Source organism: Ammodytes marinus (assembly GCF_949987685.1).
Source record: "Ammodytes marinus genome assembly, chromosome: 9".
In the NCBI taxonomy this organism is placed as follows: Eukaryota; Metazoa; Chordata; class Actinopteri; order Uranoscopiformes; family Ammodytidae; genus Ammodytes; species Ammodytes marinus.
The window spans coordinates 2,009,515-2,081,603 of NC_137213.1; the positions used below are offsets into that span (position 1 = coordinate 2,009,515).

Consider the following 72,089-nt stretch of genomic DNA (forward strand, 5'->3'; position numbering starts at 1 on the left):
TTGTTTAACCATCATCTGTGTTTTGGACCTCTTGTTTTATAATCTAAGTATCTTTAAGAACACTAATCACGTTTCGTGGTGGGTCAGTAAGGAAACTGAAAGTAGATATAATATCGCCAATAGCCTATATCAATAAAAACAGACGGCCAAAACAGCGTCCAAATAAGCTAAAATCCTAAATACAATAAACATTAACATGGCACACTTATTTTAAGGTAAGCTTTAATTGATTATTAATAATTTTTTTCACACGTTCACATGTTTTGAGCCGGAGGATCCGACAAACTCTGCCCGGCTGCTGTCAGCTGAGCCAGACGAGCCGTGTGGAACACAGTTCGGAGGTTCTCAATAGTATCCAGCCCCGGAGACAACATACTACCATAGCCTATACTGATTTAAAAAAATATATAGAAAATATAGAAACAGCGGAGGAGATTAAGATTAAGATTGTTTCCAGCAATTATTTTCTTCATGAATGTGTGGCAGTTCCATGCGCAACAGGGATGTCACTTGTGTCCGTTTTACGCATGGTGCATGGTGCTTTAACGGAAGGATATGTGGGGGTCTGTATCTCTGGCGATGCCACAGCGATCGCAGGGACTTTCACTTGTGTCATTAAACTTATACATCTGACTGTATTTCATATCAAAGGGACACAGCAATGACTGTATTAAATATCAAACTGATAAAAACGATCCGACTGCAGGCTATAGTGTATCACGTATAAAGTATTTTCATATTGACGGACATCGCATCCATTCAGTTAATGCAAGTCAGTTAGATGACTAAAAAGTACTTGTTCATATAGTTTGAACACTTTGTAAATGGTATTCTGCTAAAATATCAAATAGCCTACTTTAAATATACGTGATATACAATACAGTTGGATAGTTTTTAACAGTTTGTTATTAAATACAGTCATCGCTGTGTCCGTTTGATATGAAATACAGTCAGATTTATTAGTTAAATTACACAAGCGAGAGCTGAAACACCCCTACGGTAGATCTAAGAAGGCTCCGAGGGCGCTCCTGACCAACCTTACCAACGTATGACGTACAAAAGAGATTCGTAGCAAAGAACGTTTCGGGAAACAGGCGAAATGTTAAGTAGGAACTCTACGTAGGGGTTACGAATGACGTAGCGTTAAGAAGGCTCTAAGAAGGCTTCGGGAAACCGGCCCTAGAGCAACAAGTGCGTCAGTACACTTCAGCAGCCAGCCAGTCTCTCAGTGTTTACAACAGGTGAGTAGTAGTGAAGACAAGCCCTAGATTTCACAATGTCTTTACTATATGTCAGTAATGCAAATGTCTGTAAACGTTTGAAAACCTTACTTATGGTAAATGTACTTGTACTTTGTCTGCGGCTAGAATGCTCTAGCTAGTTAACGTTAGTGACTGTATTAGTATGATGGTACCAGAGGCATTAAGCCTGCTACTACTATATCTATTAAAATGCGTATTTTCGTGAACGGCCTGGGCTAAGCCCCGGATCTCTCAAAAACCTAGGAACGCGCCTGACTCTCATCAGTGGTGTCGTTAAGTGGAATTGAGATGTCACTCTCTTCTGAGCTACTGTAGACAATCACTTTCTTTTGGTGACCAGCGTATACAGCCATGCCACTGGCACAACTCTCAGAAATTTACTTTGCACTAGTTGCTCCGTGCTTGTGGAACCAACTGCCACCTGACAAATGTGATTCCCCTACATTTCTGCCTTTAAATCAAGGCTCAAAACCCATATGTACACCCTGGTGTTTCCTCCCCATTAACTATCTTACCTCTGCACTACTATCTGTGTTTATGTGGATGTATGGGCTTCACGTCTTTTATTTTGGTTATTGTTATTTTACCTTCATTGTTTACCTACTGAATGCACTATGTACAGCACTTTGGACAGTGCAAACTGTCATAAATGTGCTTTTATAAATACATTTTACTTACTTATAACTCACCCAGGCCCTTTGGCACAAATCACCCCAATCCCAGAAATTTGGATAATAAGCATGATGCAGCAATTTAGGGCTGACATCGTGCTAACTGTATAGACTCAAAATGTAGCATACCAAAGCACTAAAACATGTGTCAAATGTTTTCAAACTTGTCTATAATTGTTCAGACACAATAATCAAAAAATCTTGATCATGGAAATTTTACTTTGAAAGGCAAAACACAGTTTTTTTAGCTTAAATGTGCTTATATCTTATTCCTTGTGTCTCCCTTCTTTACAGGATGAGTCAAATGGATGGCTCTTCTTAAATATGTGGTCACATTTCCAATTTCTTCCACGGTTTTCTAGAAACAAGGGGTGGCACAACTTCCAAAATGCACAACTTAGGCCACTCTCCCCTATATCTGCATAGACAGTTGACAATGAAATGATGACCACATGTTATTATTCGACCTCTGTATCCTGCTTTATTCTGTACAAGCAGTGAATTACACACGCCGAAAAATGCTCCAAGAAATGCAATCATTGTAGACCTCACCCAGGGTTTGGTCATTGTTGGCCAGCCGGGTGGGGTTGACAGTGGATAAGAAGATGAAGTGACAGAAGAAGATGGTGACACACCACACCAGGGGCCTCATTTATCAACAGTGCATAGAAAAGGTTCTAAATTCACTCTTACGAATGAAATTTAGTATGTGCTTAAGTACAAAAAAATGGTATTTATCAAACGTGCGCTGGCCTATCGTACGCACACCAGTAAGTCATCAATCTTGATAAATCCCACATGTTCTTCAGTACCATGCTCGTTCACGCTCAGACCATTTGCATTCAGAAACGCCTCCAATTAACCATATATGGTCACAACACATCCCTTTATCAACCATGTGAATGTGTTTTATCCCTCTCCGCTACAATGGCAAAGAGGGCAACGAAAAGAAACTTCTCCAACACATAAATGGAAACCCTTGTAAACGAGGTTCAATCCAAGCAAAACATATTTTGTTGGCTCACTTAGTGCAGGCATTAAAACAAAAGAAAGCTTGCTGTATGGGAAAATGTGATATTTTCGAGCAAGTTGTGAGGCAACGGCATTGTTTGGGTTCCGCGATCTGACAACTTTACGTGCAGTCATTCATAAACTCTTTCAATAAATAAGAGATGAAGATAAGTTCCTAACAACATTAGAGTTACTAAGTGAAATGAGTGATTGGCGAGTCTGGCGAGTCACCGCGGCTCGTCCAGCTCACAGCTGAGTGCTGTCAGATGAGACGCACAGAGAGCATCGGAGGGATCCTCCGCTTCAAAACATGTAAACGTGTGACACATTTAATGAATAATCAATTAGAGCTTACCTAAAAATAAGTGCCATATAACTATTTATTGCATTTAGGATTTTAGCTCATTTGGACGCTGTTTTTTTGACCGTCTGTTTCCATTGATATATTGGCGATATCTACTTTCAGTTTCATTACTGAGTCGCCACGAAACGTGATCAGCAGACGTGGGAGTAAGTCACTCATGTGCAAGTCACAAGCAAGTCTCAAGTCATAACCTTCAAGTCTCAAGCAAGTCCAAGTCACTGTGGTTAGAATCAAGCAAGTCACAAGTCAAGTCATTGCTCAGGTCAAGCAAGTCACATGTCAAGTCATACAAAAATCATATTATCTAACCCAGTTTCTACATTTAAAAATCAGTCAAAAGAGTGTTTCACAATCACAAGTTGTTGTATTTCAACATTAACAATCATAATGTCTACACATTAACAATAACTCAAACTATTGAGCAGCCTGCTTACAATTGCCCAACTATACTGAACTGCTTGCGTCCACCTTCAGGAGGGTCACGCAATTTCTCAATGGCCTGTTAAGGCATCTGTCTAAGGTGCTTCTCATTAACATTTCTGTGAACAAAAAAGTATTGTATCATCAACTAAATGGAACATAAAATTAAAATAAGTATATCAAAATAAATAAATAAATATTGCCTGAAATGTAAACATTACTGAAATGAAAAAACATTACATCAAACCATGAAAACTTATTCACCATTCCTCCCAGGTGTCAGGCTCCAAATAACAGGGACAGCAGTGGTTGTGTAAGTGGCGTTGCATAAATAAGTTTCTTTCATTTTGCACACTTAATAATCAATATTTTAATAATAAATGTTAGGTTAAAATGTTAATATAATATAATAATATTGATGCAAAAACATGACTTAGCATGTATGACTGTCAGTCGTTAAAGCCACTATGAGTAACTTTGTCAGTTGGCGGCCCCTTTGGAATAAAGCTGTTTTCTAGCTTGTGCCGGCCGTGCGAGTGTCAAATGATTAGGACGCAATATAGTGCATGTCCGTGTGTTGAAAGTGCGAGAGCACAAACTCTTTTCGGCTCCGTGAGAGTTATTAGTGAACCTGCATCAACTGGCAGTTGACGACAAATAACTGTCTCAAACAAGGCTCCCGCTCCCCTTCACTCACCTGGAGGGGTAGGCTTCTCAAATCGCATTGCTGCGCTAAACTGAAATCTGCGACCAATACGAATATGTGACCATAGAGCCTGCATGCATTTGCTGTTAAAGGTCATTTATGATTATCAGAGGAAACATGAGGCTGTTTTAAAGATATTTAAAAGTTACTTGTAGTGGCTTTAAGTGGAGCGATAGTATTATATATATTATATACACTTTAACTGTGTGGCAAAGATGCTAGATAGATAGTGTAAATATGAACAGGACGAAATAACAAGAATAGCATGTGGCATACCAAAGCCATTATGTGAATAGTTTGAAAATGTTTTTATGATCATTACCTCCAACCTATGAACAGATTCAATTAGAACCTCTAGGTGGCTCGCTGTATACGACAACAGATCAAGTCATCAGTCAATCTCCCTACAAGTTGTAGAATATTATTTGCAAAACATCGACTTACAATGCATTGCATTTGCAATTTTTTTTATTTGAGAGTACTTCGTCACTCAGTTGTGAACGATGGGGTCGCATTATCACCCCACCATGGCTGAACACACGTTCAACAGGTGCACTTGATGCAGGGACTGCCATGACCCTTACCGCCACCTTGAACAAAGAGGGGAGGGTGCACCTGTTCATGGCCCAAAACTGAAGGCAGCTCTGTCCATCACAAATGTCGAGGTAGTGGTTCAACTGAATTTGGGGAGTGGAATTTGAACTCATCTTCATATTTTTGCGGTATGCTGAGAACAGCCCAGTCTGACGCTCTGGCTCTGATGGTGTAATTGGCTCATCGGTGATTGGACTGGTCATGGTCATGCCAGCATCTCTGAGAATCAAGCCTGATAAACAAGCAAAAACAATAGTCACAAAATATTTCTATAACAATTTAAATTTTGTCCACTTCATTAACATAAATGTGTGAGGGAAAATGTTAGGAACACTTTTAAATATATTATTCTCTCCAGTACACCACTATCACCCACTGCAACCTCAATAATAACTATAAAGTAGAATTATCACCTTTCTGACAATGTAAACAAAAACGGAAGTGCTCAGTGTGTATATATCAACGTACTGAACATTCCTTTTACAGACTATTTCTTCTTAGGTCTGACATTTAAATTGGATTAATACGGAAAAAAATAACTTACTTTTTATCATCACAGACATGGACGTCGATTTGGCTAAACAAGTGGGGGGGACAAACAGGCATTCTGGAGTGCATTTTCAAAAGTGGGGGGGACAATGAGGAAACATCTTTTTTTCTCTTTAGTGCAGGTAATGAACGGTTCTGAAAGACGGCATACCCGCTCACTAATGAATAAAATGTATACAAAACACTGATGTCTGACACATTTGATGAAAAAAGCATTTTCAAAAAGCAGCGGACATATGAGCCACTAGCTGCTCCCCGTAGCCCAACCAAACATGACGTAAACAAAAGGAGCTTGGGAAGGTAGTTCCGACTGAGCAATCGAAGGCATTTTGACCGTGCTCAAATCGAGCCGAAGCATGGCTGGACTGTCGCACAACAATATTACTCCGCCTCGGTCTCCATGGCAACCTAGCTAGTAGCATAGCCATGATCAGCTTCAATTACATAAGGGATAAAGTATAGCGAACGGGTCACTTGCTAGAAATAAAGACCGACAAGCTGAAGCAGGAGCAGGAGCCCGACGCGCAGCGGAGGGCTCTTGTTCAGCTTGAAGGTCTTTATTTCTAGCAAGTGACCCGTTCGCTATACTTTATCCCGCTTATTACATGGCTACTACAAAAAATAAAGCAATTCATTGAAGCAACATGTTGTTTTAACAGCCAAAAACAGTCCGCTACACGGTCGGAACTCACTCAGTAGCAACGGTAACTATGTCAAGCTGCAGCCAACCTAGAAGAGTTTAACAAAAAACAACTTGTTTCCCCAGCAACCCTGAGACCTTGTCTAATAACTGGAATAGTCATTGCAAACCCACTAGGTTCTTATGTAACTAAAACGTAGTTCAGTACGCCAGTAAATAGGAACGACCAAGGATACGACCTAGTAATGGGGAATAGTCTGCTCGCCCCGCTAGACTGTCTGCTTCAGCTGACTGAAGGCTACGGCTCAGCTGTTAGCTACAGAGCTACTGTTTTGCTAACACAACTCAAGACTCGCACACTCTACAAATAATAATTCTAATCGGCCAATATGTTTAACAAGAGCTCCATCTAGCTAACAAAGCATTATCCCCCAACATAAATAACACAATTCACGGAGAAAATGACTGCGGAACACATTTACATTGCGGGCTGCAGCCTGAAGTTACTGTAGCTATAGGCTAACTGTCAACGTACTCACGTCATCTTGAATGGAGTCCTGTCGGACATTAACCATGACTCCTGTGTTCCCTGCTCTCCTGATACATGCAAAGTCATGTTGAAAAAGTATTCCATTGTTTTCTGAACGAGTAGTAGCCCTGTTTGTGGACGTCTATCCATCAAAACTATGGCGTAGGTCCTTAGCAACGGCCCTTGACAGCGGTCTGACTTGCTGGAAATAACAGACCTGTAGAATGTTGTGATTTACATAGGATTCTCAAAGTCCCATGTAATAATTCTTGATAAACAACATCGTCAGTATCCATGTGCCGCGACACAAGCTGCTGTTAGTGTCCGCTACATTTACAGTCATTAGTGGGCATAGAGCAGCCTTTCTCAAACTTGGGGTCCCGACCCCAATTGGGGTCGCGAGATTATTTCTGGGGGTCGCCAAATCATTTTGGAAATATATATATATGCGCAAAATTAATGTAGCGTCCGACCGGACGTTAAGGACGACGAGCGGTTGGTCTTAAACAGGCATTTTATCACTCAAAACCAGTGACTGTCGGCCATAACTACACCAAAACAATAACAAAGAACCTGTCCACTAGTCTCATGTCTGCCCTTCTTGTTCACACATAAAAAGACACAGCTCTCTCTCCAGTCCTCCCCGCTCCTCACCTCATCACAACAAACGGCCACACGTGTTCAGACAGTCTGAAATTGCAGAACTTAAACTTGAACATTAGGCTACTTAAACATTATAACAGTCGCCTAAGAGTTGTTACATTAATACTAAATTACATAATTTCAAACAGTTGTTTTAGTTGTGTTCTGCTTCATTGAAATTCATTTCTAAAATTAATTGTATCAACGCGGCATTTGTATGATTTTGATGTGTCCGCGTGAGATTCTGGTCAGTGAAGCACAGTCGGGGGAAAGGTGAAAAAAGGCGCGTTGTTGTTTTAGCCACAGATGCAGAAAGTTTGCTAGCTAGCTGAAAAAATGGAGCGATGGCTTAAAAGAAAAAGTATTCCCGCACAAGACTGTCAGCAGCAGCAGCAGCAGCAGGGATCCCAAGATCAGCCACCAGAACCACCACCTGAGAAACATATGGCACTGGAGCCGACACCGGGGGCTGATAATCGTTTCAGGGTCCGTAAATATCAGCGCGACTTTTTGAAATATGGCTTTTCCTGCACAACAAAAAACAGCATTGACTACCCACAGTGTGTCATTTGCTCTGAGGTGCTTGCACAAGAGAGCTTGAAGCCAGTAAAACTTAAAAGACATTTAGAGACAAAACACCGCAGCTTAATTGATAAGCCAATTGATTTTTTCCAGCGCAAGGAGCAAGAACTAAAAATGCAAAAAACAGCGGTGAGTGAATATTCTACAGTCCCTGCTAAGGCCCTGGCAGCTTCATATGAAGTCGCGTATCTGGTGGCTCAATCGAAAAAGGCTCACACGATCGCGGAAAGTCTCATCCGTCCCGCAGCTGTAGCAATGACAAGAGCAATGCATGGGGAGAAAATATCTAACGCTCTTTTAACTATTCCCCTGTCAAACGACACCCTTCGGCGCCGCATTCAGGACATAGCAAATGACATTAAAGATCAACTCATTGACAGATTGAGTAAGAGTGGAAGATTTTCCCTGCAAATTGATGAGTGCACAGATGTGTCAGGAGATGCGCAGCTGCTGGCCTTTGTGAGGTACAGCTTCGAAGGGAAAATGCACGAGGATATGTTGTTTTGCTCATCAATGGAGGGAACATGCACTGGACGGGACATTTTCAACAAGCTCAACAGTAACATACAAAAAGAAGGACTGAGATGGGAGAGCTGTGTATCTGTGTGCACAGATGGAGCTGGAGCTATGCAGGGGGCAAGAAAAGGTTTGAGGGCCTGCGTGTTGGAGGTAGCCCCCCATGTGAAATTTCTGCACTGTATGATCCACAGGGAAGCGCTTGCTGGCCGGTGCCTCGAGCCAGAGCTTCGTGATGTTCTCCAAACATCAGTTAAGATGGTTAATTTCATTAAATCACGGCCACTGCAAAGCAGACTATTTGCCACACTCTGTCAGGAAATGGGATCAGACCACGAAGCACTTCTCTTTCACACAGATGTCAGGTGGCTTTCTCATGGCAAAGTTTTAACGAGGCTATTTGAACTGCGTGAGGAGGTCCGCATATTTTTATCAGGCTGTAGTTCTCCCCTTGCTGACTATCTGACTGACCCAAAGTGGGTCGCGAGCCTCGCATATATAGCCAGCATTTTTGACAAACTAAACAGCTTAAACTTGTCCCTACAAGGCCCAAACACAAATGTCCTTATTCTCTCTGATAAAGTCACGGCATTTAAGAGAAAGCTGGAGCGATGGGCTGCGCGAGTGGACGGGGGGAGTGTTGAAATGTTCCCAGAGCTGGAGGACTTTATGGATAGTTACGATATATCCATTCAAACTATGAAAGGAATGATTGCCTCTCACCTCAGAAGCCTGATTGAAAGTTTCAGTAAGTACTTCCCAAATGATGACACGCCGGAAAAGTACGACTGGATACGCCAGCCTTTCACCACCTCCACCGCGCATCACCTGCCATCAGAGCTGCAGGACGCCCTGCTCGATCTCTCCTCTGACCGCACATTACAGACTGCTTTCTCGGCATGCGCACTGGAAGAGTTCTGGTTGTCAGTTTCAACAGAGTACGCAGCACTGTCAAAAGCAGCAACCGATGTACTGTTTCCATTTGCATCCACATATCTGTGTGAAAAGACCTTTTCTGCGCTGACATACATGAAAAACAAATACAGATCGCGACTCCTTATTGTTGATTCTGATCTCCGAGTGGCTGTTTCTAACATAAAGCCAAGAATGCAGCTGATCTGTTCAAACAAGCAGGCCCATCCATCACATTAAATAGTGGTAGTGATTGAGAGTCTTTAGTTGTTATTACAAAATGTTATGACGTTCTTTTTCATGTTTAAGCTCTCAGCAACATATATGTTTAAAATGAAACACGGGCTGTTTTTCTAGTGTGTTTTGTTGAGGCTTCCTAAATAGCACACTCTGGTTATCGTTTTATTTCGTTAAAAAGAAAAAAGAAAGTTTGCGTTAGGCCTATTTGTTTACATTTTAACCGGCTCAACTACCAGCAATATGATGGGATGTAGCGAGCATTGTCGGTATGTTACTGACGTAAAAAGTTAGCCTCTTGATGCTGCTTTATGTTTTTGAAAAAATCCAAAAGTGTTTAAAAATAAAAATGATAAAGAAAGTCATAGCTGAAGTGTGATCATAAGTGTTTATCTGATTTGTAAATTGCGACGTAGCGGTGTATTGATCGGCGTTGTTCCAGCACCACGGACAGTGCTTTATCCATTATCCATTATGCGGGCGGGAAGGGGGGGGGGGGGAGGGCGGCGGACGGAGTGGGGTCGCGGACAGCAGTGCATGTTAAATTGGGGGTCGCGGCTCAAAAAGGTTGAGAACCACTGGCATAGAGGATGGTAATCCCTACAGTTTACACTTCACAACGGGACACTTAAAGCCACTCGCCGTTGTCTCTCTGCTGCTGATTGAAATGCATCAGTCTTCTCTGGTGTGCAAACTAGCGGAGACTTCGGAGCAGAGAGAGAGAGAGACCTTGACGCTGTGTTTTAATACGGCTGGACGCACTCCATGTCCGGCTTAAAAAGTGGGGGGGACAAAATTAGTCTTGACGAAAAGTGGGGGGTACATGTACCCCCCCATACCCCCGTAATCGACGTCTATGATCACAGACACATCTTCCTTGACGTTTTCAGGGGCCAAAACATCATGGGCGATCCAGCAAAGCAGCTTTTAGGTATAGAGCAGGGGTGTCAAACTCATTTTGGTTCGAGGGCCACATACAGCCTCTCTGATCTCAAGAGGGCCGGACCAGTAAAATAATGGCAAAATAACGTACATATGTCAAATCCAAATCTTTAGCTTTGTTTTTCAGTTATATGCTTTATAACTCAGCCTACATATGTAACCTACATTATCACGGATCGCAAGGGATCTCTGTAGCCCCCACGAAATGTCTTAGTAAAGGTTGCTGCTGGCCATGGGAATAGGAGTTGCGGCGCAGCAAAATTTTTTGGGGTAATTTGCTCAAAGATGCCAATACGCACTAATGAAATAAACAACTGTTTATTTGAATACACAAATACAACAGGCACTGACCTTACAGTTGTCCAATTTTTTTTACTATATGTACAGGGACACATTTTGTGCAAACATGCAGACAGTACAAAATACAATTAAATAAAAGTGCAACTTCTACTGTTTTGATTTATTTTTAAATACAGAGGTTATTTGTTGTTTTGGAATACGTTTTTCCCAATTTAATTTAATTTTAATTTAACTTACTTTTTTTTTTTAAATGCTCAGAAATGTGTGCTCTACAAGTCGCGGGCCGGATGTTTGACACCACTGCCTTAGACACTTGACACAATCAATCATCAATATTAGCATGCTATTTGGCCACATATATTGGCCTATTTACAGCCCTCAGAAAACTGACAGTTCTTCTTAGATGCAAGTTCATCAATTCATGGCTTAAAATCCTGAGCTGTAGAACTTTCAGTAGACATTCCTAGCTGTAAGCCACGTAAGTTTCCTAACAGTTGGGAGCGTATGCGACTTGCGGATATGGCACAGGCTCCATGAAGAAGAAAAAAAAAAAATATATATATATATATATATTTTTTTCAGAATTGATTCAAATCGGCCGAATTGATTCGCGATCAAAAACAAAACCAGATCAAAACGTGTCGCGGGCCAGGCCTTGAGTTTGACACGTGCCCTAGACCAACGAGCCACAAAACAGGCTTTTCCTTTGGACAAAAACCGAAAAATTCTAGAATTAAGCCAAGAAAAAATTGTCAATTGCATCTCAAAAGCTGACGAAAATGTAGATGGTTATGTTGCTCGTAGTTGATTCTATGACTGGGCACAAACTTTCATAGGTTTGCCTCACAACCACAGCACTGTTTGACAGCAGACTTGGACGTCACAGTATGAACAGAAATAGCGGTGCCGGGGGGGAGAGCGACTGGAGATGGCGGACCAATCACGTCTCGCCATCTCCTAGATGCGTTGACCAATCACGTCTCGCCATCTCCTAGATGCCTTTTTATTTTTTTCACTGGAGATGGCGGACAAATCACGTCTCGCCATCTCCTAGATGTGTTTTTATTTTTTTCACGATTTTCAACCAATCGCCGTGCCCCATGTCCTCGATTCAGTTCCCCTCGTGACTTCTCCGACCAATAGCGGGGCCGCATCTGCCTGCCGGGACAAAGCTGTTGACAGGACTCCGCAAAGGTAAAGTCGCCGTTATCATTGTGTTTATTTTAAACTGGCTTGTTGTTAAAACTATGTTACATGACGGATAAATGAAGAAATCGTGGTTTACGTTAGGCCTTGTTTAAAAATGTACTTTTGGAGTTTGACTTTTTTCCGCCTGATAAGGTGAATATCAGTTAAAAACCATAGCTAGTATATACGGTTAAAACAGGTTATTTACGCTAGGTTATTTTTAGTTGAATACTAATACATTGCCGTTGTGTTACAGTGTTATACATGTCGCTGGGTCAAACGCTATACTATCTATGGGGCATACCGATACAGTGCTGCGGCGCATCTAATCCTCTTTTCAAACGCCCGTTCACGGTGTTAAAATAAAGTGACCATTACTTCTTAGCCGATTTAATTTATAATGTAGGTAGCGGTAGCCTGATAAAGGCTTTAAGGTGAATGTCTGTTCATACAGGTAGCCTACTACATGTTATTTACGCTAAGGCTACTTCTGGTGGATACAGATTGACTTAAAGGCCTACTTCACCGGTTTGAATATGAAGGTGTATTGAATTCTGAGATCCTATGTAGTATAAATGTGCAAAAAAAAAAAATCGGTTCATCCTAGGCTGAGAAAAGGCAGAAAGAGTGTTTTTTTTAACCCTATATTTCTCTTTCTCGTGACATCACAGAAAGAGAAATATAGGGTTAAAAAAAACTTACTTTGTAAATATTACTGTGATGTCACAGTAAAAGTTTGGCCCTCAGATGCAGGAAACAGGCCGGCTCCTGGACGTGTCCGCTGTGATGACAACAAGCTCAGCCAGCAATCCAGCTCTCTCCTCCCCAGCTTCTCTCCAGACTGCAGCTGCATCTGACAGTACAGAGGCCCCTGAGCAACAACTGGTAATTATTCTTTTCATATGTGTTATTATACTGTGACAGTGTGCACACCTGCTCATGATGTAATCAAGTATGTAAAATGTTTATAAGGTAATATGTAAAAATCCTAAGAATGAACAAAAGCTTAATAAAATAAAATCTTATTGCATTTAACAGATCATGCCATCGGTCTGTGCCACCCCTCCTCCTGTGCTGCCAATGTACACTCCTCCTCCTGTGCCTCCCACTCATCTCACCGGCCCCTCTCCCCATCGCTCACACTGCTGGTCCCTCTGGGGCCGCGGCCAGGACCCTAGCAGCACCTGAGCAACAACTGGTGCTGCTTAATTTTTAATTTTTTTTTCAGAATTGATTCAAATCGGCCGAATTGATTCGCGGGCCACATCAAAACGTGTCGCCCGCGGGCCTTGAGTTTGACACATGTGGGCTAAGGGCTCGTCCGGGATTTGAACCCGGGACCTCTCGCGCGGCGCTCGCGGATAGTTTAGCTAGATTTCCCTAGATCGTTTCCCATTCATTCCGTATGGTAGTGAATTATCACTACGGATGTAATATATTTTCGGCCACTACTAGGATAAGGGGGGGCGCTGTTTTCCCCTTAGATCTCCCTTAACTTTTTACAATGCATTCTCTATGGTAGTGTCTAGTCGCACTACGGATGTAATATATGTTTGGCCGCGCGTGGCGCTTTGCTTTGGAGTCGTTTGGGCGGGCGGGGCTATCATCCTCCAGCTTCTGATGTCAGTCAGTAGGTCAGTATTCGCCTAGAGTTTGAATTGTCTGCAGCTCGCGCAGTCTTGAAGAGACTATCACAGTTCAGAAGTAAGTGATTTACATTATAAAGTTATGATATGTTGAATTAAACAATGCACGATGAACGGACCTGTAGTGATATTTTATCTCAGCGCCGCCTGAAGTTTTCCCGTTTACGTGAACAGTATTAAAGTTGCCCGTTGCAATGTATGATGAATTACGGCGACTATACTGCCACATTGAGCCGTCAAATGTTCGTGGAATTACATTTTTACAGTTCTAATGATTGTCGTGAGTTAACATATGGGAGTATGGCGTTTACTACCGTTAATAAGTCTCACCGTTTTGCGGTTAAAGTTAAATATACGCTGGGTGCTTTTTTACACAAACAGTCAAAATGACGGTGGATAACAGACTAGACAGTGAATGAAACCAGCTACGAATGGACGTGCTTCATTTGTATCGTGTACTTTCGTTCTGTTTACACTTACTACAACGTTATGTCGACGGCTTCCAGTCGCCTTTATAAAGTTACCGGCGAAAGTAACTTCATAACGGCTCGCTTGGAACGTTCACTTTCCCCGCTATCATGCATTCTGTCTGTGAGATTAAAAATAAAAAAAACACACACAATAGACAACTGAGCTGTCATATGTTAAACGCTGATATCGTTATTTTACATTGCAAACCACTCTGAGGGATTTTCATACTGTGTCATCATAATAATAATATACCAGTCATGCATGCTTTATTTTACACCAATCACGTTTAATGTAGGAAATGCTGAGAGGTAATTAAATGTTTTTTGTTGTTGTTGAAAATACGCTGAAATTGAGACGATGAAAATGATGAAAATCTCAACAAAAGACAAAGTGGCTTTGATGAAGTTAAGTCAATTCACACCTAGGTGTTACTTTTTGGGTCTCACGATGCTAAGGGAGGGAGGGAGGGGGGGGGGATTCGGGTGCAAACACAGTTCAAAGGAACAAAGTGAGCCAAGTTTTGTCATCTCTACTTTAAAGGCATAGACAGTAGGTTCAAAGGATATCACTACTCACTACACCAAGTTCTGTCATCTTATCTCTACTAGGAGACTGTTTACATATGTTCAAAGGGTTTCACCTTAAAATGGCCATGTTGGTGTTTAAACAGTCAATCTAAACACAGCTCATTGTCACTCACAGGACACACCTGTGTTTAAAAAAAAACAATTCCTCTCTTTAACATATTAAATAACCAAATAATTTTTTTCATTACAGAAAAATGCGAAAGCAACATTTCTTCCCCGGGAGGATCAGTGTTTCATTCCGCACTGGTCCTCGTGGGTATCTCCGCCAGGACCCAACCGAAGCAGCAAAACTCCTAAAGGACAACCCAGCACTGCAGGACAAGTCTGCCCCGTTGAAGGAGGAGGTGGTCAGACAAAATGCCCTGACTGTGGTCCGTCAGAGAGGAGGTGATGCCTCGGACAGAGCAGAGGTGTTTGGAGAGTACATCCTACAGTTTGGAAAGTACAAAGGGAAATCTTTCCGTTGGCTCCTGGAGAATGACATTGGGTACACAATTTACCTAATCAGGAGTAAAGAAAAGGAAGAGGCTGCAGGAGTATTCATGGGTGAAGGACACAGCAAGGACAGCTTAGGGCCCGTGTCCACCTAACGCCTTTTTCCCACCGCAAGCGCCTTTTTTCAATTGATTCCCAATGAGAAGCGGCCGCCTCGGGAAAAGGCGGCCGCTCTGAGAAAAGGCGCAGCGCCCAGCGGTTTTTTTCGAGCGTTTTTTGTCTTTTTGTGCGGCCGCTTCGAGATCTGCAAGTTGAAAAAAGTTTAACTTTTCAGAAAGGCGGCGGGACGTCACCACCGCTTTTTTCAAAGGGCCAATCAGATAGTAGATCGTCGGGACTTGTCGCCTTGGCAACAACGCAACGCAAAAAGATGGAGGAAAAACTTGTTCTTGCGGTGTCGGTCTACCCGGAGCTTTATGACATGTCTGATAAACTGTATCACAATCGTGATAGAAAGGCCCGTTTGTGGGAGCAGATCGGGATCTCTTTGGATGTTTCTGGTGAGTGTTTTTTTGTGTTCATTTCATCCTACAAGTTGTTAACAGACAGTTGTTTACATTGTAGCGTTGACGTTAGACTGCCGTTAACACATCAACGGTGATTAACGTTTGTTTTACACAATCTGATTATAGGGGATCGTTGCCAACTCAAATGGAAATACTTGCGGGATAAGTACAAGAAGGAGAGAAAGTCTGAGAAAGAGAAGAGGAGTGGGGCAGAAGGAGAGATCAAGAAAAGATGGAAATTTATGCATATATTGGCTTTCCTGGAGCCGCATATCCAGGACCGGGAGACCTGCTCCAATTACAGGGAGGAGAGTGAGGAGACCGCATCCTCCCTACTTTATGCAATGTCCAACCCAATGTCAGAGGTAGGCTAAACAGGGAGCAAACTGTTTTTATTACCGATAAATGCTGAATGTAGATTGGACGTGTATTTGTGTGGGTAGGTAGCTTAGCCCAGCGGTTCCCAATTTTTTTTTTCTTCTATCCTATGTCTCAACCGGGTTGACACACCCCTAATCCCCACACCTTCATAAAAACAAAATGCAACAAGCTTTTTTTATAGCCATATTAAAGGTGGCATGTTTAATCATGCTAAAATGACCAGAACACACATAATAAAATAATCACGATCGCAACAATGCGCTCTGGCATTTGAATTAATCTGAAACACTGTAACACTGTTTCAATATAATGCAACAAAGTTAATGCGCCAGCTTCCACAACCCCGTCATCATAACACAGGCTTTGAATTGGCTTTGGCGATTTCCAGTGCCTCTTTTTTCTCTCCACACAAAGCGTTCAATTTTCCCAGCGCACATACGCATGCCCCGGCCGCTCCCGAGAGGTTCCACCCGGTAAAACAAAAACAAAAAAAGACATAACATTTGTTATTCACCATCTGCCATATAAGGCTTTATACTTTTTTATATGTTACTGTCATTTTATTCCTTGATTTTATTTATGAACTACATTAACTGAAATATCTTTCAACCAGAGCACCACAGCCTGGAGCGGTGATGAGGAGTCGCAAGAGGACATCAGTCCTCGTGGTCCAACGCCACCCCTGTCTACCTCACCAACACCACTCGAGATACCTACTGCTTCATCCAGTGGCCGACCGTGTTCCTCCAGGGAGGTGCTGGCCCCTGCGAAAAGGAGAAGGGCTCCACCACCACCTCCAAAGAATAAAATAAATAACTTTCAGCAGGGAATGTTGGAGGTCCTATGCAAGCAGGACACGAGCGAGGAGGATCATTTTTTATTAAGCCTGGCACCAGCCTTAAAACGATTGGACAACAAAAAAAAAGCTCTGGCTAGAATCAAACTACAGCAAGTTTTGTTTGACATTGAATTTTCTGATTAGTCTTTTTTTTAACTAAATTAAAAAAACATCCTCCTCGCTCATGTCCTGTTTGAATCTAATCTAATCAGCAGTTAAATTTGTCTTTTTTTTTTTTAAATATGTACATATCATTCATACTGTTTTAATGTTAGTAATATAATAAGTCTTTTCAACTGTTAAATTTGTCTTTTTAATTATTTATTTCTATATTTTTATTGTTGTAAATATGTCATTCAGTTCATACACAGTTCCATACACATATGCTTTTTCATTAAATAATGTAATTCACTCTATGCCTTTTGAAGTTATTTGTTTGTATTAACATTTCTGTTAATGATGAATTTTTGAGCTGTTTTTGAACTTAAAATTAAAACAGGTACTTAAAATTAAAACAGGTAATGAAGATATAAAAAATATCAGAGTCTCCCTTACCTATAAAAGCAAGCTTTTATTGTGAGGTCTATCAGATTACTCTGCTTAATATTTTCTCCATCAATATAATAATAAAGTACAAGAGTCTCAAGTCTGTATGATTAAAAAATATTTATTTATTGTTTAAGAATTGATTGGATTCTGCACTACTACTATTACTACATCTATACTATTATTAAAACTATCTATACATCTATACTATCATTAAAACTATTTATTCAACTAAAGCTATTTACTAAAACTATACTATCATTTAAACTAAAGCTATTCATTTAAAACTATGTACTCAGAGTATTTCATTTTGCCATAACACCTGTCCTGTCGTGGAAAAATATGTAGTGAATTTTTCACGGACAGCAATGGCTTCCTTTGTGGCATTATTGCTACCAACTCGACCAATGTCTTGCACACCCAGGTTTGGCTCTGCAGGTGGGACAACTGCTGCTGTAGGCACAGAGCTTCCATTTTCCCAGCGCAGGAAATTGTGGAGCATGCAAGTTGCCTTCACCACAGTTTCGGCAACATCTGGAGACACACATAGAACCCTCCTATAGAGCCTCCACTGAGCCGCCATGATCCCAAAGGAGCACTCGACCATCCTCCTGGTGTGGGACAGCCTGTAATTAAAAATACGTTTCTCTCCCTTGGTATGCCCAGCATAGGGCCGCATGATGTCACGCCTTAGGGGGAACGCCTCATCAGCCAAAAACACGTAAGGTACAGGACCCTGATGCTCTGCACCAGGAAGAGGGGCGTCATCTGGCAGATCAAGTGTCCCTTGACGTAGGGCCCGACCAAAAGCAGAGGCATGCAGCGTTCCTCCATCGCTGTTCCTCCCATATGCTCCCACATCCACAACTCGAAAACGATAGTGTGCATCAACGATGGCGAGGAGCACAATCGAAAATGTCCCTTTGTAATTGAAGTATAAAGATCCGCTGCATGGTGGGGCTTGGATCACAACATGTTTCCCGTCAATAGCTCCCAAGCAGTTTGGGAAAGCCCACAGGGAACTATATTCCTCCGCGATCTTCTTCCAGTCGTCTTTTTTGGGGACAGGCATGAATTTGTCCAGAAGGCAGCTCCATATCGCCTCACACACGTCCTTGACTATCCGTCCCACAGTGCAGTGCCCAACTCTATAACTAAATGCAATCGTTCTGTATGAGTCTCCAGTTGCTAGGAACCTAATGTGAGAAAAATGTTGTTGTAATTATATTTGTCAGATAATACCTGCTCTAATCAACAGTTAAATTTTTCTTTGTTTTTTGAATGAGCACATATAATCCTAACTGTTCTAATCAACAGTTACATTTTTCTTTGTTTTTTGAATGAGTACATATAGCCTAATAACTGTTCTAATCAACAGTTACATTTTTCTTTGTTTTTTGAATGAGTACATATAGCCTAATAACTGTTCTAATCAACAGTTACATTTTTCTTTGTTTTTTTGAATGAGCACATATCCTAACTGTTCTAATCAACAGTTACATTTTTCTTTGTTTTTTGAATGAGTACATATAGCCTAATAACTGTTCCAATCAACTGTTACATTTTTATTTTTTTGTCAAATACACAATTGTATTGTAGGCTAGGCTACATAATAACAAGTTTAACAAGTTAATACACAGCAGACATAGGCCTACAGACAGACAGACAGACAGACAGACTGACACACACACACACACACACACACACACACACACACACACACACACACACACACACACACACACAAACTCACCGTAGGCATATGCATAGACGCTCTGCGGGGCGGATAGTCTCCCTGAAAGCTGTGTTTTCTTTAGATATTTGCCCACCGATCATGAGGAGTAATTCCTCGAACTGCCCCTTGGTCAGCCGGAAATAGGTTTGGAATCGGGCTCCGTCTAATTTTAACTCCTGGACGAGGCGGTGATACTCTCCAAATTGATTTCTCCGGCGGATGGTTTCGTGAACCCACAGCCTCCTCCTTGCTCCGCGATTCACTGTCGTGACTGTCTGATCCTCCTCATTAAAAAGCAGGATCAGAGCCAGAATTCTTTTCTTTTTGAAATCCATGTTAAGGCTACAATAAACAGTGAGTGCTCAGACCGAGACAAGAGTGAAGACAAGTAAAAGAGACAAGAGGCAGTCATAGAAACTAGACGAGACGTTCGGTTCGATCAACGTTTATTTTGACAGCATTCTCCCAGCGCATAAACGCCTAAAAAAAGCGGCCGAAAAAAGCGGTCGAAAAAAACGCTCAGTAGACACACACCCCAGCGCACAGCCAGCGTTTAACGCTGGGAAAAGGCGCTAGGTGGACACGGGCCCTTACTTTCATTTGAAATGTATGCCCTCAGTTTTAGCCAAGTCCAAGCACTTCTCAACTATCTATCACAGAGGCCAGATTTGACAGCAGCAGCAGCAACAGGAGAGGATGACCAGCTGGTCGGTTTTGGCACTCGTGCAAAAAACACCTGGCGAGAAATTTGGGAAAGCAGGGATGATGGCTATGCATCCTTTATAATAAAAAAAAAAAGCTGTGCTCCTGGAACAAAAATGTATAAATTAAAAAAATATCTGCAGAAGAAGCTACAGTCAGCCTCTGGCTCCTCTTCAACACACACCTCACCAGCTCCTGCCAGATCTATGGGTGGGTCTTGTTTTCCGTTTATTTTGACAAAAAGATGTACCAGTACATGTTGGTTTATAAGAGCACCAAATGGAATGAACTTGAATCATGCACCGTTTACCATTCTCCTTCTTGTCTGTTGCATCACAGTGATGGATGAAGATGAAGAGCTGGAGAGAGCAATGCTGACCATCTCTCCTTCTAAACAGCATGTGCAGAGTTGTAAGTAAACATTAGCCTCCTTGTTGTTACTACCTAACCATTCAGAAACTATTTACAGTTAAGCTTTTTTGCAGTGTATATATATTAATAACATTTTTGTGTGTCTTCCAGCTACTTCTGCATCATCATTGTCCCCCACCAGACGACAGGCAACACCAAGGCAAAGAGGTTCCTGAACAAATATGTCACACATCAACGGACAACTCTGGGAACATGAATTATTATCCCAACATGAAGCATGAGTTCTACCTGTCTGTTATCATGTTTGTGTTCTGGTGTTCTACCAAGAGTCCTAGTGACTATGAATTGCTACCAGTCATGATGTTGGTAAGTACCAATCCTTATTTTCCTACAAGAATAAAGACCACTACACATTTTAGTACATCAGCATTTCTACATCCATTATTGAAATTATCTAAATTACAATATTTTATTCGGAATGTGTTAGACATACAGTTTGTAATTTTTTTTAACGAATACCTTCATATAGTACAACCAGTGAAACAAAAAATTTGGAGTGGTCTCTCTCTTTTGCCGGAGCTGTATATAACAAACCGCCTTGTTTACTAACAGACGAATGCATGTGTTTGCAGTGTGCCATCTTGCTTCGGCTAAATTGTAGTGACTGAAAGCTGAATTCTAATCCATAATAAATCAAATGCATGTGTATGAATGAAATATAATCTACATTATTTATGTAAGAAACATTACATTAATGTATTGTTTCACTATATTGCTAAAGCAGGTGAAGTAAAGGATGGGTAGTTTGTTCCTTTACTAACACTGATTTTTGTATATTGCCAAAATATAAATGACTAACATCACTATTTTCGTCATAGTACCATCTGCTTCACTGTCCACGGAAACTCAGAGGACGGCTTCAGAAGGAGATGGTAAATGCAATTTACATCTTTTTGTTTATCCATTTAAACAATTTTTCACATATGCTCTGCTTATTTCAGTCCAACCCAAACCATTGATTTATTGCTTTTTATTGTCCTTCCCTCCCTGCAGCCCCAGCTCTGCCAGCTGTGAAGAAACCTGTCCCTCTTCCTAAGGAGCTGATGTTTTTAATGCCAGAAACAGAAGCTCCCCTGCCATCGAAGACGGCCGTCACCATTCCAGGTGTGTTATTTAACCTGTATTCAATTTAAAAAAAATATTTATGTTGTGTACATTTAAACTTTTTTTCACACATGCCTTGTTTATTTCAGTTCAAACCCAGACCATTAATTGATTGCTTTTTATTGTCTTTCCCTCCCTGCAGCCCCAGCTCTGCCAGCTGTGAAGAAACCTGTCCCTCTTCCCCAGGAGCTGATGTCACTGCCAACAGAGACGGTCATCACAGCTCCAGGTGTGTTATTTTACCTGTATTCACCTTTGAAAAATATTTATGTAGTGTCCTTCATAAATGTTGTAAAGTACCTTTTTATATTTTTTTCTTTATCTTCCTGTTAAAAATAATGAAATGTTTACTATTCTATATAGAACATCAGAGTTCTCCTAAGGCGTCTGTGGCACCCACACAACCTCCTCTGCCACTAACTGCACCAATAGCTCAAAGTAAGTATTTATGTGTGTATGAACAATAATAATAGCTTTATTTGTATAGCAACTTTAAAAACAATGGTTTACAAAGTGACTTGAAATAAGAAACAGGAGCAAATACCAAATATGTAAAATGTATTTTAAGAAGTGAATAAAAAAAAGTTACTGATTCAGCAAGTCACATACAAAATATTGATGATTTCCTGTGTTTTTATTCTTGTCTGACTAGGTCAGCCATCACCTGTCCCCAGCCGTGCCTCTACTCCACTTACTTCCTATGACCATGACATCAGTCAATGGAACTGCTCACAGCAGCAGAGGATCTGGATGAAGAGTGAGCTGGAATCCCTGGGTCTCTGGCCAGGCTGCATCCCTGTGCGTAACCCCATGAAGATGCTGTCTTTGTGGCGTTCCCCTCCTCAGGCTGAGTTAATCGATAGCATCTCTGAGCTTCCATCCCCCAAGTACTTTCAACTTCACCCCTTTTTTATATGGAAGCCAGAGAATGATAACATAATGGTTAGGCTGAGGAACAATTACACCCTGCCTTGCATAGATGGTTGCGCTCAGGCTCAAGTTGCCTCTGCAGGTGTTGGCAGACCTCAAGTTATCGTCGGACTAACCGGACAGTATTACCTGCTGTCATCCAGGCTGTGCTGCAAAGTTTGCCGGAAAAGGTGGTACGCTGACAACCCGATCTGGCTGCAAAAACTTCCCCAGAGGTTTACAAACCTGTTGCCAGCAGTACTCACATTAAAGAAGGCTATTTGTAAGTCAGTAATGCATGAGCTACGACGGACGGGCAACTCTCCCTCTGACATGGCTAAGCAGATCATGGAGATGATGCACCTGAAGTATGAACGCGCTAACCTGGCTTATCTCCTAAGCTGCCAAACTATCATCGATGGTGAAGCAGGGAAGTTTGGCCAAAGAACAATAACAGTTCATTCGACAGGGCACAAATCCAGCTCCCTTTGGCGAGTATGGAGATTCAGATGGCTGGAACGGGATCTCTGTCTCTTCACACTACCTGACTGACTGCCTACTCTATGAGTACAAGCACCAGGAAGCAGCGATCAGAACACTCATGCAGGGCACCTTTGGGCAGGCTTTCCGCTCAGATCACACCCGCAAAGTGGCCAGGAAGGTCACTTTCGTATCCGGGACCATGTCATCCTATGCAGTGATGAACGAGCACTGGATGATCCTCTCTTGGGCAATGGTGCAGTCTGAGACGGAGAGATCCCTGAAGCCCCTGTACGAGGGACTGGCAAACCGCTACAGCGCTGCAGGCATCCAAAAGGCGCAATACCAGTGGGTTGACAGGTAATCATTTTTTTAAATAGAAATGTTATTATTGATGAACGTGAATAGCCCATATTCGTAACTTACATCTCCCTTTATCATACATATTAACAGTTTGATGAAGGACTTTCGCACACAATTATAATAGGTGTTTTTATTAATACAAATATTATTGTCATGGCTGAATGCATTTGAGTACACAAAGTGATAAGACTGTTTTAACAATTCATTGATATACTTTGTTTAGTTTCTTTTAGAGATTGCTGTGCATCCTTCAAGGTGGCAGAATCCTTTGCAGGAGAGCATCTGAGCTGGGAGGCGTGGAGAACAACTGATGCCATTGTTTCTGTAGCCACGCATGGGAACCTGCTGAATGCATGTTCTTCAAGGTCCGACTTCAACCAAGATATAACTATCAAGTTGGACTTGTTCCACTGCATGAGGCGTCTCCTCCGTGAGTGTGTTTCAGAGCATCATGCTCTTTACAGCTCATTTGCTCAATTCTTGTCTGCTGCTTTTTCTGTGGTGGATCAAGAAGACCTGCAGAGGCTGAAGGATGCATACACATTTTGCAACATTGAACCGTGCAACCCCACCAAACAACATGTCCGTCATCACTGCCGTATCCAGATTCCCAAGCCCGAAGAGCTGGTCCAGAGAGTGGAGGGAGTTTTCCAGCATTTCCACCTTGCCACAGACCCAAATGGTGCTCCTCTGTTCAAGCCCTCCATGCTGAAGATCTGGCGGATTCAGCGTGTGCACATCCTGCGAGGCTGCCTGAGTGATCCAGAAGTGGAAGGTCGGATCCTGTACAGGAATGGAGGCACATTACAGCTGAACCACGTTCAGGGTGATGGAGCAAAAGTACCTATTTGGATTCCCATCAGAGGCACATCACAACAGGAGGGGTACCACTTTCATCAGGCAAAGTGGGTCACAGGAACACGGGTTTCCTCTGAGCTTTTTCAAGCTCAGGGGATGACGGGGGTTGCACGGTGGAACTACCAGCGCCTGGTAGATTTACAGCAGCCAGGGGTTTGCCTCCCAGCTGTTTTTGACCCCGCATTGATTGCAAACCTCAATGCGGTCTCTCACCAGGTGTTGGGCCACAGGAAGTATCCTGCCTTCCATCCCTCCGGCAGAGACACAGGAGAGAAGTTTGGCCTGGAATATTTGGAGCCTGGTTGCCGCCCAGTACCTTTGGATTGGGAAAAACACAGGAGCAAGCCAGACTCCCAGGTCATCACTCCACCTCCTCAACCCTGCCCACCCACCGACCAGTCCGGGCTTCCTCCAGCATCCTCCAGGGTTCCAGCAAAGCTGTTCCAGTTTTCAACATGGCAGCCAGCTGATCTTGGAGGTGAACGAGATCTGATGGCAGCTCCCAAGCCTGAAATAGAGCCAGGTAAGGACTTCTTGACAAAGTAGTGGCAAAAGTCAGCAGCAGCACTATTATAAATAAAACAATTTTACTACTAAATTATTATTTTCTTTTTTAAATAGCCGTATCAGTGTTTTATATTTTTTTTCTGAGAGATGTGACAACAAAGGGATCTTATTTACTCATTTCACCTGACCTGTACACTTGTCTTTTGTGGTTATAGGAACCACAAGCCCGCCGCCTTTGCCTCTGCTGACATCACCGACTGCAGCTCGCACTGGACCTGTCAAGTCCGGTGGGAGAACCTTTGTGTTGGACCACAAGCGCTGGCCAGCACCTATGAAGCAATGCATCGACAACATCCTCAATAAATATCACGGACAAAAGGACATGCTAAAGCTTGTGGACCAGGATTATGCCACCCTGGTTCACAACTCAGCCAAAGATCCAAATAGCTTGCTCCACCCAACAACAAAGCTACATATAGCACAGTATGTAAAGCACCTGAGCAAGCTATTGAACACTAGCTCATCTTTGAACACTACACCAGAACGGCTTCAAGACAGGCAGCAACTGCGGTATGCGCTGACAGAGGGGAGTCAGACTACCAGTGTGCCAGTTGTCACAATGCCTGTTGAACTCACAAAACCACCTTCACCTGTTCAGACCGTAGAACCCATCACACAGGAGTCCCTTGAAAAAATGGTTCAAGGCATATTGGCAGTACAACAGCAGCAGCAACAGCCACACACAAAAAAAACAAAAACCATAACCTGTCTTGCCTGTGGCCAGCCAAAGTCCAGGTATGAAAATGATGGTTCATCAGTTCATTTTTTTTACAAGCAAGGACCTGTCAGATATTTCTACTGCTCCACCATAGTTTTCAAAAAATACGGTGCTGAAGGTCTGACAGACTTCAAATTAAAGTAATATTTTAATCAGTTTACATTTCTGTCTTTAATATAGGCCTCTTTTGGACTCCCATCTGTTCTTTCATCTCCACTGCAAATGATGTCATGACCGGATGGACAGCGGCCCTAGATTCCTCAACAAGCTGGACGATATCTCCTCCACCCCCTGGATCTTGCTGTCATTTGTTCACTTACATCTATCTATAAAGCATGAAACATCTGTCTGTCTATCTGTCTGTGACTCGCATATCTCTCTCACTGTTAGTCAGATCGGCCTGAGCTTCTAGATATGGCTTGCGCACGGCACAAACGTGTGCATCCTTGATTGATTATGATGTTTTGGATCAAATATGTAGAATTTATCATATTTATATCATGCTGGCGGCGAATACATGCGCACACTGAAGGTCACAGCAACAACGGGCATGAAGCGGCATGAAGTTGTCTCCGGCTAAACCCCGCTTCCCTCTGATTTGAAATGAGTGACGAGCGGGACACACACATCGACCTGCTTCCTACGGGCAATGCACTAGTTTCTGTAAACTGAAGATAAAAAATCTAATTAATTCCACTCACGTCTTCCCAGTTCGACGTGAATGCAATAATACAACAATACTACTGTTGCAGTTTTATTTCCTCAAATGTGAGCCAGGAAAATGTACATTTTTAAATATTGTAAATAAAATAAAAATCTGTTTTATATTTATACTATGTTTCTTGAATATTAAGTTGTGATGCTGTGAAGATTGTTAATAATAAATGATTAAGCTTTAACCCTGTCCTTGTGTAATTTTAATAAGTGAATAATTTTTTGTGATCATTGAATGTATTGGAAAAAGTAGCTGCATTTTAAATATGTTGTATACACTTAGTATGAAAGGTATATAATATAATTGGTTATTAGCCATAATAAATATGTCAAGGACTTGACATAATGCTTTAGTATTTTTTTCCACACTGCATTTGAGTTAATAATTCTAAGCTCCTGAATTTATTACCAATATAAAGTGTAGCAAACATTAGCACACACCTCTCTGTCTGTAACTTAAATGATAGTCATAATAGAAGAAGACCATCAAAGTGAGATTAAAATTCCTTGTTTCAAAACCACCTCTTTACCTTTGTCCGTTCCGGGGTTTGAACCGGCTCCAGATATTTATCTTAACTACTTAAGGGAAACTTTGAGGGATTAAGGACCATAGTCAGCAGGGGTCGATACTGCAATTTCATTGGCTGTCAGGCTGTGCCAGTCATCCACGTCTTGCCCTCGCGCCCTATGCGAGAATCATACCCCTAGACCAACGAGCCACGAAAAAGCCATTTCTTTTGGAGAAAAACTGAAAATATGTAGAAAGAAGCCAACAAAAAATTGTCAATTGCTTCTCAGAAATGACAAATACTTGGATGTGACTTGAGAGCCATTAAAAAAGCACTTGTCATTGGATTTTTATCTAAACTCTTAGGAAAATGCTATCAACATCTACAATGGCTATGCTTGCTATATGTTAGAGCTGTGTTGAGGAAGTTAGTTTCAACCATGCGGAAAAGAAGACTTTTCCTTTCAAAGAAATATGGTTTGGACATGTATCTTGACATTTATCGATATCAACCGATGTGAAACTATACCTGACCTTCTCTATTGTTATAGCAATGGGAGACAAAACAGTCAAATACCCCAGTGTATAAATGTAAGGTTTTGGCAAAAAGTGCAGTTTACTTTTTCCTCTTTGGGCCTCGTTGGCGCTCCCGGTCGCTTGTCAGTCGAGCTGAGCCGTCACGCGAGAGCCAATCAGATTGCTTACTGCTACCACGATATCTACCAGGAATTGGCCAATGAGATGCCTCCCTGCTACGAGAGGCCAATCAGATGCCTCCCTGCTGTGTCGAAGGCGGGCTTTAGCCTTGTCAGTGTTGTTGACGGAGAGAGACCACAGCAGCGGAATTTTACCAACCAGAGCAAGTTTTACACACGGTAAGTCACCTGTATTGATGAATGAAAAAGTTTCCTCCATGACAACTAGGACTAACTTATGTGGAAATTTAATACGAAAAACGTTTTACACGGTTACTTAACAAACCAACCGCCGGTAGCTACTATTATTTATTAAGCGGTTTGATTTTCGGGACGTAAAAGGCACGGCCCGCCACTGAGTCACCTGTATTGATGAATGAAAAAGTTTCCTCCATGACAACTAGGACTAACTTATGTGGAAATTTAATACGAAAAACGTTTTACACGGTTACTTAACAAACCAACCGCCGGTAGCTACTATTATTTATTAAGCGGTTTGATTTTCGGGACGTAAAAGGCACGGCCCGCCACTGAGAGTCACCTGTATTGATGAATGAAAAAGTTTCCTCCATGACAACTAGGACTAACTTATGTGGAAATTTAATACGAAAAACGTTTTACACGGTTACTTAACAAACCAACCGCCGGTAGCTACTATTATTTATTAAGCGGTTTGATTTTCGGGACGTAAAAGGCACGGCCCGCCACTGAGCTAGTTAGAATATTATCAAGTTTTACACACGGTAAGTCACCAGTATTGATGAATGAAAAAGTTTCCTCCATGACAACTAGGACTAACTTATGTGGAAATTTAATACGAAAAACGTTTTACACGGTAACTTAACTAACCAACCGCCGGTAGCTACTAGCTAGTTATAATACTATCTATGGTTAGAAGGCATAACGTATAGCGATGTGTAGCGACAGTATCACCGGCGGAAAGTCCATCAAACTGAACAGGAGTCAGACGTTGGCAATGACTTATATTACCATATATGAGTAGGCTTATCATTACACCGATGTTGTGTATGACATAGGCTTACATAGTAATGACATAGACTTAAATTAACAAGTTGAAAAAATGTTATGTCAAGTCTACAACATTCTGTTTTCCCTTCAATATAGCGGTCTGTGGTCTGTCTGCCTAGTCTGCTCATTATAAGCCGGCTATTACTATTTCCCCAGCAGTTTAAGTAATTTTAGTATGTTCTTCCTTCGTTCTTAAAATATGAAGTGATATAAAACGTCAATGATTAAACTACATGTATATTACACATTATTTGAGAGACTGCTTGGGCTGTAATGAGGGCCAAAGGTTCCCACAAAATGTCCCATCCCCCCACTACACTTATTTTATTGTCTTACACCTCTCTGTGCCTCTCCCCCCTCCCTCACCTGATGGGCCAGAATGTAACAAGAGTCCTCTTCATGTCTTAGGGATTGAATATGAAGCTTCTGTTTGTTTGATTGAATACACTTTTCTTTAATATATATTATAATAGTATATTACGTCTCATTTTCTCTCAAAATAGGCTTTATAACTTTAATGATTAATCACAATGTATAATACACATTATTACTGGATTATGTCAGAAGTCTAACACTTTTATGAACCGAGAAGATTGATGTTGTTTGTTGACTGTGTCTCTGTAATGGGAGATTTCTTACTTTATTATTTTCTCCACTTTCAGAATACGAAATGGATCCTAAATTCAGGAAGAAAGGGGATGGCTGTGTCAGCCTTTTCGACTCCGATGAGGCCAAGAAGGTGAAGGCGGAGAGAAGGCCATGGACCAGACCTCTTTCACCTGACAAGGTGAAAGAGTCTGCAAGGGATGCTGTTGGGCATAAAGGTGGTGACCCTAACAACGAGGAGCATGTGCTGGGCCAGCATGAGCTTCAGTTTGGCGCTTACAGGGGCCAAACATTTAAATGGCTGGCAGAGAACGCTCTGGGGTACGCAGGCTATGTGGTGGCGTCCATGTCTGCGGAGTCCGGTGGCTCTGATTCACCAAACAATCTGGTTAATAAGAGGCTTTTGGCAAAGTACGTTTCTCAATTTCCTGCTGGCCGCTATGCCATCCGGGTCAAGAAGGAAGTAAACGCCAAAATTCAGAGCCAAACTGCCACAACTGCTTCTGCCCCTACACAGGCCGCATCCACATCCCAGCAGCCTTCAGCCTCTTTGCAGGTTGCTGTCAACGCAGCACCTGCTGTATCTCCAAGACCATCTCCAGTGCATATGTCTTCCCTACGAGCCTTGGTGTCAGGGAGAGGGAGAGGCCAGTCCCCCCAGGCTATCGCCAAAGCTGTAAAGAGGCTCTTTACAGCACCAAGGTTTCAGCCATGTAAGTATGCAACAATAAAATATACTTTTGTGTTGTACTGAGTTATACATGTTTTCATATTTTTAATGTACACTATATTGATCTCATTCTTTTTTAGCTGTTCCTGCCCTGCCACCTGCTGGAACCTTTGAGGCATTGTCTGCTGGAACAGTCAGAGGGCATGAGCCAACTGACAGTGAGCTCTTGCAGGCGGCCGCAGAGGTGGAGCCCGACACATCACGTAAGTTTTATTTTTTATTTTATCTCTCACCCTCTCTCTCTCTCTCTCTCTCTCTCTCTCTCTCTCTCTCTCCTCTTGCTGTAAAAAAGAAATGTATGTAATGTATGTCATAACATGATTACAGTCATTAATACAAATTTGAATTTAGCATACTTGAATATAATCAAAATGAAGATAGTGTGGTTTATCATATATAATTATTAATTCCATAATTTCTGCTTAACAGAGAGCAGAATTTGCCTTCCTGCTGGTTGGATCCCCGCCCTGCCAGAGGTTGACCAGCGCTGGATATCGAAGGCTCTGTTCCGGTGGTCACACTTGGGTCAGCCAGAGCTTGACAACGACAAGGTGGATAAAATGTGGTGGTATCCACCTCGGCAGTCGCTGACATCCGGTGCGATGCCATTGATGGAGCAGTTCTTTGGGCACCCTCTGTTCCTGTGGATGCCCAGGAAGCTGTGGCGTGTGCGACTGATGTGTCCACATCCAGCCTGTGGGAAGTCAGAGCTCACCTCTGCGGGACTCCACCAGAGGGTCAGGCTGGTGGTTGGTGTCAGCAGCTCTTACTACATGGTAGGCGAATACCTTGCGTGTAAGAGCTGCAACAAGAAGGTCATCAGCTGGAGCCACAACGTCGTCTCTCAGCTAGACATTGGCCACCGCCTGCAGTTCCCATGTCTGCTGACTTTCAAGCTGGGGTGCGACATGCAGGTTGTGCGCATGATGCGTCAGCGGGGACTGGGGAACAGCAGCAGCCAGCTTCAAAAACAGCTGGAGGAGCAGCATGCAGAGAGCTGGCTGGGGAATCAAATTCAGTTCCTCACCGCGTACAGAGGAGTTGCGCGTGCAGTCTCCTCTGGGCTGATTTTGCCAGTGCCACTACCGGACTTGCCAGCTATGCCTGCAGTGCCAAAACATCGCTGGTTGATGCAGGTGTACGCCCAGGATGTCCTTGGCAGACTGGAGGAAGTTAAGGCTTCAATCACCTCACTCTTTGGACAGGTCCTCAAGATGGACTCCACAAAGAAGATTGTGAAGAAGCTAGCTGGTCAGGCACGGTCTACAGCTTCTTGGGCCACCAATGTTGGGAATGAGCATGGACATATCATCATATCTGTGCTCACAGCAAGTGAGGGCTGGGGCCTGATGAAGATGGCAGAGGGGCTTGTGAGGCGTTACAAGGATGCTGGTGTGCCACCTCCAGAGATCCTGTATGTGGACCGGGACTGCTGTGGGAACTCTCACCTCTTCAAGATCTTTGGTGCATGGCCAGGCATGAAGGTCCGGTTGGACATCTGGCACTTCATGAGGAGATTTGCCAGCGGTTGCACCACAGACTCTCATGCCCTCTACACCAGCTTCATGGCCCAACTCTCCCGCTGCATCTTCGTGTGGGATCAGAGCGACCTGCAGCGGCTCAAAGCTGCCAAGCGGGCAGAGCTGGAAGCAAGCCGCATGCGTCCCACAGAGGCAGATGTCACACGCCACATCACAAAGGCTGAGACAATGCTTCACTGCAGGAGAGCTGTCCGGGAAAGTGGGGAGATGGGTGTCCTGCTGAAGGACCTGATAGAGGCATACTCTGGAGAGAAGGGTTGCAATACCCTTGGTGTGCCTCTAATCAACACAGCAAAGATGGCGGAAATCTGGAAGGCCCAGGAAAAACACCTTCCCTGCCTCCAGGACCCTCCAGGTTTCCAGTTATACACTAAGACTGGGACAGTGAAGAAGGCTGGTCATGTACTTCCTACGTACCGCTGTGCCAGGGGATCCACCTCATTGGAAAGTTTCCATCTCCACATGAATCGATTCATCCCAGGTAAATAGTTTACTGTTAGGTTACTTTCCATAATAATTGTAATGTAATAATAAGTATTGCATGCAAGGACTCACAATTCAAATATCACAATGCAAATATTAAATATTTTTCAGGAACCCTGGCAAGTGACACCTTCTTCCAGGCATACCTGGTTGATGGTCTATTCAGGTGGAATGAGGACAGGACCGTGACAGCAGAGGGGACCGAGGGGCCTCACTCATACAGTGGAGTTCTAAAGCAGGCTGCCAACCAGTTGTCAGAGGAGGTGCTTGGGAGGAAACTGGTGGAGTACACGGCCCCACGAAAATACACTGGTATGTATGTAGTAAATTGTTATTTTTAAAAAGATTTTTGGCAGTTCAATCACTTATGACCATTTTTTTTATTGTTGCAGGAGAGCTTATAGGTATAGAATACCTATACAGCCAAAACAATGCAGTGATGGAGGACTACAAGTTGGCCTTAGTGACACTGCAGACAGAAGACATCACTGTTGCAGAGGGGGAGTCTTCTTTGGAGCCATGTGACATGGAGGATCCAACTGTCCCAACCCTGGAGACAATATGGCCTCCACAACAGGTCACCCCTCCAGCTGTACCTCCGGCTACTGCTCTGCCAGCTGTACCTGCAGTCACTGCTCTGCCCTCTGCCCGTCAACCTGCAGCTTCTGCTCTGCCAGCTGTACCTGTACCTGCAGTCACTGCTCTGCCATCTGTACCTGCAGTCACTGCTCTGCCAGCTGTACCTGCAGTCACTGCTCTGCCATCTGTACCTGCAGTCACTGCTCTGCCAGCTGTACCTGCAGTCACTGCTCTGCCAGCTGTACCTGCAGTCACTGCTCTGCCAGCTGTACCTGCAGCCACCCGTCAAGCCACTGCTCTGCCAGCTGCACTCGCTGCAGCTTTTACGGTTGCCCCTATTCATAGTGGTAAGTTTTTATTGAAGTTTCCAAGGTAACAATTATTGTGATTAATATGAAACATTACTATAACAAATCTATATGGAGTGCCCTGATTAATAGGAAGTAAGATCCTTATGATGTTCATTTCATCTGACTTCATATTCACACATGTTCTCTTTCTCTCTCTTAACTTTAATTTCTTCTAATTTAGCTCTCCAGCATCACACACAGGGCTTGGTCGAAGAACAGCCTTCAACATCAGCTCAGGGCTCCACCAGTCATGATGTAGGTTTATGTTTTTGAAAACATTGTAAACTTCATAAACATATTTAAAGTTCTATGTTTACTTACTTAATATGGATTTAATATTTTACAATTTAAAATGCATACTTGATTTTAATCGCTCTGTAATTCTAGGACTCGGTTGGACCTGACAATGTTGAGGGCTTTCAAGCAGTGCAGGACTTGACTGCTTTTTTATTAACATTTAAAGACCACAGTCTCGCCCTGTCAAGGGAGGAGGCTGCCAAAATAATTTCCCTGTGGGAGTGCTTGGCAGACTTTGACAAGGGTCACACGGTGTACCCTCCACGCTACCAAAACACCATACCACATGGCAGGTTCAGGGTGACCAAAAAGGCGGTTGCGCCTGGTGTGGAGAGCACAAAGCAGTACGTATGTTTTTCTGAGCAAGCATGACAATGCTGCATGCTATAACATCATGTCTTGCACTACACTAATGCAACCAATACTTTTGCAGAAGCTTTGCAGGAGGGAGAAGCCCAGCACAGTGGCCGGACTGCAATCGAGTGTGTGAGGCCCTCTTCATCCAACTCTGCGAGGAGTACCGTGGACCGAGGCGGATTAATGGGGTACGACACGAGCGCTGGGGCCTGATTACAAAAGCGTACCTCCACATCCGTCAGGTTGTTTTAAGCAACGCCACAGTGATGGAGAGGACCTCAATACAGCTCCCGGTCGTTAATACGGCAACAATCTCGAGTTGGTGAGTTAACAACGTATTAACATAGAACCTGTGCTATTTTCTGTGTAGGTATATATTGCTTGATATACAAAAAAAATAACACTTTTATATTTGTAGGTACTGCAAACGGGAAAGAGGACAGGAGAAGCTTGTTCTCGAGCAAGGGATCTGTCTGCCGCAGTCTACCACTGTTAACCCTGAGAGCCTGCCTCCTGCTGTTCAGCGGAAAGGCAAACCGTGTATGCCTCAAAGTAGCGTGGCATATTCCCACGTATTTGTTCTGCCCCCTGACACTGCAGGGACGGCAAAGTTAAAGATAAAAAAGAGAGTGGACTCTCCTTCTGCTCCTCAGAGGCCACCGTTCCTGGCAGCCCTCGAGCCTCAAAGCCAGACCCCCACACCTGTGTTTCCCACACCTCCATTCATCCCGCCTCTGCTGTCCACACCCCTCCTGGCTGTGCCCCAACCCTTAATGGCTGTGCCTCAACCCCTCTGGTCTGTGCCTCAACCCCTCTGGTCTGTGCCTCAACCCCTCTGGTCTGTGCCTCAACTTCACCTGCCTGCATTACAGCCTGCAGGAGCATCTGTAGATGTGCCATACACCACCAGCCTCTATCGAAAAAAAAAAATAGAGGAGGAGAAGACTGGCCACAAGAGGAGGAAGTATACCAGGAGGAGTGCCACCATTGAATGCCGTCGGTGTCAGAGGGAGCGGGACCCTGCCACCCACCAACAGTACTTTGGCAACTGGTACTGCCAGGCCTCAGCCACCATTACCCTGGCTGAGTGGAGGGCTGCACTTGAAGCCAAGGGTTATGGGGGGAAAAAAGGAGCTCCACCTTAAACGTATATAGTATGTATATAGTCAGGGGTGTAGCACCAAATTCTGGGCCCCTACACAAAGTACACATGGCTCCCTGAGCCAGACAACTCCACAATATATATTATTTGATGAATGACCAAATTATTACTTTTACCAGTGTTTCCCCCAGAAAAGGTCTTAGTGAAGGTGGTCACTGGCCAGGGTCGCAGGCGAACATTTTGGGGGTATTTTGCTCGACGATGCCAATGCGCACTTTAGAAATAAACAACTGTTTATTTGAATACAAAAATACAACAGACACTGACCTTACAGTTGTGCAATTCTGTTTGCCATGTGCATGTAAAAATGTTGGGCAAACATGCAGACAGTACAAAGCACAATTAAAGAAAACTTCTACTGTTTTGGTGCAATACTATGCAGACACACTAAATACAAATAATAGACCATACACATGTGTATGGACATCAAGTGCAAATTCAACTTTTTAAAGTTCCTTTATGGATGGGGGGTGTGATTATTGTGGACTATAGGCCTACTGTGATGTGATAGCCTATAATTCATTAATGGTTATTATTAGCTTGCTTGATTTATTTTTAAATACAGAGGTTATTGGTCGTTTTGGAACATGTCTTTCCAAATTTAAAACATAAAAATAAAGCAGCATTGAAAATTCAGAAAATAAATCTTGTTGGCCTACACTAGCATGCTGTTCTACAAATAACTCAATTGTTGAAATAATAAATACAATGTGTTTTCCCCTTAAAATGTCTAAATGCATTTCAAAGTCAGTAACAGTGTGGCACTTCTGTAAACTTACTGAAACTTGCAAGGGCCACCATCACTCTCATGTATTCATCAGACTTTTCTCTGTGCTGTCTGAGCTGATAGAGGTTGTGTTGCCACAGTGATGTGGAGTCTTAAACTATTCTAGCTTTGCCAGCACTTTTTTCTGTACAGATAAATATCCCCATAGAAACATCGCTGCGTTTATTTTCGCCACCAGCTCAATCCAATGTCGGCTTGCTCCTGCTTACTCTTCCGCATACATGCCTTAGTCATGCGCAGGCCCCTGCTCTCCTTGCAAGGGTCAATTATATCTTTTTTTGGAATGGCATTGTTCAGGGCCTTCGAAGATTGGGGCCCCACATTGAGTTTGTTAAAAAAAACTTTCCCCCGCAGTCCGTCGGCCCTGTATATAGTATGTATACAGTGTATACAGTGTATACATTTGTTTTTACATTTTCTGTTCAATTAGGCCTACATTGTTTTACTGTGTGTGTGTGTGTGTGTGTGTGTGTGTGTGTTTTTTTCATTCGCAAATGTGTTACTTATTTATAATAAAGTTGTATTAATATGACTCAATACAAATGTTGTTTGTTCGATACAAATGTTGTTTATTCAAATACAATACACCTCATACAAAACATTTCAGATCTCTGCATCAAGTTAATATACCCTTTATCATAATGCCAGCTTCTTAATCACAATGGTGATGAATTATTTCCTAATAATTGTCAATGCTTTTTATAATCAATTGTATGGAATTTAAATACAAAGCACAAAATGCGATCGTGCATAACAAATAAAGCACAACAGACAGTATTAATTATTATTGCTTGGACAGCATTTATAATGAATATGATCACTTAGACGCCATGTTTTACAGTGATATTAACGTCTCCATAATCACTGTTAACATGGCCTCTTAATGCTTTAATAAAACGGGCACCAAATACACCGGCATGGTTTAGTTGTATTAGTGAACACAGCGACGACCGGCAACGAGGAACGAGACATAAGGGAACGGTAGGCAAAGGTAAAAGCATTTGAATAGAATGGATTGAGGTGCTTATTATGAATAACAGTAATGTTTGTTTTGCGATTATACGTAATTATGAAGTATAATCAATCATGTTTGATTAGTCTGAATTGAAAGTATCTTTGGGCGACACCAGAGTCGAACCACCGTGCGGCGAGTATAAGATGGTAGAATTGTGAGACAAACACGCTATTTCCTTGGCGCAGTAGGCAGCGCGTCAGTCTCATAATCTGAAGATCGTGAGTTCGAGCCTCACACGGGGCATGTGGTATGCTGCATGTATGTCTAAAATGTTAATGGATCCAAATGCTGAAACAATAGCAATATTTGTGGAGTCGGACTTCGGTGCGTGCGAGAATCATACCCCTAGACCTACGAGCCGTGAAGAAGCAATGACCATTGGACCAAAACTGCAAAATCTTGATTTGAAGAGGATGGACCAAGCAGATAATTGTAACAGGGAAGAACTTCATTTTTTTCTTTACACAAAAGTAACCCCAACGCTCTAGAGTTCTAGAGTTTTGAAGGAAACACCATGTAATCATTGTCTGTGACCAAGGATGTTCACTTTCTAGTACAAATTGTGGACTGCTACCACAACCACATAAATACTGTTGCTAATCATATGAACCAAGTTCGATGATATTGATTCCTTAAATGTGCCAACGCCTTGCAGTGAAATCAATGGTTAGCACTAAACATTTTGACTGTCGCAGAGCTTGAAATCGCCTTGATAAATGCATGATGTAATTCGAATGATACAGGGCTCGTCCGGGATTTGAACCCAGGACCTCTCGCACCCGAAGCGAGAATAATACCCCAAATTGTCAATTGCTTCTCAGAAATTACATACACTTGGATGCGACTTGATGAAGATATGACGTATTCCAATGGGCTAAGGGCTCGTCCGGGATTTGAACCCGGGACCTCTCGCACCCTAAGCGAGAATCATACCCCTAGACCAACGAGCCACGAAAAAGCCATTTCTTTTGGAGAAAAACTGAAAATATGTAGAAAGAAGCCAACAAAAAATTGTCAATTGCTTCTCAGAAATGACAAATACTTGGATGTGACTTGAGAGCCATTAAAAAAGCACTTGTCATTGGATTTTTATCTAAACTCTTAGGAAAATGCTATCAACATCTACAATGGCTATGCTTGCTATATGTTAGAGCTGTGTTGAGGAAGTTAGTTTCAACCATGCGGAAAAGAAGACTTTTCATTTCAAAGAAATATGGTTTGGACATGTATCTTGACATTTATCGATATCAACCGATGTGAAACTATACCTGACCTTCTCTATTGTTATAGCAATGGGAGACAAAACAGTCAAATACCCCAGTGTATAAATGTAAGGTTTTGGCAAAAAGTGCAGTTTATTTTTTCCTCTTTGGGCCTCGTTGGCGCAGTAGGCAGGGCGTCAGTCTCATAATCTGAAGGTCGTGAGTTCGAGCCTCACACGGGGCATGTGTTATGCTGCATGTATGTCTAAAATGTTAATGGATCCAAATGCTGAAACAATAGCAATATTTGTGGAGTCGGACTTCGGTGCGTGCGAGAATCATACCCCTAGACCTACGAGCCGTGAAGAAGCAATGACCATTGGACAAAAACTGCAAAATCTTGATTTGAAGAGGATGGACCAAGCACATAATTGTAACAGGGAAGAACTTCATTTTTTTCTTTACACAAAAGTAACCCCAACGCTCTAGAGTTCTAGAGTTTTGAAGGAAACACCATGTAATCATTGTCTGTGACCAAGGACGTTCACTTTCTAGTACAAATTGTGGACTGCTACCACAACCACCTAAATTACTGTTGCTAATCATATGAACCAAGTTCGATGATATTGATTCCTTAAATGTGCCAACGCCTTGCAGTGAAATCAATGGTTAGCACTAAACATTTTGACTGTCGCAGAGCTTGAAATCGCCTTGATAAATGCAGGATGTAATTCGAATGATACAGGGCTCGTCCGGGATTTGAACCCAGGACCTCTCGCACCCGAAGCGAGAATAATACCCCAAATTGTAAATTGCTTCTAAGAAATTACATACACTTGGATGCGACTTGATGAAGATATGACGTATTCCAATGGGCTAAGGGCTCGTCCGGGATTTGAACCCTGGACCTCTCGCACCCTAAGCGAGAATCATACCCCTAGACCAATGAGCCACGAAAAAGCCATTTCTTTTGGAGAAAAACTGAAAATATGTAGAAAGAAGCCAACAAAAAATTGTCAATTGCTTCTCAGAAATGACAAATACTTGGATGTGACTTGAGAGCCATTAAAAAAGCACTTGTCATTGGATTTTTATCTAAACTCTTAGGAAAATGCTATCAACATCTACAATGGCTATATGTTAGAGCTGTGTTGAGGAAGTTAGTTTCAACCATGCGGAAAAGAAGACTTTTCATTTCAAAGAAATATGGTTTGGACATGTATCTTGACATTTATCGATATCAACCGATGTGAAACTATACCTGACCTTCTCTATTGTTATAGCAATGGGAGACAAAACAGTCAAATACCCCAGTGTATAAATGTAAGGTTTTGGCAAAAAGTGCAGTTTATTTTTTCCTCTTTGGGCCTCGTTGGCGCAGTAGGCAGCGCGTCAGTCTCATAATCTAAAGGTCGTGAGTTCGAGCCTCACACGGGGCATGTGTTATGCTGCATGTATGTCTAAAATGTTAATGGATCCAAATGCTGAAACAATAGCAATATTTGTGGAGTCGGACTTCGGTGCGTGCGAGAATCATACCCCTAGACCTACGAGCCGTGAAGAAGCAATGACCATTGGACAAAAACTGCAAAATCTTGATTTGAAGAGGATGGACCAGGCACATAATTGTAACAGGGAAGAACTTCATTTTTTTCTTTACACAAAAGTAACCCCAACGCTCTAGAGTTCTAGAGTTTTGAAGGAAACACCATGTAATCATTGTCTGTGACCAAGGACGTTCACTTTCTAGTACAAATTGTGGACTGCTACCACAACCACCTAAATTACTGTTGCTAATCATATGAACCAAGTTCGATGATATTGATTCCTTAAATGTGCCAACGCCTTGCAGTGAAATCAATGGTTAGCACTAAACATTTTGACTGTCGCAGAGCTTGAAATCGCCTTGATAAATGCAGGATGTAATTCGAATGATACAGGGCTCGTCCGGGATTTGAACCCAGGACCTCTCGCACCCGAAGCGAGAATAATACCCCAAATTGTAAATTGCTTCTAAGAAATTACATACACTTGGATGCGACTTGATGAAGATATGACGTATTCCAATGGGCTAAGGGCTCGTCCGGGATTTGAACCCTGGACCTCTCGCACCCTAAGCGAGAATCATACCCCTAGACCAATGAGCCACGAAAAAGCCATTTCTTTTGGAGAAAAACTGAAAATATGTAGAAAGAAGCCAACAAAAAATTGTCAATTGCTTCTCAGAAATGACAAATACTTGGATGTGACTTGAGAGCCATTAAAAAAGCACTTGTCATTGGATTTTTATCTAAACTCTTAGGAAAATGCTATCAACATCTACAATGGCTATATGTTAGAGCTGTGTTGAGGAAGTTAGTTTCAACCATGCGGAAAAGAAGACTTTTCATTTCAAAGAAATATGGTTTGGACATGTATCTTGACATTTATCGATATCAACCGATGTGAAACTATACCTGACCTTCTCTATTGTTATAGCAATGGGAGACAAAACAGTCAAATACCCCAGTGTATAAATGTAAGGTTTTGGCAAAAAGTGCAGTTTATTTTTTCCTCTTTGGGCCTCGTTGGCGCAGTAGGCAGCGCGTCAGTCTCATAATCTGAAGGTCGTGAGTTCGAGCCTCACACGGGGCATGTGTTATGCTGCATGTATGTCTAAAATGTTAATGGATCCAAATGCTGAAACAATAGCAATATTTGTGGAGTCGGACTTCGGTGCGTGCGAGAATCATACCCCTAGACCTACGAGCCGTGAAGAAGCAATGACCATTGGACCAAAACTGCAAAATCTTGATTTGAAGAGGATGGACCAAGCAGATAATTGTAACAGGGAAAAACTTCATTTTTTTCTTTGCACAAAAGTAACCCCAACGCTCTAGAGTTCTAGAGTTTTGAAGGAAACACCATGTAATCATTGTCTGTGACCAAGGACGTTCACTTTCTAGTACAAATTGTGGACTGCTACCACAACCACCTAAATTACTGTTGCTAATCATATGAACCAAGTTCGATGATATTGATTCCTTAAATGTGCCAACGCCTTGCAGTGAAATCAATGGTTAGCACTAAACATTTTGACTGTCGCAGAGCTTGAAATCGCCTTGATAAATGCAGGATGTAATTCGAATGATACAGGGCTCGTCCGGGATTTGAACCCAGGACCTCTCGCACCCGAAGCGAGAATAATACCCCAAATTGTAAATTGCTTCTAAGAAATTACATACACTTGGATGCGACTCGATGAAGATATGACGTATTCCAATGGGCTAAGGGCTCGTCCGGGATTTGAACCCAGGACCTCTCGCACCCTAAGCGAGAATCATACCCCTAGACCAACGAGCCACGAAAAAGCCATTTCTTTTGGAGAAAAACTGAAAATATGTAGAAAGAAGCCAACAAAAAATTGTCAATTGCTTCTCAGAAATGACAAATACTTGGATGTGACTTGAGAGCCATTAAAAAAGCACTTGTCATTGGATTTTTATCTAAACTCTTAGGAAAATGCTATCAACATCTACAATGGCTATATGTTAGAGCTGTGTTGAGGAAGTTAGTTTCAACCATGCGGAAAAGAAGACTTTTCATTTCAAAGAAATATGGTTTGGACATGTATCTTGACATTTATCGATATCAACCGATGTGAAACTATACCTGACCTTCTCTATTGTTATAGCAATGGGAGACAAAACAGTCAAATACCCCAGTGTATAAATGTAAGGTTTTGGCAAAAAGTGCAGTTTATTTTTTCCTCTTTGGGCCTCGTTGGCGCAGTTGGCAGCGCGTCAGTCTCATAATCTGAAGGTCGTGAGTTCGAGCCTCACACGGGGCATGTGTTATGCTGCATGTATGTCTAAAATGTTAATGGATCCAAATGCTGAAACAATAGCAATATTTGTGGAGTCGGACTTCGGTGCGTGCGAGAATCATACCCCTAGACCTACGAGCCGTGAAGAAGCAATGACCATTGGACAAAAACTGCAAAATCTTGATTTGAAGAGGATGGACCAAGCACATAATTGTAACAGGGAAGAACTTCATTTTTTTCTTTACACAAAAGTAACCCCAACGCTCTAGAGTTCTAGAGTTTTGAAGGAAACACCATGTAATCATTGTCTGTGACCAAGGACGTTCACTTTCTAGTACAAATTGTGGACTGCTACCACAACCACCTAAATTACTGTTGCTAATCATATGAACCAAGTTCGATGATATTGATTCCTTAAATGTGCCAACGCCTTGCAGTGAAATCAATGGTTAGCACTAAACATTTTGACTGTCGCAGAGCTTGAAATCGCCTTGATAAATGCAGGATGTAATTCGAATGATACAGGGCTCGTCCGGGATTTGAACCCAGGACCTCTCGCACCCGAAGCGAGAATAATACCCCAAATTGTAAATTGCTTCTAAGAAATTACATACACTTGGATGCGACTCGATGAAGATATGACGTATTCCAATGGGCTAAGGGCTCGTCCGGGATTTGAACCCGGGACCTCTCGCACCCTAAGCGAGAATCATACCCCTAGACCAACGAGCCACGAAAAAGCCATTTCTTTTGGAGAAAAACTGAAAATATGTAGAAAGAAGCCAACAAAAAATTGTCAATTGCTTCTCAGAAATGACAAATACTTGGATGTGACTTGAGAGCCATTAAAAAAGCACTTGTCATTGGATTTTTATCTAAATCTTAGGAAAATGCTATCAACATCTACAATGGCTATATGTTAGAGCTGTGTTGAGGAAGTTAGTTTCAACCATGCGGAAAAGAAGACTTTTCATTTCAAAGAAATATGGTTTGGACATGTATCTTGACATTTATCGATATCAACCGATGTGAAACTATACCTGACCTTCTCTATTGTTATAGCAATGGGAGACAAAACAGTCAAATACCCCAGTGTATAAATGTAAGGTTTTGGCAAAAAGTGCAGTTTATTTTTTCCTCTTTGGGCCTCGTTGGCGCAGTTGGCAGCGCGTCAGTCTCATAATCTGAAGGTCGTGAGTTCGAGCCTCACACGGGGCATGTGTTATGCTGCATGTATGTCTAAAATGTTAATGGATCCAAATGCTGAAACAATAGCAATATTTGTGGAGTCGGACTTCGGTGCGTGCGAGAATCATACCCCTAGACCTACGAGCCGTGAAGAAGCAATGACCATTGGACAAAAACTGCAAAATCTTGATTTGAAGAGGATGGACCAAGCACATAATTGTAACAGGGAAGAACTTCATTTTTTTCTTTACACAAAAGTAACCCCAACGCTCTAGAGTTCTAGAGTTTTGAAGGAAACACCATGTAATCATTGTCTGTGACCAAGGACGTTCACTTTCTAGTACAAATTGTGGACTGCTACCACAACCACCTAAATTACTGTTGCTAATCATATGAACCAAGTTCGATGATATTGATTCCTTAAATGTGCCAACGCCTTGCAGTGAAATCAATGGTTAGCACTAAACATTTTGACTGTCGCAGAGCTTGAAATCGCCTTGATAAATGCAGGATGTAATTCGAATGATACAGGGCTCGTCCGGGATTTGAACCCAGGACCTCTCGCACCCGAAGCGAGAATAATACCCCAAATTGTAAATTGCTTCTAAGAAATTACATACACTTGGATGCGACTCGATGAAGATATGACGTATTCCAATGGGCTAAGGGCTCGTCCGGGATTTGAACCCGGGACCTCTCGCACCCTAAGCGAGAATCATACCCCTAGACCAACGAGCCACGAAAAAGCCATTTCTTTTGGAGAAAAACTGAAAATATGTAGAAAGAAGCCAACAAAAAATTGTCAATTGCTTCTCAGAAATGACAAATACTTGGATGTGACTTGAGAGCCATTAAAAAAGCACTTGTCATTGGATTTTTATCTAAACTCTTAGGAAAATGCTATCAACATCTACAATGGCTATATGTTAGAGCTGTGTTGAGGAAGTTAGTTTCAACCATGCGGAAAAGAAGACTTTTCATTTCAAAGAAATATGGTTTGGACATGTATCTTGACATTTATCGATATCAACCGATGTGAAACTATACCTGACCTTCTCTATTGTTATAGCAATGGGAGACAAAACAGTCAAATACCCCAGTGTATAAATGTAAGGTTTTGGCAAAAAGTGCAGTTTATTTTTTCCTCTTTGGGCCTCGTTGGCGCTCCCGGTCGCTTGTCAGTCGAGCTGAGCCGTCACGCGAGAGCCAATCAGATTGCTTACTGCTACCACGATATCTACCAGGAATTGGCCAATGAGATGCCTCCCTGCTACGAGAGGCCAATCAGATGCCTCCCTGCTGTGTCGAAGGCGGGCTTTAGCCTTGTCAGTGTTGTTGACGGAGAGAGACCACAGCAGCGGAATTTTACCAACCAGAGCAAGTTTTACACACGGTAAGTCACCTGTATTGATGAATGAAAAAGTTTCCTCCATGACAACTAGGACTAACTTATGTGGAAATTTAATACGAAAAACGTTTTACACGGTTACTTAACAAACCAACCGCCGGTAGCTACTATTATTTATTAAGCGGTTTGATTTTCGGGACGTAAAAGGCACGGCCCGCCACTGAGTCACCTGTATTGATGAATGAAAAAGTTTCCTCCATGACAACTAGGACTAACTTATGTGGAAATTTAATACGAAAAACGTTTTACACGGTTACTTAACAAACCAACCGCCGGTAGCTACTATTATTTATTAAGCGGTTTGATTTTCGGGACGTAAAAGGCACGGCCCGCCACTGAGAGTCACCTGTATTGATGAATGAAAAAGTTTCCTCCATGACAACTAGGACTAACTTATGTGGAAATTTAATACGAAAAACGTTTTACACGGTTACTTAACAAACCAACCGCCGGTAGCTACTATTATTTATTAAGCGGTTTGATTTTCGGGACGTAAAAGGCACGGCCCGCCACTGAGCTAGTTAGAATATTATCAAGTTTTACACACGGTAAGTCACCAGTATTGATGAATGAAAAAGTTTCCTCCATGACAACTAGGACTAACTTATGTGGAAATTTAATACGAAAAACGTTTTACACGGTAACTTAACTAACCAACCGCCGGTAGCTACTAGCTAGTTATAATACTATCTATGGTTAGAAGGCATAACGTATAGCGATGTGTAGCGACAGTATCACCGGCGGAAAGTCCATCAAACTGAACAGGAGTCAGACGTTGGCAATGACTTATATTACCATATATGAGTAGGCTTATCATTACACCGATGTTGTGTATGACATAGGCTTACATAGTAATGACATAGACTTAAATTAACAAGTTGAAAAAATGTTATGTCAAGTCTACAACATTCTGTTTTCCCTTCAATATAGCGGTCTGTGGTCTGTCTGCCTAGTCTGCTCATTATAAGCCGGCTATTACTATTTCCCCAGCAGTTTAAGTAATTTTAGTATGTTCTTCCTTCGTTCTTAAAATATGAAGTGATATAAAACGTCAATGATTAAACTACATGTATATTACACATTATTTGAGAGACTGCTTGGGCTGTAATGAGGGCCAAAGGTTCCCACAAAATGTCCCATCCCCCCACTACACTTATTTTATTGTCTTACACCTCTCTGTGCCTCTCCCCCCTCCCTCACCTGATGGGCCAGAATGTAACAAGAGTCCTCTTCATGTCTTAGGGATTGAATATGAAGCTTCTGTTTGTTTGATTGAATACACTTTTCTTTAATATATATTATAATAGTATATTACGTCTCATTTTCTCTCAAAATAGGCTTTATAACTTTAATGATTAATCACAATGTATAATACACATTATTACTGGATTATGTCAGAAGTCTAACACTTTTATGAACCGAGAAGATTGATGTTGTTTGTTGACTGTGTCTCTGTAATGGGAGATTTCTTACTTTATTATTTTCTCCACTTTCAGAATACGAAATGGATCCTAAATTCAGGAAGAAAGGGGATGGCTGTGTCAGCCTTTTCGACTCCGATGAGGCCAAGAAGGTGAAGGCGGAGAGAAGGCCATGGACCAGACCTCTTTCACCTGACAAGGTGAAAGAGTCTGCAAGGGATGCTGTTGGGCATAAAGGTGGTGACCCTAACAACGAGGAGCATGTGCTGGGCCAGCATGAGCTTCAGTTTGGCGCTTACAGGGGCCAAACATTTAAATGGCTGGCAGAGAACGCTCTGGGGTACGCAGGCTATGTGGTGGCGTCCATGTCTGCGGAGTCCGGTGGCTCTGATTCACCAAACAATCTGGTTAATAAGAGGCTTTTGGCAAAGTACGTTTCTCAATTTCCTGCTGGCCGCTATGCCATCCGGGTCAAGAAGGAAGTAAACGCCAAAATTCAGAGCCAAACTGCCACAACTGCTTCTGCCCCTACACAGGCCGCATCCACATCCCAGCAGCCTTCAGCCTCTTTGCAGGTTGCTGTCAACGCAGCACCTGCTGTATCTCCAAGACCATCTCCAGTGCATATGTCTTCCCTACGAGCCTTGGTGTCAGGGAGAGGGAGAGGCCAGTCCCCCCAGGCTATCGCCAAAGCTGTAAAGAGGCTCTTTACAGCACCAAGGTTTCAGCCATGTAAGTATGCAACAATAAAATATACTTTTGTGTTGTACTGAGTTATACATGTTTTCATATTTTTAATGTACACTATATTGATCTCATTCTTTTTTAGCTGTTCCTGCCCTGCCACCTGCTGGAACCTTTGAGGCATTGTCTGCTGGAACAGTCAGAGGGCATGAGCCAACTGACAGTGAGCTCTTGCAGGCGGCCGCAGAGGTGGAGCCCGACACATCACGTAAGTTTTATTTTTTATTTTATCTCTCACCCTCTCTCTCTCTCTCTCTCTCTCTCTCTCTCTCTCTCTCCTCTTGCTGTAAAAAAGAAATGTATGTAATGTATGTCATAACATGATTACAGTCATTAATACAAATTTGAATTTAGCATACTTGAATATAATCAAAATGAAGATAGTGTGGTTTATCATATATAATTATTAATTCCATAATTTCTGCTTAACAGAGAGCAGAATTTGCCTTCCTGCTGGTTGGATCCCCGCCCTGCCAGAGGTTGACCAGCGCTGGATATCGAAGGCTCTGTTCCGGTGGTCACACTTGGGTCAGCCAGAGCTTGACAACGACAAGGTGGATAAAATGTGGTGGTATCCACCTCGGCAGTCGCTGACATCCGGTGCGATGCCATTGATGGAGCAGTTCTTTGGGCACCCTCTGTTCCTGTGGATGCCCAGGAAGCTGTGGCGTGTGCGACTGATGTGTCCACATCCAGCCTGTGGGAAGTCAGAGCTCACCTCTGCGGGACTCCACCAGAGGGTCAGGCTGGTGGTTGGTGTCAGCAGCTCTTACTACATGGTAGGCGAATACCTTGCGTGTAAGAGCTGCAACAAGAAGGTCATCAGCTGGAGCCACAACGTCGTCTCTCAGCTAGACATTGGCCACCGCCTGCAGTTCCCATGTCTGCTGACTTTCAAGCTGGGGTGCGACATGCAGGTTGTGCGCATGATGCGTCAGCGGGGACTGGGGAACAGCAGCAGCCAGCTTCAAAAACAGCTGGAGGAGCAGCATGCAGAGAGCTGGCTGGGGAATCAAATTCAGTTCCTCACCGCGTACAGAGGAGTTGCGCGTGCAGTCTCCTCTGGGCTGATTTTGCCAGTGCCACTACCGGACTTGCCAGCTATGCCTGCAGTGCCAAAACATCGCTGGTTGATGCAGGTGTACGCCCAGGATGTCCTTGGCAGACTGGAGGAAGTTAAGGCTTCAATCACCTCACTCTTTGGACAGGTCCTCAAGATGGACTCCACAAAGAAGATTGTGAAGAAGCTAGCTGGTCAGGCACGGTCTACAGCTTCTTGGGCCACCAATGTTGGGAATGAGCATGGACATATCATCATATCTGTGCTCACAGCAAGTGAGGGCTGGGGCCTGATGAAGATGGCAGAGGGGCTTGTGAGGCGTTACAAGGATGCTGGTGTGCCACCTCCAGAGATCCTGTATGTGGACCGGGACTGCTGTGGGAACTCTCACCTCTTCAAGATCTTTGGTGCATGGCCAGGCATGAAGGTCCGGTTGGACATCTGGCACTTCATGAGGAGATTTGCCAGCGGTTGCACCACAGACTCTCATGCCCTCTACACCAGCTTCATGGCCCAACTCTCCCGCTGCATCTTCGTGTGGGATCAGAGCGACCTGCAGCGGCTCAAAGCTGCCAAGCGGGCAGAGCTGGAAGCAAGCCGCATGCGTCCCACAGAGGCAGATGTCACACGCCACATCACAAAGGCTGAGACAATGCTTCACTGCAGGAGAGCTGTCCGGGAAAGTGGGGAGATGGGTGTCCTGCTGAAGGACCTGATAGAGGCATACTCTGGAGAGAAGGGTTGCAATACCCTTGGTGTGCCTCTAATCAACACAGCAAAGATGGCGGAAATCTGGAAGGCCCAGGAAAAACACCTTCCCTGCCTCCAGGACCCTCCAGGTTTCCAGTTATACACTAAGACTGGGACAGTGAAGAAGGCTGGTCATGTACTTCCTACGTACCGCTGTGCCAGGGGATCCACCTCATTGGAAAGTTTCCATCTCCACATGAATCGATTCATCCCAGGTAAATAGTTTACTGTTAGGTTACTTTCCATAATAATTGTAATGTAATAATAAGTATTGCATGCAAGGACTCACAATTCAAATATCACAATGCAAATATTAAATATTTTTCAGGAACCCTGGCAAGTGACACCTTCTTCCAGGCATACCTGGTTGATGGTCTATTCAGGTGGAATGAGGACAGGACCGTGACAGCAGAGGGGACCGAGGGGCCTCACTCATACAGTGGAGTTCTAAAGCAGGCTGCCAACCAGTTGTCAGAGGAGGTGCTTGGGAGGAAACTGGTGGAGTACACGGCCCCACGAAAATACACTGGTATGTATGTAGTAAATTGTTATTTTTAAAAAGATTTTTGGCAGTTCAATCACTTATGACCATTTTTTTTATTGTTGCAGGAGAGCTTATAGGTATAGAATACCTATACAGCCAAAACAATGCAGTGATGGAGGACTACAAGTTGGCCTTAGTGACACTGCAGACAGAAGACATCACTGTTGCAGAGGGGGAGTCTTCTTTGGAGCCATGTGACATGGAGGATCCAACTGTCCCAACCCTGGAGACAATATGGCCTCCACAACAGGTCACCCCTCCAGCTGTACCTCCGGCTACTGCTCTGCCAGCTGTACCTGCAGTCACTGCTCTGCCCTCTGCCCGTCAACCTGCAGCTTCTGCTCTGCCAGCTGTACCTGTACCTGCAGTCACTGCTCTGCCATCTGTACCTGCAGTCACTGCTCTGCCAGCTGTACCTGCAGTCACTGCTCTGCCATCTGTACCTGCAGTCACTGCTCTGCCAGCTGTACCTGCAGTCACTGCTCTGCCAGCTGTACCTGCAGTCACTGCTCTGCCAGCTGTACCTGCAGCCACCCGTCAAGCCACTGCTCTGCCAGCTGCACTCGCTGCAGCTTTTACGGTTGCCCCTATTCATAGTGGTAAGTTTTTATTGAAGTTTCCAAGGTAACAATTATTGTGATTAATATGAAACATTACTATAACAAATCTATATGGAGTGCCCTGATTAATAGGAAGTAAGATCCTTATGATGTTCATTTCATCTGACTTCATATTCACACATGTTCTCTTTCTCTCTCTTAACTTTAATTTCTTCTAATTTAGCTCTCCAGCATCACACACAGGGCTTGGTCGAAGAACAGCCTTCAACATCAGCTCAGGGCTCCACCAGTCATGATGTAGGTTTATGTTTTTGAAAACATTGTAAACTTCATAAACATATTTAAAGTTCTATGTTTACTTACTTAATATGGATTTAATATTTTACAATTTAAAATGCATACTTGATTTTAATCGCTCTGTAATTCTAGGACTCGGTTGGACCTGACAATGTTGAGGGCTTTCAAGCAGTGCAGGACTTGACTGCTTTTTTATTAACATTTAAAGACCACAGTCTCGCCCTGTCAAGGGAGGAGGCTGCCAAAATAATTTCCCTGTGGGAGTGCTTGGCAGACTTTGACAAGGGTCACACGGTGTACCCTCCACGCTACCAAAACACCATACCACATGGCAGGTTCAGGGTGACCAAAAAGGCGGTTGCGCCTGGTGTGGAGAGCACAAAGCGGTACGTATGTTTTTCTGAGCAAGCATGACAATGCTGCATGCTATAACATCATGTCTTGCACTACACTAATGCAACCAATACTTTTGCAGAAGCTTTGCAGGAGGGAGAAGCCCAGCACAGTGGCCGGACTGCAATCGAGTGTGTGAGGCCCTCTTCATCCAACTCTGCGAGGAGTACCGTGGACCGAGGCGGATTAATGGGGTACGACACGAGCGCTGGGGCCTGATTACAAAAGCGTACCTCCACATCCGTCAGGTTGTTTTAAGCAACGCCACAGTGATGGAGAGGACCTCAATACAGCTCCCGGTCGTTAATACGGCAACAATCTCGAGTTGGTGAGTTAACAACGTATTAACATAGAACCTGTGCTATTTTCTGTGTAGGTATATATTGCTTGATATACAAAAAAAATAACACTTTTATATTTGTAGGTACTGCAAACGGGAAAGAGGACAGGAGAAGCTTGTTCTCGAGCAAGGGATCTGTCTGCCGCAGTCTACCACTGTTAACCCTGAGAGCCTGCCTCCTGCTGTTCAGCGGAAAGGCAAACCGTGTATGCCTCAAAGTAGCGTGGCATATTCCCACGTATTTGTTCTGCCCCCTGACACTGCAGGGACGGCAAAGTTAAAGATAAAAAAGAGAGTGGACTCTCCTTCTGCTCCTCAGAGGCCACCGTTCCTGGCAGCCCTCGAGCCTCAAAGCCAGACCCCCACACCTGTGTTTCCCACACCTCCATTCATCCCGCCTCTGCTGTCCACACCCCTCCTGGCTGTGCCCCAACCCTTAATGGCTGTGCCTCAACCCCTCTGGTCTGTGCCTCAACCCCTCTGGTCTGTGCCTCAACCCCTCTGGTCTGTGCCTCAACTTCACCTGCCTGCATTACAGCCTGCAGGAGCATCTGTAGATGTGCCATACACCACCAGCCTCTATCGAAAAAAAAAAATAGAGGAGGAGAAGACTGGCCACAAGAGGAGGAAGTATACCAGGAGGAGTGCCACCATTGAATGCCGTCGGTGTCAGAGGGAGCGGGACCCTGCCACCCACCAACAGTACTTTGGCAACTGGTACTGCCAGGCCTCAGCCACCATTACCCTGGCTGAGTGGAGGGCTGCACTTGAAGCCAAGGGTTATGGGGGGAAAAAAGGAGCTCCACCTTAAACGTATATAGTATGTATATAGTCAGGGGTGTAGCACCAAATTCTGGGCCCCTACACAAAGTACACATGGCTCCCTGAGCCAGACAACTCCACAATATATATTATTTGATGAATGACCAAATTATTACTTTTACCAGTGTTTCCCCCAGAAAAGGTCTTAGTGAAGGTGGTCACTGGCCAGGGTCGCAGGCGAACATTTTGGGGGTATTTTGCTCGACGATGCCAATGCGCACTTTAGAAATAAACAACTGTTTATTTGAATACAAAAATACAACAGACACTGACCTTACAGTTGTGCAATTCTGTTTGCCATGTGCATGTAAAAATGTTGGGCAAACATGCAGACAGTACAAAGCACAATTAAAGAAAACTTCTACTGTTTTGGTGCAATACTATGCAGACACACTAAATACAAATAATAGACCATACACATGTGTATGGACATCAAGTGCAAATTCAACTTTTTAAAGTTCCTTTATGGATGGGGGGTGTGATTATTGTGGACTATAGGCCTACTGTGATGTGATAGCCTATAATTCATTAATGGTTATTATTAGCTTGCTTGATTTATTTTTAAATACAGAGGTTATTGGTCGTTTTGGAACATGTCTTTCCAAATTTAAAACATAAAAATAAAGCAGCATTGAAAATTCAGAAAATAAATCTTGTTGGCCTACACTAGCATGCTGTTCTACAAATAACTCAATTGTTGAAATAATAAATACAATGTGTTTTCCCCTTAAAATGTCTAAATGCATTTCAAAGTCAGTAACAGTGTGGCACTTCTGTAAACTTACTGAAACTTGCAAGGGCCACCATCACTCTCATGTATTCATCAGACTTTTCTCTGTGCTGTCTGAGCTGATAGAGGTTGTGTTGCCACAGTGATGTGGAGTCTTAAACTATTCTAGCTTTGCCAGCACTTTTTTCTGTACAGATAAATATCCCCATAGAAACATCGCTGCGTTTATTTTCGCCACCAGCTCAATCCAATGTCGGCTTGCTCCTGCTTACTCTTCCGCATACATGCCTTAGTCATGCGCAGGCCCCTGCTCTCCTTGCAAGGGTCAATTATATCTTTTTTTGGAATGGCATTGTTCAGGGCCTTCGAAGATTGGGGCCCCACATTGAGTTTGTTAAAAAAAACTTTCCCCCGCAGTCCGTCGGCCCTGTATATAGTATGTATACAGTGTATACAGTGTATACATTTGTTTTTACATTTTCTGTTCAATTAGGCCTACATTGTTTTACTGTGTGTGTGTGTGTGTGTGTGTGTGTGTGTTTTTTTCATTCGCAAATGTGTTACTTATTTATAATAAAGTTGTATTAATATGACTCAATACAAATGTTGTTTGTTCGATACAAATGTTGTTTATTCAAATACAATACACCTCATACAAAACATTTCAGATCTCTGCATCAAGTTAATATACCCTTTATCATAATGCCAGCTTCTTAATCACAATGGTGATGAATTATTTCCTAATAATTGTCAATGCTTTTTATAATCAATTGTATGGAATTTAAATACAAAGCACAAAATGCGATCGTGCATAACAAATAAAGCACAACAGACAGTATTAATTATTATTGCTTGGACAGCATTTATAATGAATATGATCACTTAGACGCCATGTTTTACAGTGATATTAACGTCTCCATAATCACTGTTAACATGGCCTCTTAATGCTTTAATAAAACGGGCACCAAATACACCGGCATGGTTTAGTTGTATTAGTGAACACAGCGACGACCGGCAACGAGGAACGAGACATAAGGGAACGGTAGGCAAAGGTAAAAGCATTTGAATAGAATGGATTGAGGTGCTTATTATGAATAACAGTAATGTTTGTTTTGCGATTATACGTAATTATGAAGTATAATCAATCATGTTTGATTAGTCTGAATTGAAAGTATCTTTGGGCGACACCAGAGTCGAACCACCGTGCGGCGAGTATAAGATGGTAGAATTGTGAGACAAACACGCTATTTCCTTGGCGCAGTAGGCAGCGCGTCAGTCTCATAATCTGAAGGTCGTGAGTTCGAGCCTCACACGGGGCATGTGTTATGCTGCATGTATGTCTAAAATGTTAATGGATCCAAATGCTGAAACAATAGCAATATTTGTGGAGTCGGACTTCGGTGCGTGCGAGAATCATACCCCTAGACCTACGAGCCGTGAAGAAGCAATGACCATTGGACCAAAACTGCAAAATCTTGATTTGAAGAGGATGGACCAAGCAGATAATTGTAACAGGGAAAAACTTCATTTTTTTCTTTGCACAAAAGTAACCCCAACGCTCTAGAGTTCTAGAGTTTTGAAGGAAACACCATGTAATCATTGTCTGTGACCAAGGACGTTCACTTTCTAGTACAAATTGTGGACTGCTACCACAACCACCTAAATTACTGTTGCTAATCATATGAACCAAGTTCGATGATATTGATTCCTTAAATGTGCCAACGCCTTGCAGTGAAATCAATGGTTAGCACTAAACATTTTGACTGTCGCAGAGCTTGAAATCGCCTTGATAAATGCAGGATGTAATTCGAATGATACAGGGCTCGTCCGGGATTTGAACCCAGGACCTCTCGCACCCGAAGCGAGAATAATACCCCAAATTGTAAATTGCTTCTAAGAAATTACATACACTTGGATGCGACTCGATGAAGATATGACGTATTCCAATGGGCTAAGGGCTCGTCCGGGATTTGAACCCGGGACCTCTCGCACCCTAAGCGAGAATCATACCCCTAGACCAACGAGCCACGAAAAAGCCATTTCTTTTGGAGAAAAACTGAAAATATGTAGAAAGAAGCCAACAAAAAATTGTCAATTGCTTCTCAGAAATGACAAATACTTGGATGTGACTTGAGAGCCATTAAAAAAGCACTTGTCATTGGATTTTTATCTAAACTCTTAGGAAAATGCTATCAACATCTACAATGGCTATATGTTAGAGCTGTGTTGAGGAAGTTAGTTTCAACCATGCGGAAAAGAAGACTTTTCATTTCAAAGAAATATGGTTTGGACATGTATCTTGACATTTATCGATATCAACCGATGTGAAACTATACCTGACCTTCTCTATTGTTATAGCAATGGGAGACAAAACAGTCAAATACCCCAGTGTATAAATGTAAGGTTTTGGCAAAAAGTGCAGTTTATTTTTTCCTCTTTGGGCCTCGTTGGCGCAGTAGGCAGCGCGTCAGTCTCATAATCTGAAGGTCGTGAGTTCGAGCCTCACACGGGGCATGTGTTATGCTGCATGTATGTCTAAAATGTTAATGGATCCAAATGCTGAAACAATAGCAATATTTGTGGAGTCGGACTTCGGTGCGTGCGAGAATCATACCCCTAGACCTACGAGCCGTGAAGAAGCAGTGACCATTGGACAAAAACTGCAAAATCTTGATTTGAAGAGGATGGACCAAGCACATAATTGTAACAGGGAAGAACTTCATTTTTTTCTTTACACAAAAGTAACCCCAACGCTCTAGAGTTCTAGAGTTTTGAAGGAAACACCATGTAATCATTGTCTGTGACCAAGGACGTTCACTTTCTAGTACAAATTGTGGACTGCTACCACAACCACCTAAATTACTGTTGCTAATCATATGAACCAAGTTCGATGATATTGATTCCTTAAATGTGCCAACGCCTTGCAGTGAAATCAATGGTTAGCACTAAACATTTTGACTGTCGCAGAGCTTGAAATCGCCTTGATAAATGCAGGATGTAATTCGAATGATACAGGGCTCGTCCGGGATTTGAACCCAGGACCTCTCGCACCCGAAGCGAGAATAATACCCCAAATTGTAAATTGCTTCTAAGAAATTACATACACTTGGATGCGACTTGATGAAGATATGACGTATTCCAATGGGCTAAGGGCTCGTCCGGGATTTGAACCCGGGACCTCTCGCACCCTAAGCGAGAATCATACCCCTAGACCAACGAGCCACGAAAAAGCCATTTCTTTTGGAGAAAAACTGAAAATATGTAGAAAGAAGCCAACAAAAAATTGTCAATTGCTTCTCAGAAATGACAAATACTTGGATGTGACTTGAGAGCCATTAAAAAAGCACTTGTCATTGGATTTTTATCTAAACTCTTAGGAAAATGCTATCAACATCTACAATGGCTATGCTTGCTATATGTTAGAGCTGTGTTGAGGAAGTTAGTTTCAACCATGCGGAAAAGAAGACTTTTCATTTCAAAGAAATATGGTTTGGACATGTATCTTGACATTTATCGATATCAACCGATGTGAAACTATACCTGACCTTCTCTATTGTTATAGCAATGGGAGACAAAACAGTCAAATACCCCAGTGTATAAATGTAAGGTTTTGGCAAAAAGTGCAGTTTATTTTTTCCTCTTTGGGCCTCGTTGGCGCAGTAGGCAGCGCGTCAGTCTCATAATCTGAAGGTCGTGAGTTCGAGCCTCACACGGGGCATGTGTTATGCTGCATGTATGTCTAAAATGTTAATGGATCCAAATGCTGAAACAATAGCAATATTTGTGGAGTCGGACTTCGGTGCGTGCGAGAATCATACCCCTAGACCTACGAGCCGTGAAGAAGCAATGACCATTGGACAAAAACTGCAAAATCTTGATTTGAAGAGGATGGACCAAGCACATAATTGTAACAGGGAAGAACTTCATTTTTTTCTTTACACAAAAGTAACCCCAACGCTCTAGAGTTCTAGAGTTTTGAAGGAAACACCATGTAATCATTGTCTGTGACCAAGGACGTTCACTTTCTAGTACAAATTGTGGACTGCTACCACAACCACCTAAATTACTGTTGCTAATCATATGAACCAAGTTCGATGATATTGATTCCTTAAATGTGCCAACGCCTTGCAGTGAAATCAATGGTTAGCACTAAACATTTTGACTGTCGCAGAGCTTGAAATCGCCTTGATAAATGCAGGATGTAATTCGAATGATACAGGGCTCGTCCGGGATTTGAACCCAGGACCTCTCGCACCCGAAGCGAGAATAATACCCCAAATTGTAAATTGCTTCTAAGAAATTACATACACTTGGATGCGACTTGATGAAGATATGACGTATTCCAATGGGCTAAGGGCTCGTCCGGGATTTGAACCCGGGACCTCTCGCACCCTAAGCGAGAATCATACCCCTAGACCAACGAGCCACGAAAAAGCCATTTCTTTTGGAGAAAAACTGAAAATATGTAGAAAGAAGCCAACAAAAAATTGTCAATTGCTTCTCAGAAATGACAAATACTTGGATGTGACTTGAGAGCCATTAAAAAAGCACTTGTCATTGGATTTTTATCTAAACTCTTAGGAAAATGCTATCAACATCTACAATGGCTATATGTTAGAGCTGTGTTGAGGAAGTTAGTTTCAACCATGCGGAAAAGAAGACTTTTCATTTCAAAGAAATATGGTTTGGACATGTATCTTGACATTTATCGATATCAACCGATGTGAAACTATACCTGACCTTCTCTATTGTTATAGCAATGGGAGACAAAACAGTCAAATACCCCAGTGTATAAATGTAAGGTTTTGGCAAAAAGTGCAGTTTATTTTTTCCTCTTTGGGCCTCGTTGGCGCAGTAGGCAGCGCGTCAGTCTCATAATCTGAAGGTCGTGAGTTCGAGCCTCACACGGGGCATGTGTTATGCTGCATGTATGTCTAAAATGTTAATGGATCCAAATGCTGAAACAATAGCAATATTTGTGGAGTCGGACTTCGGTGCGTGCGAGAATCATACCCCTAGACCTACGAGCCGTGAAGAAGCAATGACCATTGGACCAAAACTGCAAAATCTTGATTTGAAGAGGATGGACCAAGCAGATAATTGTAACAGGGAAAAACTTCATTTTTTTCTTTGCACAAAAGTAACCCCAACGCTCTAGAGTTCTAGAGTTTTGAAGGAAACACCATGTAATCATTGTCTGTGACCAAGGACGTTCACTTTCTAGTACAAATTGTGGACTGCTACCACAACCACCTAAATTACTGTTGCTAATCATATGAACCAAGTTCGATGATATTGATTCCTTAAATGTGCCAACGCCTTGCAGTGAAATCAATGGTTAGCACTAAACATTTTGACTGTCGCAGAGCTTGAAATCGCCTTGATAAATGCAGGATGTAATTCGAATGATACAGGGCTCGTCCGGGATTTGAACCCAGGACCTCTCGCACCCGAAGCGAGAATAATACCCCAAATTGTAAATTGCTTCTAAGAAATTACATACACTTGGATGCGACTCGATGAAGATATGACGTATTCCAATGGGCTAAGGGCTCGTCCGGGATTTGAACCCGGGACCTCTCGCACCCTAAGCGAGAATCATACCCCTAGACCAACGAGCCACGAAAAAGCCATTTCTTTTGGAGAAAAACTGAAAATATGTAGAAAGAAGCCAACAAAAAATTGTCAATTGCTTCTCAGAAATGACAAATACTTGGATGTGACTTGAGAGCCATTAAAAAAGCACTTGTCATTGGATTTTTATCTAAACTCTTAGGAAAATGCTATCAACATCTACAATGGCTATATGTTAGAGCTGTGTTGAGGAAGTTAGTTTCAACCATGCGGAAAAGAAGACTTTTCATTTCAAAGAAATATGGTTTGGACATGTATCTTGACATTTATCGATATCAACCGATGTGAAACTATACCTGACCTTCTCTATTGTTATAGCAATGGGAGACAAAACAGTCAAATACCCCAGTGTATAAATGTAAGGTTTTGGCAAAAAGTGCAGTTTATTTTTTCCTCTTTGGGCCTCGTTGGCGCAGTAGGCAGCGCGTCAGTCTCATAATCTGAAGGTCGTGAGTTCGAGCCTCACACGGGGCATGTGTTATGCTGCATGTATGTCTAAAATGTTAATGGATCCAAATGCTGAAACAATAGCAATATTTGTGGAGTCGGACTTCGGTGCGTGCGAGAATCATACCCCTAGACCTACGAGCCGTGAAGAAGCAGTGACCATTGGACAAAAACTGCAAAATCTTGATTTGAAGAGGATGGACCAAGCACATAATTGTAACAGGGAAGAACTTCATTTTTTTCTTTACACAAAAGTAACCCCAACGCTCTAGAGTTCTAGAGTTTTGAAGGAAACACCATGTAATCATTGTCTGTGACCAAGGACGTTCACTTTCTAGTACAAATTGTGGACTGCTACCACAACCACCTAAATTACTGTTGCTAATCATATGAACCAAGTTCGATGATATTGATTCCTTAAATGTGCCAACGCCTTGCAGTGAAATCAATGGTTAGCACTAAACATTTTGACTGTCGCAGAGCTTGAAATCGCCTTGATAAATGCAGGATGTAATTCGAATGATACAGGGCTCGTCCGGGATTTGAACCCAGGACCTCTCGCACCCGAAGCGAGAATAATACCCCAAATTGTAAATTGCTTCTAAGAAATTACATACACTTGGATGCGACTTGATGAAGATATGACGTATTCCAATGGGCTAAGGGCTCGTCCGGGATTTGAACCCGGGACCTCTCGCACCCTAAGCGAGAATCATACCCCTAGACCAACGAGCCACGAAAAAGCCATTTCTTTTGGAGAAAAACTGAAAATATGTAGAAAGAAGCCAACAAAAAATTGTCAATTGCTTCTCAGAAATGACAAATACTTGGATGTGACTTGAGAGCCATTAAAAAAGCACTTGTCATTGGATTTTTATCTAAACTCTTAGGAAAATGCTATCAACATCTACAATGGCTATATGTTAGAGCTGTGTTGAGGAAGTTAGTTTCAACCATGCGGAAAAGAAGACTTTTCATTTCAAAGAAATATGGTTTGGACATGTATCTTGACATTTATCGATATCAACCGATGTGAAACTATACCTGACCTTCTCTATTGTTATAGCAATGGGAGACAAAACAGTCAAATACCCCAGTGTATAAATGTAAGGTTTTGGCAAAAAGTGCAGTTTATTTTTTCCTCTTTGGGCCTCGTTGGCGCAGTAGGCAGCGCGTCAGTCTCATAATCTGAAGGTCGTGAGTTCGAGCCTCACACGGGGCATGTGTTATGCTGCATGTATGTCTAAAATGTTAATGGATCCAAATGCTGAAACAATAGCAATATTTGTGGAGTCGGACCTCGGTGCGTGCGAGAATCATACCCCTAGACCTACGAGCCGTGAAGAAGCAATGACCATTGGACCAAAACTGCAAAATCTTGATTTGAAGAGGATGGACCAAGCAGATAATTGTAACAGGGAAAAACTTCATTTTTTTCTTTGCACAAAAGTAACCCCAACGCTCTAGAGTTCTAGAGTTTTGAAGGAAACACCATGTAATCATTGTCTGTGACCAAGGACGTTCACTTTCTAGTACAAATTGTGGACTGCTACCACAACCACCTAAATACTGTTGCTAATCATATGAACCAAGTTCGATGATATTGATTCCTTAAATGTGCCAACGCCTTGCAGTGAAATCAATGGTTAGCACTAAACATTTTGACTGTCGCAGAGCTTGAAATCGCCTTGATAAATGCAGGATGTAATTCGAATGATACAGGGCTCGTCCGGGATTTGAACCCAGGACCTCTCGCACCCGAAGCGAGAATAATACCCCAAATTGTAAATTGCTTCTAAGAAATTACATACACTTGGATGCGACTCGATGAAGATATGACGTATTCCAATGGGCTAAGGGCTCGTCCGGGATTTGAACCCGGGACCTCTCGCACCCTAAGCGAGAATCATACCCCTAGACTAACGAGCCACAAAGCCATTTCTTTTGGAGAAAAACTGAAAATATGTAGAAAGAAGCCAACAAAAAATTGTCAATTGCTTCTCAGAAATGACAAATACTTGGATGTGACTTGAGAGCCATTAAAAAAGCACTTGTCATTGGATTTTTATCTAAACTCTTAGGAAAATGCTATCAACATCTACAATGGCTATGCTTGCTATATGTTAGAGCTGTGTTGAGGAAGTTAGTTTCAACCATGCGGAAAAGAAGACTTTTCATTTCAAAGAAATATGGTTTGGACATGTATCTTGACATTTATCGATATCAACCGATGTGAAACTATACCTGACCTTCTCTATTGTTATAGCAATGGGAGACAAAACAGTCAAATACCCCAGTGTATAAATGTAAGGTTTTGGCAAAAAGTGCAGTTTATTTTTTCCTCTTTGGGCCTCGTTGGCGCAGTAGGCAGCGCGTCAGTCTCATAATCTGAAGGTCGTGAGTTCGAGCCTCACACGGGGCATGTGTTATGCTGCATGTATGTCTAAAATGTTAATGGATCCAAATGCTGAAACAATAGCAATATTTGTGGAGTCGGACTTCGGTGCGTGCGAGAATCATACCCCTAGACCTACGAGCCGTGAAGAAGCAATGACCATTGGACAAAAACTGCAAAATCTTGATTTGAAGAGGATGGACCAAGCACATAATTGTAACAGGGAAGAACTTCATTTTTTTCTTTACACAAAAGTAACCCCAACGCTCTAGAGTTCTAGAGTTTTGAAGGAAACACCATGTAATCATTGTCTGTGACCAAGGACGTTCACTTTCTAGTACAAATTGTGGACTGCTACCACAACCACCTAAATTACTGTTGCTAATCATATGAACCAAGTTCGATGATATTGATTCCTTAAATGTGCCAACGCCTTGCAGTGAAATCAATGGTTAGCACTAAACATTTTGACTGTCGCAGAGCTTGAAATCGCCTTGATAAATGCAGGATGTAATTCGAATGATACAGGGCTCGTCCGGGATTTGAACCCAGGACCTCTCGCACCCGAAGCGAGAATAATACCCCAAATTGTAAATTGCTTCTAAGAAATTACATACACTTGGATGCGACTTGATGAAGATATGACGTATTCCAATGGGCTAAGGGCTCGTCCGGGATTTGAACCCGGGACCTCTCGCACCCTAAGCGAGAATCATACCCCTAGACCAACGAGCCACGAAAAAGCCATTTCTTTTGGAGAAAAACTGAAAATATGTAGAAAGAAGCCAACAAAAAATTGTCAATTGCTTCTCAGAAATGACAAATACTTGGATGTGACTTGAGAGCCATTAAAAAAGCACTTGTCATTGGATTTTTATCTAAACTCTTAGGAAAATGCTATCAACATCTACAATGGCTATATGTTAGAGCTGTGTTGAGGAAGTTAGTTTCAACCATGCGGAAAAGAAGACTTTTCATTTCAAAGAAATATGGTTTGGACATGTATCTTGACATTTATCGATATCAACCGATGTGAAACTATACCTGACCTTCTCTATTGTTATAGCAATGGGAGACAAAACAGTCAAATACCCCAGTGTATAAATGTAAGGTTTTGGCAAAAAGTGCAGTTTATTTTTTCCTCTTTGGGCCTCGTTGGCGCAGTAGGTGTGTGTGTGTGTTAAAGCACACAGGGCGATGTGATGCGTCTAGTGTGGCTTTAAGTGTGGCCTGCTGCTTTTTGCATGCTCTCGCTTTCAGATGTCACCGCTGGCTAGCCCTGTGCGAACGGGGGAGCCGAGTGCGTAAGCCTCCCCTTGCCAGTACATAGCCTCTCCATCGTCAAGACCTCTGCTGTGCCTCCTCGTGGCCACACACGGTAACTGGGTGCCTTGCGGCTCCAGGCGAAACCAGCAGAGGATCTCGGAGCAGCAGGAGGCCCCAGAGGTGTGGAACCAGAGGTGGACTCCCCTGGAACCACACCATCTCCTGCCCCACTGTCTTGTGGGTGCCCATGGCTGGGAAAAGACTATGGGAGAAAACCCAAAATGAAAAATCTGCGGTGGAGACCCGCACCAGGCGAGCGCCACTATACCGACGACTTGGCAGTCTCCTGCAACACTCCACAGTGACTGGCCGTCTTGGATCTCACCTTGCCTCCAGCCTAACTGTGGCTTGCCAAGATGGTGGATTGAGGATGGTGCACCCTTTCCCCACCTTAAGCATCTATTGCACAAGTCTCACTTTATGCCCCCCCCCCCCCCCCTCCCCGCTACTTCTTTCCCTCATCCCCTATTTCCTTCTTTCTTCAAAAGTCCTGCGGCGATGGAAGCAGAGCAGTAGGAGCAGGTCTGGAGAGACCGGAAGCTCTTAGCCCTGCGCTACACGTGAGGCGGCCTTGGATAGATGGTCGCTGGCATGGCTGGGGCTCGAAGACAGCAGCTTCCAGAGGCAGCTTCCAGGGTGACTGGGCGGCCCTATTTAGGATCCGCACCGCCCACCCCTCATGGGGAAAGGTCTAGAAAAGGTGACCTAAACATTGTCTGTCTTCATTGCACACGGGTGGGTAGCCGAGCTCACCGTGTCTCCCTTTTTATCGGTCGAAATATTAAAACTAAATCTTCTACCCTAACCCTGGCTACATGGAACGTAAGGACACTACTTGATACCGCCAACCAACCGGAGAGACGCACGGCACTGATTGCCCATGAGCTGAATAAATATAACATTGATATAGCAGCCATCACAGAGTCTCGATTCTCTGGTGAAGGGTCCCTCACAGAGAGTGGAGAAGGCTACACCTTCTTTTGGAAGGGAGTGCCTGAAGACCAACCACGCATACATGGTGTTGCTTTCGCCATACGAACAGCCCTCATCCAGCACATTCCAACCACCCCCATTGGAAAATCTGAGAGACTCATCCAGTGGCGTATCCCTTTGTCAAAAAACCGTCACTTATCAATTATTAACGCATATGCTCCGACCTTACCTACCAACGAGGCCTCTAAAGATCAGTTTTATGCATTACTCCACACCACCCTGCAAGCCATCCCTCGGGAGGACAAGCTAATCCTCCTTGGCGACTTTAATGCCAGGGTTGGAACAGATCACCACATATGGGAAAAGGTGCTGGGCCGCCATGGAACTGGCAAATGTAATGCTAATGGACTTAGGCTCCTCAGCCTTTGCTCTACACATGCGCTCACCATCACCAACACTATATTCCAACTCCGTGACATGCATAAAACCACCTGGATGCATCCACGTTCTAAACAATGGCACCTCATAGACTTTGTAATCACACGACAAAGTGATCTCAAAGACGTCACGATCACTCGCTCAATGCGAGGTGCAGATGGAGGGACAGATCATCGTCTTGTACGAACGAAGCTGAACCTCAAGATAAGGCCGCCTATACGACGATGCGCACCACCTGCTCGTCTGAACATACGCGCTCTCCACGATGAGAAAATCCTCTCTACATTACAAACAGCACTGGAAAACGAACTCACCATAGACACAAGCAACCTCCACACTACTGCAGACCTCACTAGAACCTGGGACAATGCATGCAGCAACATCCTAACTATATCTCGACGTGTACTAGGCGTCAATAAAAAGAAGAACAGGGACTGGTTTGACGACCAGGCAACAGACATCCACAAGCTCATTGCTGAAAAAAATAAAGCCTTCGCAGCTGCATTGGACAAACCATCTCACGCCAGGCGTAAGAAGCTCGCTGCAATACGCTCAAAGACACAGAATATGATTAGAGAAATGAAGAACCAATGGTGGACAAAACTGGCTCAAGAAGTTCAAGGCTATGCAGACTCCGGAAACCAAAAGGAATTTTATAATGCCCTTAAAACCGCTTATGGGCCTTACAAAAATGCCTCCCACCCAGTCAGAAGTGCAGATGGGAACACACTGCACACAGAGAAAACAGAGATCCTCACACGCTGGGCAGAATACTACCAAGATCTTCTGAACAAAAACACGCAAACTGACCCTAACCTGCTCAATGAACTCCCTGCTCTACCATTCATTCAGGAGCTGGACGCTCCCCCTTCCCATGCTGAAGTCAAGAAATCCATTGATAGCCTTAAAAACAACAAGGCAACTGGACCTGATGGCTTACCCGCAGAAATACTTAAGTATGGCGGTGATGCCATCATAAATAACATCCACGCCATCATCACAACCATCTGGGCTAGTAAATGCGTTCCACAACAGTGGAAAGACGCTGACATCACAAACATCTACAAAAAGAAGGGTGACGCGGCTGTGTGTGGAAACAGCCGCGGAATTTCACTGCTCTCTGCAGCGGGCAAAGTCCTTACAAGGCTCATGCTGTTCCGGCTCCTTGTACACATTGCCGAGGATGTTTTACCTGAAACACAATGTGGTTTTAGAAAGCAGAGAAGTACCATTGACATGCTCTTTGTAGCAAGGCAGCTGCAAGAAAAGTGTCGAGAACACCACAAACCACTTTATATGGTCTTTGTCGACTTAACAAAGGCCTTTGATACAGTCAACAGGCCACTTCTCTGGAGCATCCTGGAGAAATTTGGCTGCCCTCCGACCTTCCTTGCAGTTCTAACAGCCCTCCATGATGGGGCTATGGCACGCGTTATCAGTGGAGGTGGGAAATCTGACCCCTTCACAGTAGGTTCGGGTGTCAGACAGGGCTGTGTTATTGCCCCCATACTCTTCAACCTCTTCCTAGCCGGTGTTATGAAGACTTCCGCCCATTTGCTCTTGCCGGATGCCGGGATCCCCATCAAATATCGCCTCGATGGTAATTTATTCAACCTCAGACGCCTCCAAGCAAAAACCAAAGTGACAAAAGAAATCATCCGTGATCTGCAGTATGCAGATGATGCTGCCTATGTCAGCTGTTCACCTGAACACCTGCAGCACACCCTAAACACCCTAGCCGACGCATACAACCGTGCCGGTCTTACTATCAATACATCCAAAACTGAGGTTTTAATAATGCGGGATCCTCCTCAAGACCCCGTCACATTCCATATAAACAACCAACAACTCAAGACCGTCCCACACTTTCCATATTTAGGCTCCATAGTCACAGACACTGGTGACATTACCAACGAAGTCCACAGAAGAATCAGCCTAGCATCTGCCTCCTTTGGAAGACTGAACAGCAGAGTCTTTCATAACAGGGACCTAACAATACATACCAAAATGACTGTTTACAAAGCAATATGCTTATCTATACTTCTGTATGGCTGTGAGGCGTGGGTTCCATATAGGAAACATCTCAGTAAACTGGAATCATTCCATACAGGCTGCCTTCAGCGAATACTGGGACTGAAGTGGTGGCACAGGATCCCAAAAACTGAACTTTATGAACGCGCTAACATCGAGCCCCTGGAAGTCTTGCTTTTCCAAAAACAGCTGCGGTGGGCAGGACATGTAATCCGCATGCCTCAGGATAGGCTTCCCCGAAAGGTCCTATACGGAGAGATCCCAGACAGCAGTAGGTCAGCAGGAGGTCAGCGCAAGAGATACAAAGATCACTTGAAAACTTCTCTTAAGTTGTGTGGCATCCAACCACTAGTGCTGGAGACATTGGCCTCTGACCGACATCAATGGAGTGTATCCTGTCACAAAGGCTCTGTAACCTACGCAACTCAATTAAAAAACAAAGCAGCAGCAAAGCGGGTACTACGTCATCAACCACCTGCTACGCAAGGGGAATTCTGCTGTGATGTATGTAACCGAATTTGCGGATCACGAATAGGACTGCACAGCCACAGACGAACCCATCAGAAGTAGCCAAGAGCCACGGACTTTTTGATTCTTCTGATTCTTCATCCTCAAGGGCATAAATGTGACGTCATCGTCGAAATCGACGGACAACTTAAGAAGAAGAAGAGGCAGCGCGTCAGTCTCATAATCTGAAGGTCGTGAGTTCGAGCCTCACACGGGGCATGTGTTATGCTGCATGTATGTCTAAAATGTTAATGGATCCAAATGCTGAAACAATAGCAATATTTGTGGAGTCGGACTTCGGTGCGTGCGAGAATCATACCCCTAGACCTACGAGCCGTGAAGAAGCAATGACCATTGGACAAAAACTGCAAAATCTTGATTTGAAGAGGATGGACCAAGCACATAATTGTAACAGGGAAGAACTTCATTTTTTTCTTTACACAAAAGTAACCCCAACGCTCTAGAGTTCTAGAGTTTTGAAGGAAACACCATGTAATCATTGTCTGTGACCAAGGACGTTCACTTTCTAGTACAAATTGTGGACTGCTACCACAACCACCTAAATTACTGTTGCTAATCATATGAACCAAGTTCGATGATATTGATTCCTTAAATGTGCCAACGCCTTGCAGTGAAATCAATGGTTAGCACTAAACATTTTGACTGTCGCAGAGCTTGAAATCGCCTTGATAAATGCAGGATGTAATTCGAATGATACAGGGCTCGTCCGGGATTTGAACCCAGGACCTCTCGCACCCGAAGCGAGAATAATACCCCAAATTGTAAATTGCTTCTAAGAAATTACATACACTTGGATGCGACTTGATGAAGATATGACTTATTCCAATGGGCTAAGGGCTCGTCCGGGATTTGAACCCGGGACCTCTCGCACCCTAAGCGAGAATCATACCCCTAGACCAACGAGCCACGAAAAAGCCATTTCTTTTGGAGAAAAACTGAAAATATGTAGAAAGAAGCCAACAAAAAATTGTCAATTGCTTCTCAGAAATGACAAATACTTGGATGTGACTTGAGAGCCATTAAAAAAGCACTTGTCATTGGATTTTTATCTAAACTCTTAGGAAAATGCTATCAACATCTACAATGGCTATATGTTAGAGCTGTGTTGAGGAAGTTAGTTTCAACCATGCGGAAAAGAAGACTTTTCATTTCAAAGAAATATGGTTTGGACATGTATCTTGACATTTATCGATATCAACCGATGTGAAACTATACCTGACCTTCTCTATTGTTATAGCAATGGGAGACAAAACAGTCAAATACCCCAGTGTATAAATGTAAGGTTTTGGCAAAAAGTGCAGTTTATTTTTTCCTCTTTGGGCCTCGTTGGCGCAGTAGGCAGCGCGTCAGTCTCATAATCTGAAGGTCGTGAGTTCGAGCCTCACACGGGGCATGTGTTATGCTGCATGTATGTCTAAAATGTTAATGGATCCAAATGCTGAAACAATAGCAATATTTGTGGAGTCGGACTTCGGTGCGTGCGAGAATCATACCCCTAGACCTACGAGCCGTGAAGAAGCAATGACCATTGGACCAAAACTGCAAAATCTTGATTTGAAGAGGATGGACCAAGCAGATAATTGTAACAGGGAAAAACTTCATTTTTTTCTTTGCACAAAAGTAACCCCAACGCTCTAGAGTTCTAGAGTTTTGAAGGAAACACCATGTAATCATTGTCTGTGACCAAGGACGTTCACTTTCTAGTACAAATTGTGGACTGCTACCACAACCACCTAAATACTGTTGCTAATCATATGAACCAAGTTCGATGATATTGATTCCTTAAATGTGCCAACGCCTTGCAGTGAAATCAATGGTTAGCACTAAACATTTTGACTGTCGCAGAGCTTGAAATCGCCTTGATAAATGCAGGATGTAATTCGAATGATACAGGGCTCGTCCGGGATTTGAACCCAGGACCTCTCGCACCCGAAGCGAGAATAATACCCCAAATTGTAAATTGCTTCTAAGAAATTACATACACTTGGATGCGACTCGATGAAGATATGACGTATTCCAATGGGCTAAGGGCTCGTCCAGGATTTGAACCCGGGACCTCTCGCACCCTAAGCGAGAATCATACCCCTAGACTAACGAGCCACGAAAAAGCCATTTCTTTTGGAGAAAAACTGAAAATATGTAGAAAGAAGCCAACAAAAAATTGTCAATTGCTTCTCAGAAATGACAAATACTTGGATGTGACTTGAGAGCCATTAAAAAAGCACTTGTCATTGGATTTTTATCTAAACTCTTAGGAAAATGCTATCAACATCTACAATGGCTATGCTTGCTATATGTTAGAGCTGTGTTGAGGAAGTTAGTTTCAACCATGCGGAAAAGAAGACTTTTCATTTCAAAGAAATATGGTTTGGACATGTATCTTGACATTTATCGATATCAACCGATGTGAAACTATACCTGACCTTCTCTATTGTTATAGCAATGGGAGACAAAACAGTCAAATACCCCAGTGTATAAATGTAAGGTTTTGGCAAAAAGTGCAGTTTATTTTTTCCTCTTTGGGCCTCGTTGGCGCAGTAGGCAGCGCGTCAGTCTCATAATCTGAAGGTCGTGAGTTCGAGCCTCACACGGGGCATGTGTTATGCTGCATGTATGTCTAAAATGTTAATGGATCCAAATGCTGAAACAATAGCAATATTTGTGGAGTCGGACTTCGGTGCGTGCGAGAATCATACCCCTAGACCTACGAGCCGTGAAGAAGCAATGACCATTGGACAAAAACTGCAAAATCTTGATTTGAAGAGGATGGACCAAGCACATAATTGTAACAGGGAAGAACTTCATTTTTTTCTTTACACAAAAGTAACCCCAACGCTCTAGAGTTCTAGAGTTTTGAAGGAAACACCATGTAATCATTGTCTGTGACCAAGGACGTTCACTTTCTAGTACAAATTGTGGACTGCTACCACAACCACCTAAATTACTGTTGCTAATCATATGAACCAAGTTCGATGATATTGATTCCTTAAATGTGCCAACGCCTTGCAGTGAAATCAATGGTTAGCACTAAACATTTTGACTGTCGCAGAGCTTGAAATCGCCTTGATAAATGCAGGATGTAATTCGAATGATACAGGGCTCGTCCGGGATTTGAACCCAGGACCTCTCGCACCCGAAGCGAGAATAATACCCCAAATTGTAAATTGCTTCTAAGAAATTACATACACTTGGATGCGACTTGATGAAGATATGACGTATTCCAATGGGCTAAGGGCTCGTCCGGGATTTGAACCCTGGACCTCTCGCACCCTAAGCGAGAATCATACCCCTAGACCAACGAGCCACGAAAAAGCCATTTCTTTTGGAGAAAAACTGAAAATATGTAGAAAGAAGCCAACAAAAAATTGTCAATTGCTTCTCAGAAATGACAAATACTTGGATGTGACTTGAGAGCCATTAAAAAAGCACTTGTCATTGGATTTTTATCTAAACTCTTAGGAAAATGCTATCAACATCTACAATGGCTATATGTTAGAGCTGTGTTGAGGAAGTTAGTTTCAACCATGCGGAAAAGAAGACTTTTCATTTCAAAGAAATATGGTTTGGACATGTATCTTGACATTTATCGATATCAACCGATGTGAAACTATACCTGACCTTCTCTATTGTTATAGCAATGGGAGACAAAACAGTCAAATACCCCAGTGTATAAATGTAAGGTTTTGGCAAAAAGTGCAGTTTATTTTTTCCTCTTTGGGCCTCGTTGGCGCAGTAGGCAGCGCGTCAGTCTCATAATCTGAAGGTCGTGAGTTCGAGCCTCACACGGGGCATGTGTTATGCTGCATGTATGTCTAAAATGTTAATGGATCCAAATGCTGAAACAATAGCAATATTTGTGGAGTCGGACTTCGGTGCGTGCGAGAATCATACCCCTAGACCTACGAGCCGTGAAGAAGCAATGACCATTGGACCAAAACTGCAAAATCTTGATTTGAAGAGGATGGACCAAGCAGATAATTGTAACAGGGAAAAACTTCATTTTTTTCTTTGCACAAAAGTAACCCCAACGCTCTAGAGTTCTAGAGTTTTGAAGGAAACACCATGTAATCATTGTCTGTGACCAAGGACGTTCACTTTCTAGTACAAATTGTGGACTGCTACCACAACCACCTAAATTACTGTTGCTAATCATATGAACCAAGTTCGATGATATTGATTCCTTAAATGTGCCAACGCCTTGCAGTGAAATCAATGGTTAGCACTAAACATTTTGACTGTCGCAGAGCTTGAAATCGCCTTGATAAATGCAGGATGTAATTCGAATGATACAGGGCTCGTCCGGGATTTGAACCCAGGACCTCTCGCACCCGAAGCGAGAATAATACCCCAAATTGTAAATTGCTTCTAAGAAATTACATACACTTGGATGCGACTCGATGAAGATATGACGTATTCCAATGGGCTAAGGGCTCGTCCGGGATTTGAACCCGGGACCTCTCGCACCCTAAGCGAGAATCATACCCCTAGACCAACGAGCCACGAAAAAGCCATTTCTTTTGGAGAAAAACTGAAAATATGTAGAAAGAAGCCAACAAAAAATTGTCAATTGCTTCTCAGAAATGACAAATACTTGGATGTGACTTGAGAGCCATTAAAAAAGCACTTGTCATTGGATTTTTATCTAAACTCTTAGGAAAATGCTATCAACATCTACAATGGCTATATGTTAGAGCTGTGTTGAGGAAGTTAGTTTCAACCATGCGGAAAAGAAGACTTTTCATTTCAAAGAAATATGGTTTGGACATGTATCTTGACATTTATCGATATCAACCGATGTGAAACTATACCTGACCTTCTCTATTGTTATAGCAATGGGAGACAAAACAGTCAAATACCCCAGTGTATAAATGTAAGGTTTTGGCAAAAAGTGCAGTTTATTTTTTCCTCTTTGGGCCTCGTTGGCGCAGTAGGTGTGTGTGTGTGTTAAAGCACACAGGGCGATGTGATGCGTCTAGTGTGGCTTTAAGTGTGGCCTGCTGCTTTTTGCATGCTCTCGCTTTCAGATGTCACCGCTGGCTAGCCCTGTGCGAACGGGGGAGCCGAGTGCGTAAGCCTCCCCTTGCCAGTACATAGCCTCTCCATCGTCAAGACCTCTGCTGTGCCTCCTCGTGGCCACACACGGTAACTGGGTGCCTTGCGGCTCCAGGCGAAACCAGCAGAGGATCTCGGAGCAGCAGGAGGCCCCAGAGGTGTGGAACCAGAGGTGGACTCCCCTGGAACCACACCATCTCCTGCCCCACTGTCTTGTGGGTGCCCATGGCTGGGAAAAGACTATGGGAGAAAACCCAAAATGAAAAATCTGCGGTGGAGACCCGCACCAGGCGAGCGCCACTATACCGACGACTTGGCAGTCTCCTGCAACACTCCACAGTGACTGGCCGTCTTGGATCTCACCTTGCCTCCAGCCTAACTGTGGCTTGCCAAGATGGTGGATTGAGGATGGTGCACCCTTTCCCCACCTTAAGCATCTATTGCACAAGTCTCACTTTATGCCCCCCCCCCCCCCCCCTCCCCGCTACTTCTTTCCCTCATCCCCTATTTCCTTCTTTCTTCAAAAGTCCTGCGGCGATGGAAGCAGAGCAGTAGGAGCAGGTCTGGAGAGACCGGAAGCTCTTAGCCCTGCGCTACACGTGAGGCGGCCTTGGATAGATGGTCGCTGGCATGGCTGGGGCTCGAAGACAGCAGCTTCCAGAGGCAGCTTCCAGGGTGACTGGGCGGCCCTATTTAGGATCCGCACCGCCCACCCCTCATGGGGAAAGGTCTAGAAAAGGTGACCTAAACATTGTCTGTCTTCATTGCACACGGGTGGGTAGCCGAGCTCACCGTGTCTCCCTTTTTATCGGTCGAAATATTAAAACTAAATCTTCTACCCTAACCCTGGCTACATGGAACGTAAGGACACTACTTGATACCGCCAACCAACCGGAGAGACGCACGGCACTGATTGCCCATGAGCTGAATAAATATAACATTGATATAGCAGCCATCACAGAGTCTCGATTCTCTGGTGAAGGGTCCCTCACAGAGAGTGGAGAAGGCTACACCTTCTTTTGGAAGGGAGTGCCTGAAGACCAACCACGCATACATGGTGTTGCTTTCGCCATACGAACAGCCCTCATCCAGCACATTCCAACCACCCCCATTGGAAAATCTGAGAGACTCATCCAGTGGCGTATCCCTTTGTCAAAAAACCGTCACTTATCAATTATTAACGCATATGCTCCGACCTTACCTACCAACGAGGCCTCTAAAGATCAGTTTTATGCATTACTCCACACCACCCTGCAAGCCATCCCTCGGGAGGACAAGCTAATCCTCCTTGGCGACTTTAATGCCAGGGTTGGAACAGATCACCACATATGGGAAAAGGTGCTGGGCCGCCATGGAACTGGCAAATGTAATGCTAATGGACTTAGGCTCCTCAGCCTTTGCTCTACACATGCGCTCACCATCACCAACACTATATTCCAACTCCGTGACATGCATAAAACCACCTGGATGCATCCACGTTCTAAACAATGGCACCTCATAGACTTTGTAATCACACGACAAAGTGATCTCAAAGACGTCACGATCACTCGCTCAATGCGAGGTGCAGATGGAGGGACAGATCATCGTCTTGTACGAACGAAGCTGAACCTCAAGATAAGGCCGCCTATACGACGATGCGCACCACCTGCTCGTCTGAACATACGCGCTCTCCACGATGAGAAAATCCTCTCTACATTACAAACAGCACTGGAAAACGAACTCACCATAGACACAAGCAACCTCCACACTACTGCAGACCTCACTAGAACCTGGGACAATGCATGC

The 72,089-nt window shown here is 43.1% G+C and overlaps 1 long non-coding RNA gene across 1 annotated transcript; it reads left to right on the top strand.

Annotated features, from left to right (window-relative positions):
• Window positions 1-20,579: 20,579 nt before the first annotated feature.
• On the top strand, window positions 20,580-21,445 carry LOC307255771. The gene is made up of 3 exons (XR_013845040.1): window positions 20,580-20,710; window positions 21,223-21,276; window positions 21,398-21,445. It is a non-coding gene; the product is annotated as an uncharacterized lncRNA (long non-coding RNA).
• Window positions 21,446-72,089: the final 50,644 nt, after the last annotated feature.